The following is a 72,089-nucleotide window of genomic DNA, read 5'->3' as shown; positions in this document are numbered from 1 at the left end:
TTTTATATTCTACTGACATTATAAGAATCAATATGCAAAATGTACCAACTGAATTCAAATTTACAAACATTGTTTCACATTCATGAAGTTATATGTAAAACCTTTAAGCATCAAACCATGCATCATGCAAAATTTTACATGTTTTAAATAATGTTTGTTGTTGATTAAACACATAGACTAGAACTTGAAACCTTACATCAAAGAAAGAGTTGGAAGTTAACTAGAACAACCAAGCAAAGGTTGATCCATGAGAACTTGGTGGGTAATAACTAAATCCAAAATGGCATGAATTCTACTTATCATTTAATTTGAAACATGCATCTCTTGAAATGATGGTATGGGGAAATTGTAACTATTACATAGGGTATCAAAAGTTGGGTAGCAACATTATATTAAAAGTTAAAAGTAGCAACCCACATCCATAGTAGTCCTTCTATACAAGATGATGATCTATTCATGAATGCAAAATTATCTATAGTTATATGATTGTTTTAGACATATACACCCTTATAAGATTCATTCAAATGCAAAATGCACCACATTTTGTAATTTGCAATTTTACTATTGATTAAACAAAGATTGACAAAACAACTTTGAACAAAACCTAAGAATAATCTACTAACATTATAAGAATCATCATGCAAAACGTACCAAATAAATGCAAATTTACTTTCATTGCTTCATATTCATGAACTTAAATGTAAAACCTTTAAGCCTCAAATCATGCATCTTCAAAATGTACCATGTTTTATAATGCAATTTTATAGTATGTTTTCCTTGAACAACTTTATATTAAAAGTTAATTATCAACCCACATCCATAGTAGATTTTCTATACAATATGATTATCTATTCATTAATGCAAAATGTGTAGCATATTTCATAATGCAATTTTAAGTTATGATGAACAATTTAAACATCTACACCTTGATAAGATTCATGAATGCTAAATGTACCATGTTTTGTAATTTGCAATTTTACTATTCATTAAACAGCTTGAAAAAAAAACTTTAAATAAAACCTAAGAATCATGTCTACTAACATTATAAGAATCATCATGCAAAACGTACCAACTAAATGCAAATTTAATTTTTTTGCTTCATATTCATGAACTTCAATGTAAAACCTTTAAGCATCAAACCATGGATCATACAAAATGTACCATGTTTTACAATTTTCAATTTTACTATTCATTAAACAACTTGACAAAACAACTTTGAACAAAACCTAAGAATTGAATCTACTAACATTATAACAATCATCATGCAAAATGTACCAACTAAATGAAAATTTACTTTCATTGCTTTATATTCATGAACTTAAATGTAAAACCTTCAAGCATAAAACCATGCATTATGCATTATGCATCAAACCATGCAGCATGCATAATAAAGAGTTCTATTTAAAATATGTCCAAAATTTATATCATTATAAAAGTAAATATAATTAAAAATTGTCAAATAATTATGTTCTACTAACATTATAAGAATCATCATGCAAAATGTACATAAACTCCAAAATTAGCATATGTTAAAGATCAAATCATAATAAAGAGTTCTATTTAAAATATGTCCAAAATTTATATCAAATGTTATAAATGTAAATATAATAAAAAATTGTCAAATAAAAATATGCATCAAAAGAGATAAATTCATAATAAAGAGTTTTACTTTAAATATGTCCAAAATTTATATCATGATAAAAGTAAATATAATAAAAAGACCATCAAATAAAAATTTTCATCAAAGAGAATCTCGTTGAAATATACAATCTATCAAAATTCTCGTGCTTTCATCAATATCATGGCTTCCCTCCACAAAATGTGTAATATCAATACATACATAAGATTGTGTACTTTAAAATTAAATTTTAATGTTTTAAAATTATATGAGAATTTAATCATCAAAACAAAATTATAAAAGGTTTCAAATTCCATGCAATACCTCGTGGTGTTCCCCTTGCATTTCACCCTCATGGATGCCTTGTACAATACATGTACATGTACATATTTAAATTTTAAAATTGCACATGAAAGTGCATAAATCACAATATTAAGAAAAATGTTACAACTTTTTCAAATTGTGTACACGATCCTATCCCCATAGCTGACTCCATCGTTAATGTCCCTAGATAAGGGAAACTGTCTCAACAAACCTAAAATTCAAATTAAAAGTGTAAGATAGAGGTCTCATTCTTTAATGAAACTTGCTTCAATTTATAGAAAAACAAAATTGAAATATTCAATACTTATGACAAGTGAATATTCAACACATCTCCTAATAGGGAGGAAGAGAGTGGAATTGTGTTGAGAATGCGAGATGTAATCAAAATTTGTTAACCTTTAATTATATGTGTAATTATTTATTTTACAAATATGTCTTCACAATATCTATATATTAAAAGTTTATAAATAATAGTATCAATATTAAGTCTTAAAAAAAAACTAACATCTCTCAACATATAATAGTTGCAACCTGAACCCAAGACCATGATATTATGTAAATTTTCGTTCAACAAATGACTTAACTACAAATGGTGAACATATGATACATTCATGTTAGATTATATTTGAAAAAAATTAAAAAATGTATGTGAATCAACAATAATGCATACATTACATTACATTAAAATATCCACCCTAAACATTAACACACATCAATCCCATTCCCTCTTACTCATGGGAAATTAGGTCTTGCCAACCATCTCGACAAACCTTTACATATTCTTTAACCTCTTCAATATTCATATTATATATCTCCTCATCTAATTTATATAAAGATTATCATGTTCACCAACTCATGCTCTTCGTCGATTTAGACCGACGTCAATTCCACATAATGCAGTCTTTATGTTGTCCATAATGGCATCCCTTGGTTCTCGAAGAATTTGAGAAGTTGCATCCATCTCTGACCATAAAGTTACTAGATTTGGAGGTTGAAGTACCAAAGGTTGCAGAGGATGAGGCGATTCAGTATCCCTTAATGCGCCCTTATGTTCATATGTCCCAGTACCATAAAATTCAGATGGAATGTTAGTACAATTAGGTATCATAGCCAAAACGAGTTATGCATAAAATAATTTGGAATCTCATCATTCCATGGAATATTTCCATACACTGCAAGGAACCTATCATAGAAATGGTGAGCTATATCAGGGTGCTTGAAATATTGCACCTTGAACATCTTTATTTTCGACCCTTATTTGAAATTAAACATAGATTTAACATGTGCTTTTGTAACCCTTTTACTTACTTCAGACCATTTATTAGGACTGATCATTGTTTCCTTTATATGCCTCATTATATCTATAAATCAATCAGTTGTTGGTCCAATTTTCTTGTAAATATCACGAAAATAACTTAGAGAGTGCACAACTATTTCTAAGCTTTGTCAACTCTCTACAGGGAGCTCCAAAATTGTCAAATATTTCTTCAATTTTGAATAATGAGTCATGAACCTATGTAAAACACATTGTTGGAATTTTTTTTACCAAGGAAGCTCATCAGGAATATGAGATGGTTAGGTGGTAGTTGGCGTATGGTCTTCTTCTTGAATTGTCCTGCTTCACCTACATTTACTTCAATCAACATTTTCACCCCCTGGTTCAATGTTTAATTACATAAATATAAAAACATGTGAATGTATTTATACACATGCAATATATACATGTCCACGTATATGTACATACAATTCATTTACATGTACAAATTTGTTTTAACATAAAAATAATATATATATAATTTACCAAAATAATGAGGATCATGATGATCTGATTGAGATTCATGAGTGGTTGAACATCATCACGCTTAATAGTGGTGAAGTAAAATTATGAGTGCAGACACAAACAATTCCTCTAGCCCGATAATGGGTCCAGCCACAAAAGATACATTCTATGGAAGATTTCCTTAGGTTAGAACCAATTAAGAGGGCGTACCTCTTAGTACACTTATCTCGTTTGGTGATGACCTTGCTTGCTTGCTCCAGCTATCTCGGGTTTCCTTCTTCGAACACTTGAAACAATTAAACAACAACAAACCAAAACCGTGATAATAGAAAAATTGTAATTCAACCTACTAAACAAGTCAAGAAGCATTAAGCCATAAACATGTAAGATGACACATTATGTAGGAAATCAATTGATAATTGCATATATATTGAATCAAGAAGAGATTACAACCATTGTCTTGATGTTGTCGTTCTCCTCTGACAAAACCAGGTTCCCACACACTTTCATTAGCATTCCATGATGGCCTCAATAATGATAGTTTTAAGGCTCTTCCCTTTAGGCTTCACACTAAACCAAATTCACACTTCTCCCTCACACAAATAGATAGCTATAACCATGAATAGCTTGTTGTTTACTCCAAACTTTATTAGCACTAGCACACCAACATTAACACTAGCTTGTTCTTGGGAAAAATGGAGGTTTAGATAGCATGAATGGATGGAAGATGGTTCCTATTCTCATGGGAGAATGGCTTATCTCTTGAGGTAGTTCCATCCTTATAGGGGAAAGGAGCCAAAACTAACATCCTCGACTCCATCCAGCCCAACCATTTACTCGACTTCCATTACAAAGCTTTTAGAGCTGGAAGCTTCGGCTCCTTATTTAAAAAACTTTCCAAAAGAGGATCAACACGATTGAAACAAAGCTTAGTCACTTTGGTCAGTGCTAGGGATAGTGTTAATCCCTACATATCGGCATAAGGAGGATAAAGGTCATTAGAGTCGGTCTTGTAAACTGGGAAAAACAGAAGATTTGTGGGAAATGGTGCAAAAGGGAATTGTTTTGCTCATGAAGAGGGACACAATGGGAGTTTCTTCATGAAGGGAAAGCATGTAGGGTTCACTGTAGAGGTCATCCGGGATCATGGAATGGGGAGTACAGGGACAGTGACAAAATTTTGTGTAACAGATGCCCCCTAGAGTGTAAAGACTGAACCAGAGTGAGGGATGAAATTCTTTATGTATCAGTGCAGGGAACCGGAGTCTATCATCGGAAAACCTGCAAGCAAGTACAGATACATATACATAACTGAAAACTCTATCAAACGATACATGAATCATGGCATGGACGTATCCATCAAGAGAATGATCATGTGAATGGATCCAGGCATGGGCACAACCATCCGATATAAAGGATTATATCGAAACCAAGGTATGGTCATAGCCATCCAGTAATGAGAATGATCACATATGATAAATCATGGTATGGTTGTAGCCATCCATCTGAGAGATACATGCAAATAAACATAATCATGCCACATCACCTTACAACCTGGACTTTTGTAATACGAGCCCAGTGTCTTGCACTCCAACACAAACTGATCAAAGTACAAATTCTAACATGTGAATAGATGTGTTGACATCGAACATGCTATAAAATCACTTGATTACTAGTCAATGATGTAAACTATTAACAAGCACGAGAGAAACCACCAATAATGACAATGGTCCTCAAGGTACTAGCAGCACAATCCATGGAATATGAATAGAGGAACTGAATTCAAACACCCGTGAAATCACCCGATCAAAAGTCAATGATGTGAAATTGTCATCGAGTGTGAATAACTTGCCACTTGGGCATGCAAGCTCTAAGGTACTGGAAGGAAGTCTCTCGGTCAACTTCCTAGATAATGAGCTGAAGTCGATAGGAAGTGACCATATCGAACGAGGGCCATAATGTATCCCACATCATCGACATGAGACAAAGGGATGAAAAATGATTTTGGATGATACAGAGAATCAGAGGTAAGTATAATTGTAGAAGGACAACTCTTGAACATATCAGCGACACGAATGGAAGTTTGGCAGCTTTTGGATCCACAGGATCGGTGGTCATGATGACGTGGCAGAGATCAAATGGAAGGAAAAATCAAATGGCCCAGCCTAGGGAGGTCAACGATACAAAGGAGGATATCCCATCCCAACGCGAAGCAGAAAGTGTCATGTTCAAGAGTGAGCTGCCAACACAACTGATTAGATTTCTAAATTTTCCCCCACCATTTCTGGTAGGTACCCCAATTATTTTTTAATCGCAAGCTTGAAGGGGATAGCATATGCTTGCATTGTAAGTTCATCCTTTGGACAAATCTGACCTAGTAAGTTTAACAAGCTCTAGGAAGGAGAAGCTCATGTCCATCATGGTGATGAATCCGATGTTGTTTAATATTTTAGCGAGTCCGACAAAGGTGTAACTTGGTATCTTTTTCATGTTTAGAGAGTTTGAAAAAGACATGGAAAAGAAAAAATCCACATGGTCCCTTTTAATACATTTTTGTCTCTCGAGCTTGAAAGGTAGAAAACAATACTTGAGAGAACCTCTTGACCATTTCAGTCAAAGAGTACCTTTTTCGTAAATAGTGCATCCCAACCCAAAAAAGGGGTAAACCTATACTGGGTGCACGACATTTCGCATCCGTTAACGAGTTCAAAATGACAAGGGATCGAATATATTTTCATGTCTAAAGGGTTGAAAAAGAGCTTGAAAGTAGACCCCCCCCCCCATTTTATCCTCTTTTACGAGTCAAAAGGGAAAAATACTCAACAATATTTTCATATGAGTTTTACGAGTCGAGAAAAGAGTTGAAACGTGACTCAGCATCATTGTCGAACATCCATCACCTATCGTTGTGCAAAAAGGTAAAGTGCATTATCCAATTCTTGAGCAAAAATAGGTCAAAACATTTACAAAACCTAATATTTCATGAAAAATTAAATAAAAGGGAGGAAAAGTAAATATTTTTTACCATTTACCATTTTACATTGCCGTGAAAAACTTTTCACCCACTTTTTCCCTAATTGTTCCGACGCAGATTGCAGGAGATTCGGGAGGTCATTCACCAAGCCACCAGTTAAAGGTAAGAGCCAAAGCCTTAAGCTCCATTTCCATACTATTTATTCCTATTTTTATCCATTTTTGTATTTTCGAGGGAGGTTTTGTAAAAAAAAAAAATCCCTCCGTCAACGTGAGTTTTGGGCATGGAATTGCACCACCCGAGGGTGATTAAAATATCCTATCATGTCGTCGGCACAAATATTTTTAAAACAAGTGTGTTGGCACCGTGAATAAGGATAAAATCATTTTCCTCTTAAAACCACCATTTGAATCCAAGTTTAATTGGCCAAAAATGATTATTGACTTGAATATATGGTTTTTGCAGGAAAGAATCATAAAAAATGGTAAACTGGAAAGAACGTGAGCATGAAGATGTGGACACCCAGACACTAAATCATACAAATTTCCTTAATGATTTGATGAACTGTGGGCTCCTTAAGTTCTTTGTTAGACTAGGGATGTGGGCCCAACTCGAGCTACTTCTATACCTTATTAGTCTCTAGGACATAAATCGGGAAATATTCATCATTGTTGACCAGGAGCTAGAGTTAGAAACTTTAGACATATATTTTATTTCAAGAATGTCCTGAAGAGGGGAACTGTTGGAAATAATACTAAGAGGGGGGGGTGAATCTGTATTATCAAATTCTTATCAATCTATCTTCCTTATTTATACTTTGAATAATTCTTCAAATATTGATCATTACTTTGTATGTCAGTATCATAAAATAATGAGCAGGAACAAGAAAAGCAAATAGTCACACAAAAGAACACCAGATATAAGGTGGAAACCCAATGTGGGTGAAAACCACCTGCTGCAATATGTCTCTATCTTCTTTCAATTAGAAACTCCTTTTACAATGATTTTGTACTGGTGCAGTCCTTTACCAGTACGCAGGCTACAACCTGCAGAGAGCTACAACCCTCTCTCGTTCTCCAGCTTCTCCTGGAAGGGAGCTACAACCCCCTTAGCTCTTGTACTAGCCAAGATACTAGTACGTAGGTGTTGGCCTACTGAAGGCTACAACCTTCTCTTTCTTCCAGGGACCACGTTTCATAAATTTTCAGACTGGATCCATGAACATCAATCAATCATCAAGTATATCTGCATCAAACAATCTCCTTTCCCAATTAGCACTGAATCAAGTAAACACTTCTCTGACAGCTGTACCCAGAACATAGTAACAGTAACCACACACCAAATTCTGAACCCAGAATACTGCAGCAATAGACAGAGGCAGCTAGATCATAATTTAAAGATATACGCTACTTCAACAACCTGAAACTTGCGTGCAGATCTATAAAGGATAATTCCTTCTTTCAAATATTCAGACACTAATTAACCCAGATTGTCAGATTTATAGATCAAGCATGTGCCTCATATAACAGATCAAAATCATGCAAAGATACTATTATTCAAGCATAAAGATTATGACCCATCAAAAGAACTTATCCTTCTTTATGCGCTAAGGTTCCTCCTTCATTCAGATCCAGATTTGCACCATAACCCAATCACAAATATTTCAGATCTAGCACTTATTAGATATTCAATTCATTCGATAATACTTTGCCAAATGATCTCCTTCCTCTTTTATAGTCTTAGGCCTTCCACAATACCACGGTCCAAAACCATAGGATCAAAAAACTGTTGGACTAATACCATGAGCCAACCATGAAAGTGCGTGAGATCAATACTTTTGGATGCAATACCACAAGCCAAAACCATAGGATCAAAAAATATAGGACTAATACCATGAACCAACCATGAAAGTGCGTGAGATCAACACTTTTGGATGCAATACCACGGACCAAAACCATAGGATCAAAAACTGTCGGACTAATACCATGAGCCAACCATGAAAGTGCGTGAAATTTTCTCTTCATGAAAGGAACTTTTCTCTGCATGAAAGTGCGTGAAATTTTTCTCTACATGAAATAAAATTTTCTCTGCATAAAAGTGCGTGAACTTTTTCTCTACATGAAATAAACTTTTCTCTGCATAAAAGCACGTGAACTTTTCTCTACATGAAATAAACTTTTCTCTACATAAAAGTGTGTGAACTTTGCTGCGCTATAATTTATCATCTAAGATGAGTGGGTTGCCATCAAGTACAACATATGTATCATAATGCCAATAGGAACCAGTCAACCTATATGGGTCACGACCGACTAGGGCAAGCATATCCATGCTACTTGCCAAACATAGCCTTGAATCCCTCAAATCCAAGAGCGGAAAGATTGAGATTGCCACCATGTGAGGTTTGACACTAAGAGTGCTACTGTTGACTATCAATAGAGTGGTGGGGTCCCAAGCAATGCACAAGCCTAACAAGTCGAAATTTCTATATGCCATCAAATGTAAAACAATGATGATCTTCAATTGGGCGGAAGCCATGAAGATCAACATAAAACGTGAGCTGACAAAAGCTAAGGCGGGGAATCTACATCAATTTTACTTCAGATCCATACTAGTGACCTTTTTCTTAGAACGGGTGCCACTGTTCCAATACCAGTTGACTAAGGTAGATCCTTCGATGCTACAAGACCCACAGATGGCCCGTTGGAGTCATTTGATGCCTAGGATCACTAGGGGCCAGTGTATGTCTTATAGGCCCACCTTATTTTCATGGCTACGATGAAAGTTGATCATCATGGAGGACTGCCCATATAGTGGCACTGACTTCCACGGAGATCCGGACATGCACTGCCAAATGGAAGATTTCGACGACGAAGGTAAAAAATAACTTTTTTAATTTTGTGATTTTTAGTTTTTTTTTATATATATGTGTGTTTATAACATTTCGTTTTGCCAATGCAGATGTTGAACCAAAGTGTCATGCTCGGATGTCCCCAATAGGCAGGCGCATCACCTGCCAGTTTGATGTCACTCCTTATTAGGAGGGGAGTGACAACGAGGAGGAGATCGTGAGGAACCTTGAGGGGTTGACTCATGGTATCCCAGAGTATGCTCCGATGGGAGACATTCCTCACCAGTACCAGAGACACATAGTGGTAGTATCAGATCGGATCGACCGATTGCTAACTCATGTAGCGTGAGTTGTTTCATGCTACCATGATCACCATGCTCATTAGTTCCTAGGTCCAACATTTTACATTTCTAAGGCCTGCATGCCCAGGATATATGGGGCCTGCGAGGTGCCGATTTTATTTGAACACACATATTATTTTTTGGGGTTTCAATGTATCAAACATTATCACCATATATATATATATATATATATATATATATATATATATATATATATACATATATATAGATATAGATATATATGTTGTATTTACTTGCTTACTATGATACAAATGATTTGTTTTGTATTTTCACATGTTTCGTAAATATCTATCCAACACATAATTAGCTAATGCATCTGTCAATGTATTCATGCGTCTGGGAATATGATGATATGTAATGTAATCAAAATGCCATTCCAATAGACGAATACAAAGATACATTCTCAATATCTCAGGGTTTCTAACTGAATATTTCTCATTGAATTGAAGGACAACAAGCCGTGAATCCAGGTTGACAACCAACTCGCGAATGTCAAGAGCAATGGCTTCTAACAACAGTTCGATGAATGAACTATATTCAGCAATGTTATTAGTTGTGCGACCTAAAAAAATACCTTGAATATCAATCAACTCACCGTGAGGGTCATAAATGGCCCATGCCGCAGACGATAGATTCCAGGTACTATGACAAGCACCATTAGTGAAACCAATGTGAGGAGTCACACACATTTGCAAAGCAGGGAAAAACATAGGAAACAAGAAAGGTGTTTGAAAAGTAACACACCAAACCACACTGCACAAAAATGAATGACACACTAATGTACATAAGTAACCATGCATGATGATCTAAGCATAGTAATTTTTGAGATAAAGCATGTTTTAGGGCTTTTCCAAAGGATTAACTTCATAATCAATAAGCTCATAGGCCCCTTTTTGCAAAACCCGTTTTACAATGTAGGGTCCATGCCACATGGGATCAAACATGCCTGCCCCCAGCTTATCATTAGCTTGATCATATAGTAAAACCAAATCACCCTCAAAGAACACACGTGGGGAGGCTGACCAATCGAAATGGAACTTGACTCACTTATTTTGTGCTTCAATAACCAAAGCAACGAGACAACAAGTCTCATCTAGCTGTTCTAGATATAAAAGGTGCTCTTCCTGAGGTTATGTTTCGAGGAGAATTTCGATAGCTACCTTGAGTGAAGGAATCTTGCATTCAATCAGTAATGTTTCTTCTATATTGTAGATAAGCTAGAATAGTGTGAAATCAGCAGTTGCATCCTTGGTCAAGGTTTGATATGCCCACAAAGCTGAAAAGAGCATGAGATGCCAATTTGACTTGTGCATCCCAATAGTACGCTGAAGCATTGTAACCAAAACTTTGTTCACAACTTCAACTTGACCATTAGCCTTAGTGTCGGCCGGATAAATCGTTCTTGCGGACAAGACCGATCTCCCTAGTATCAACTGATATCTAGCGACAAGAAGAACAAGCAAATCTACCTTTCTCTAAATATTGCGATTTATAAATAAAACCAAGAGGTGTTTTAGACCCTACCTTAAGTCCAACGCTAGTTTGTGGCAGCCATGCTTCGACCGTCCGAATGAGTTTCCTTTTAAGAACCTGCAAACACAAACAAGCACACATCAAATAACACCTGCATAGCCAATATAATAAATCATATTCATCATGGTGATCAAGGAATCCATGAAATAAACCATAAGAGACAGCTTATTGAGAAAAATAAACTTGATTGTATTAACTTTAAACAAAGAAGAACTTTACAACCTTGGTGCCTTGATGTTGTACAAGCTCCTCCCAGGGTCCAAGAAAGAATCTCCTCTACTTTGACAAGCTTCACACTCTTCCCAATGAGATCAAAAGGTATGTAATCTCTCCTCTCAAGCTCAATTAGGAAGTCTAAATTCCAACAACATTTACCCTCAAAAATATTCAGCTTTCAACCTCCTTAGTAACCAGCCAAATGCCTCATTTTATAGTGCAGAGGAAGGAAGTTACCAGGTCCACCTTCAAAGGGATAGAGTGCTCGTTCAAAGGGATAAGCTCCTCACATCAAGGGGTTAGCTCCTTTAGTTATGGGATGCATGAACCTCAAAGGAGTGAACTAACCACCTCAAGATTCCCTCTAGAAGCTTCTAGAAATAACCCAAAGTGAGTTTTTAAGAATGTACTTGCGCCTTTTTGACTTTTATAGGGGTCCGCACCCATTACACAGAAACAGAGCGAGCACGTCCATAGGGAACATGACCAGGGGGTGCGGGACCGCAGGTAATGCTAAGAGAAAGTGCGAAACTAGAGTTTTAGAGATTTTCAAGGACTTTCTCTCATTTTTCAAGGCTTGACATGAAGAGCTGAGGTTTAAGACTTGCATAGGAGGAAAGTATGAGTGGTGATAGACTCACATTGATTGCAGAAAGTCATGGTGACAATATTTTGTGCAACAGATTGCCCCCTAAAGTGTGAAGTCTGTAATAGATAGTATTTGTCATCTAAGAAGAGTGAAGTACTTTATCATTTCGAGGATCATCTTGTGGAGAGCCTGGTTGGAACCTGTAAAAACATTCAATACAAAATATATATATATATATATATGTGATCATATCATCACTGAGGTAGGCATTCCCATACTCAGATCAAAACTGACTAGAAAACTAACTAAACTGCTCTGATATAGGAATGATCTTGTAATACATCACAAGTATAGACATATGTAGACACTGTATGGGCACAGCCATCTGTTTATGAATAGTCCACTGTATAATGGATAACAAAATTCCTCGCAGCCTGGATGGTGGAAACTAGATCCAGGGTCTTGATTTCCACTTCCCGAAATAGTACGATTCTATCCATGTGAATGAATGTGTCGAAGTCGAACATGGTAGAAATCACTTGATTACCAGTCAATGATGTAAACTGTTAACAAGAGTGAGAGAAACCACCAGTAATGTCAATGGTTCTCAAAGCACTCAGTACAATCTGTTAGAGTCGGTCCTTACAGCCCTCCGACAGAGATCTTTTCGCTTTTGCATATCATTTTTAGGTGTCTCGCTTGTTCCACTTCGTTGCATTCCGCTACGGGCATGCCATTGATTGACGAGGGGGTCTGGTTGTCTTGTGTTCCCTCATGTTTGTCCCTGCAGGGTTAGTCAAAAATTTCTCTAAAAGTTACAAGTACATGGTCATTGCATTCATCATCATACATGATTAGTTTTGTTAAAAAGGGTCTTTAGTCCTAGACTCTAGGGTTTTGAGTCCCATGCATACACATACTAAAAGCCTGCAGGCCATGAGGTTGGTTTCAAAGATTTTCACTTAATATGTTTCCTCATAAAGCATTTTAAAGCATTTTTAGTCCAAAAACTCTGTTTTGGACCTAAAAATTGTTGATATAAATAATTATATTTGTTTTATCTCAAAGGTTTTCAGAGCAAGCCTTTGATCTTCTCCAAAGCCAAAATGCCAGATCCCTGCAAAAATCAACAAAAATGATCAGTCCAAACCTTAGAAAAGCAAGAAAAATCAAGAAAGTAGTGTTGTATTAAAAGACCAAAAGTGAAAAGTGCCAAACCTTACAAAGTGGGTTTTTTAAATCCATTTAAATCAAACAAGATATTTTGTTTACTTATAAAAGGGGAAAACAAGTCTATTTGGTCACCAACTATCAAGGCAAGAACGTGTTTAAGCGTTGGAAGGTGAAAGACCGTGTTTACAAACCCGTGGACATTGTTACAAGTGTGCGTTGCGCATAGAAAGTGTGTGTTGCGCATTGGGTGGTTTGAGCCAGTGCAAAATTACACAGGCACTGCGCGTTGGAGCGTGCACTGCACGTTGGGGTGGCGCGCTGCGCGTTGAATCACAGCCATGGGAAAAACTTGCCTATGCGCTCAGATCGTGTCTAAACGCCTCCAAAGCTGCAAGTAGGTGTTCTATAACTGATTCAATCAATTTGATAGTGTTTATAATGTGTTTGAAGAGAGGAGGTGATGTGTTGGGTGTAAGAAATCAAATGAAACCCTAAGCCCTTAGCAAAAAATTTTTTTAAGGGTATTAAAGGACATATGGCTAAGTGGTTAAGATTTTTCTGCCCTTCCTTGGTGAAACATAGTTCCATGCCCATGTGAAAGCTTTGAGCCAAACAACGCTTCATATTTTGGTCCATTTGTCAAACTGTCCTTATGACTGTTTTATGTCCAATACACTAAAACAGAATGTCCATTATGGCATAAGTCTCATGATATTTCGGTTGGTTTTGAGCATGTATTGAAATAGTAATTTCACCACACCTACAACCTACTATTGCAGACAGCATACATTTTGCAGACATTGTGTTTTCAGAGCTATGTCAGACACAGATTCATCTTATGAGCATGGGTATGACAGTGATTCTACAGCAGAGGGTAATGTGCCACGAAGGTCTCACAGAGGTGGCAAAGGTGGTAAGCCTCGCAGGGAAGAGCCTACTTCTTTGGATCAATTGTAGGCTTGCCCACTTGCAATGGATTGCTTTCGTCATCAGTCATGCTATCCCTATTGTGAGCTAATTATACAAATTCAGCATCATCGTGAATTAGCTCGTTTGTTCATTCTACATTTACATGATGGCCATGTAAACCTCGCTGGAGTTGATTTCATTTTGTCACCAGAAACTATTGCAGAGGCCACTGGGATACCAAATGTTGGAGAGCAATGGAATAAACGTCAGCAGTTAGAGAAATCTTACTATCAGCCATACATCAAACCTGGGTATATGAGGCACTTGAGCAGCATTTTTCCTTTTCAATACCTGAATGATCAGTTTGCACCTTTGATGAAACTCATCATTCAGTATTTCAGTTGTGAGGGCAGATTCTCCCGTCTTTATGCGTACCATGTCCGTTTGTTGATGCATTTTACAAGGGTACGTATAATGAACATTCCATACTTCATGTTTCACAACATAGAGAAGATGGTGCCTCTTGTACAAAGGAAGACCCCAGCACAGCAACATAACAGTATTTATCACTACGCGTTGATCAAGATCATAGTGGTTCATCAGTTGGCACAACAGGGCATCACTTGGGAGGATTTTATTTCTCGTGACCTTTTCACACTGCCACAACCACCTCCTGAGATTGTTCATGATGAGGGAGGGCCTTCACATCAGTTTGACATTCCTGAGATAGAGCACGTCAACGCTCCAGCATGTGTGACATATCAGCGAGGACACAGGGCCTTATTTGCATCTACACGACGAGTACTATCTCCACCTGGGGTGGAAGGGGTCTCGTTGACTTCATCAGCACGACGAGTATTATCTCCACATGGTATGGAAGGGGTCTCACCTTCTTCTTCAGTACAGGTACAGGTTCAGGACAGAGGAAAGGAGCCAATTTACGAGGAGGGCCATTCAGGTGGTCATGATATTGGTGTTACATTGAGTGATGTGGAAAAGACCGAAATTGATAGATTAAATGACAAGTTGCTGAAGGCAGAATGTCAGATCAAATACTTGGAGCAGCGCAACAAACAGTTAGAGGACGAGCACACACTTATAGAGTTGCAACGAATCCGTGAAGATCGTAGGTTGGCCCGTAAAAGACCAGGTGATTTGACACCTGTTGCGCGGCAATTTGTGCTTGAGAAGGTCAACCGACACTTGGAGGGGTTGTTGGTGAAGGCCAATAGAGACAAAGACTTGCTTCATCACATGAAGAATCATTACTGGGCCCGCATGCATGTTTGAAAAGCGAAAATGAAGATCCTTAAGAGGCAATTGAGCAAGGCACTTAAACGGCGGAAAAAGCCCGATTCACTCCAAATTTTGGCCGAGACTTCATTGGTGGGGCACAATACATGATAGAGGGTCATTACTCCGAATTTGGGCAAATTCGGAGAAATTTTTGTCATTTTTTAAAATTTTGTCCTAAAAACAGGTTTTTTGGTTCAACGCGCAGCGCGCTACCCCTAAGATTGGGAGGTCCAAATCACAAATGGTTTGCATTTTTGGATTTTTCATAATGAAATGTACCTGCTTAGCTATTGCCGAAGCATTTCATCGAGATCTGGATGGTCAAAAGGCTCAAAAACACCATGAAAACCACCTTGCTGCCACCTTTTGCCACAGCAGGAAGTACCTCTGGGAGAATGCAGTTTTGAGGGGGCAAATGAGCTCCAAATGGGAAAATTCCACTTGGGTTAGAAAGCAGACATCTAGGGCTTTGCAACAAGCCAAACTGAGCTCAATTTGGATGCCGGAACGTGCCTAAAAATCAGCCTGAAAAGTGCGCTGCGCGTAGAGATCAAGGCGCTGCGCGTTGAGGATTTTGGCCAATTTTTCACCTTCCAGCTCAGGAATTCGGCCAGTTTTCACCAGTTTTACTCCTTGATGTAATTTTTGACCCACCATGATGTAAATTGATGTATGTAAGGTAACATGGAACCTATCTACTTTCTTCTAGATGATTCCTTCATAAATTAGCAAGAAATTAATGTAATGAATCAGTTTCCTTCTTTTTAGAGGCAAGTTGTTTTGGTCACCTAGAATCTTGCTCCATGTTTAGAATTGGTTCAAATTGCTCCTAGAAGGAGGAGCTCGACCCCTAGAGGTTAGGGAATGAGGTTAGCTCGATCTATATATGTAAATTTTCATTCAGTAGCACAGGTTGGACTCCTGGGAAGCTTTTGGACACTATTGTACATATTTTTCATATTTTGGCTAAGGGAAGATCAAAGATTTTGCAGCACCTGTTGGGATCCTTGTGGCTTTGTGTGTTGATGGTGTGCTTCTTTCTATAATTGTAAGTTGTTAATGTGTATCATTTTCCTTCTTTCATCTTCTGCAATTGAACAAATGAAGTGTTAAGGTAGAATCCATAGATTGTTATGCTCTACCTTTAAGTTTGTTTAATTTCCCATGTTTTCGTCAGTTTGAAGAGGATCAATATTCTCTTTTGCCCTCTTCAACTCCTTATCATTCTGATCCGTCCATTCACTTGATCAAAAGGCATCAAAACTATTGCCTACCTCGCCCCAACTCGATCTCTGCAAAAATCTGACCTCAATCCCCGCACCCAAAATTTGGTTTTCCTGTTTCTCCAACAAATAATCCAAAAATCTAAAACAAACCTTCCTATCTCTTTACTAGCCTAAAATCAATATTAAATTTGAGTCGTCACAGCCCCTTTGAAGACCTTTTGCCGAGATGGACCTGGAGAGAGCCCTCTCCTGTCCTTGTAGGGCTAGCTACGAGGCTGAGCGTGGTATGATGTTGCCTCGAGTTTTGCCTTCCTCAGCCTAAGGCAGATTTGAGCGCTAAAATAGTGGCGACCATACTGGGAAAAACAAATTGGTATTGTTTGCTGGTTGATGTGTTTGTTTCATAAGTCTTAGACAGAGTCTGAAGTCATGCCAGGTAGCCTTCGAAACGCTTTTGCTATGCATAAGTAAAAGTAGATAAACGTTGCTTCAGTCAATCTCCGGTGAGCTTGTGAATGTAGCACTTCATTTGCAATTTACCCCAGTACACTTATTTGTTCTAGACCTTGGATGATTGATTTTAGCAAATTGATAGGCTGAGATTTGTTGTGTTCCTTTGATTGTTCCGAACAATTCCACACTGGCTTCTAGAAGATACACGAGATTAAATCCTGATCCAGATCCACCTCCGGTATATGAGAATCCAAATCTGATTGCGAGAATACAACGACGAGAAAGTTCTATAATCCCTTTGTTTAAGTCTCATTCTTGTCCTGCAATTTTTGAGTATCTTGAAGAACTTGATTTTGACGAGAAATTTGAATTGTCGCTGTTTAAAACTCAATCCGAAAGTGCACTTGATTCTCTCGTTCCAAATCCTGACTTTGCTGCAGCTCTTAAAGTTGAAAAACATAATAAATTAATTGAAAATTTTATCTTGAGGCACCTTCAGAGTGACATTTAGGTTGCAATCTTGCTGATTTCTTAGAAGCTGCATCTGCGAATATTGGATCAGCTGTCACGGCTTCCGCTTCGAAAAATCCCACCGAACCACCTTTCATTCCCACTATTCCCCTACAACCTATAATCACATATCAACAGTCCGCAGAGAACTCTCCTTCCTCATCTCACATCGCTTCTCCTCCACATACACCTCCTCATACTCCTCACACTTCAGCTACACTTACTCCACCAACAACCCCTAGACCAACTCCGCCTAGAGCAATGGCTGCTCAGTTTGCTCCTCTCACTCTTCCTCAAGATTTGCATGATATGCCTACGGATTATCAGAGTAAGATTCCTTTATTTGATGGCACTCCTCAAAGTGTGTCCGCTTAGCAGCACATAGACAAAATGGAAAATTTTTGTGATTTGTATGAGATTGATGAGGAGGATGTAACTATGCGGTTGTTTGTGCAAACATTCGGAGGAGAGGTAAGAAAATGGTTCAGAAGCTTGGGAGCCAGAAGTATACCTACGTTGGCTGAACTTCAGAAACAGTTTCTAGATCATTGGGAACTCAGAAAGGATCCGCTTCAGATCAATGCCGAGTACAATAATATCAAGCGCAATCATGGTGAGTCTGTCCAAGACTACATTATCAGGTTCAATACAGTTTATAATGCTATTCCGGATGATTTAAGACCATCTAGAAAATCAGCTCTTCTCAAATTCCAGGATGGTTTTGATCCGGAGATGGCTTATTCATTACGGAATAGAGATCCGCCTACCTTAGAAGATATGCAAAAGATTGCTGTTAATGTTGAGGCGAATCCGAATGACAAGAGAGCACGGTTGAAGGCAGAGAAAAGAGTGATTATAAAGGAAGAATCTACATCAGAACCACCTTGGCTTCGTGAGATGGAAAAAATGTTCAAAAGAATAAACCTTGACAAATCAGAACCGCAGATTCGTAATCCAAATTACCGTGGCCAGCAACAACCTCAGTTCAGAATTAAGCAGCATGAACAAAGAGTACAAGAGCCGGCAGCCCAGAAACCGAGCAAGACGCCTCTTTTGCAGAATTTTGTGAGTCAAGATTCAGATGAAGATGCTGATGTAGTAGGGGACCAAAATCACTTCTTTACTCCTGATGATCTACCCATTTACATCACTGAAGAAGAAGAGTATGGAGAAATTTCAGGCGCCCAGCAAGATGAAGATTTTATCTTAGCTAATGATGCAGATTTAGATGATTACCAAAGAGGATATTTGAATGCCTTTCCCACTCAACAGAAGCAGTATTCATTGAGAAACCGAGATGTTCCTATCAATCCGATTCAGAAAAGAAAAGAAGCTACAGCACCAAAGACGAATTCACCGATACCACAGAAGAAATGAAAGGAGACAATTGATCCCACAACTAGCAAGATATCAGCAGTAGAAAGGACAAATCAGGCAAGTATAATCAAAGATAGGAGAGAAGTTCCAGTCAAAGAAGTCGACAAAGTTTCAGCATTTAGTTTGGAAAATGAAATTTCCAAATTAAAAGTATCTATTCCTTTGACTGAAATCATGAAAAACAGCAGCTACCGAGGTCAAGTCTCTAAAATTCTGAATTTTGATCCCATGTTTGACACGGTGAACGTTGAAGATGATCAGCCAGAATTGATATTTGGGCCAGCATTGGATGGTAAGTCCCCTGATAGTGATGTTCCTCCCTTTTATATCAGTTTGAGATTGCATGAATATGTTTTGCACAATGCTATGTTCGATTCGGGTGCTTCGCACAATTTGATGCCAAAGGCGATCATGGAGAAGCTGGGGTTAGACATTACAAGGAAATATCATGATTTGTATTCATTTGATTCCAGCCATGTAAGATGTATCGGGCTCATCAAAGATTTGCTTGTTAGCTTAGACCAAATCCCAGCGAAGAATGTCTTAATGGATGTGGTTGTGGCAGACATTCCTCCACGTTTTGGTATGCTACTTTCAAGATCTTGGGGGGCTAAGTTGAAGGGTACTCTACAGTTAGACTTTTCTTATGCTACAATTCCAGTCTTCAGTCAAATGAGAAAGCTATATCGAGAGAAAAAGATGAAATACATGATAACCAGCAAAGAGAAACCAACCAATCATCCTGTAAATTATGTACATACAGATTTGGAGTCATTTGTTTTATTTGCTGATAGTTTTAATGATCTAGATAGTCAGTTAGTTCAGGCGGAAGATATACCAAAGATCACTGAAAATTTCAGAGAAGTTCTGCAAAAGGAAAGAGGAGAAAAGCAAGCTACTATGGAGCAATCAGCTGAAGATAAGGAGCAACAAACAGAAAAAACAGAGCTAACACAATTTCAACATTTGGAAGAAGATGAAGATGGTCTTTGGACCATGGATTTTGATGGCACAGTAGGTAGTGATGGTGTTGATATTGGTGTGTGGATTCGAAGTCCCTTTTCCGCTCAAGACAAAGTTCCAAGCAAGGTGAGAGTGTGTTCCTATAAACTAGCATTTGACTGTTCAAATAATGAGGCGGAATATGGGGCTCTCATTGTTGGCCTTAAGATTCTTAGAAAGCTAAAAGCGAAGAAGATTGCGGTCTATGGTGATTCCGAGTTGGTGATAAAGCAAGTTAAGGGTGAGTTTCAGGCCAAGCATCCTCGTATGAGGGCATATCGAAATGCAGTCTTAGATATTTTGAAGTTATTTTATGATCATACCTTGACATGTGTGCCTCACATACAAAATGGCGTTGCTGATGGACTTGCTAAGGCAGCAAGCAATTTAAAAATTCTGATGAATTCTAGCAACAAGTTTGAGATTCATGTGAAACATCGTCCCACCATTCCAGACAATCAGCGATGTTGGCAAGTCTTTCAAGATGATGAAGAGATCAATCAGTTTCTGCAAAATAAGGGTAAGTTCAAAGATACCTCAATAGATACTGAACATGATGATGGTAGTGATAATATACAAGTAAATCAAATGGACGTGCTACAACTTAATGACAACATTATTCCTAAGGGATTGATTCCTTTATAGGAGCTGTTTGACCAAGATGATGTGGCCCGAAAACCGACATTAAGAACGATTGAAAAAGGTGTTGAAGAGGTAAACATTGGGACAGTTGAGAATCCCAAGCGAGTAAAGCTATCAAAGTCATTGTTACCAAAGGTAAAAGCAGACTATGTGAAATTGTTGTCTTTATTTTCTGATGTTTTTGCATGGGATTACTCAGATCTAAAAACATATGACACAAATATCATTCAGCATACTATTCCTATTAAGCCAAATCAGAAGCCTTTTCATCAAAATTTGAGGAGAATCAATCCAAAGCTGCTGCCATCAATTGAAAAAGAGGTAAACAGATTGTATAAGTCAGGAATCATTATGCCTATCAGATTTTCAAATTGGATATCAAACTTGGTACTAGTAAGGAAGAAAACAGGTGAGATCCGTTTATGTATTGACTTCAGAAATTTGAATAAGGTGTCCTTAAAAGACAATTATCCGCTGCCAAAAATGGACCATATACTGCAGTGAGTAGTTGGAGCATCAAGGATGTCACTACTCGACGGCTATTCAGGATACAATCAGATTTTAGTACATGAAGATGACCGTGACAAGACAGCATTCACCACTCCATGGGGAACATTTCATTATGCAAAGATGTCGTTTGGTTTGAAAAATGCAGGAGCCACCTTTCAGCACGCAATGGACATGGCTTTCGCCAATGAGAAAGATGTATTTTTAGTTGTTTATCTTGATGACTTAACCGTGTTTTCAAATTCTGATGAGGAACTTTTGTATCATTTGAAAATTGTTTTCCAAAAGTGCAGAAAATATGGCATTTCACTGAATCCGAAAAAGAGTCTTTTCGCCATGGATGAGGGCAAACTTCTTGGCCACATCATATCTAGAGATGGCATCCGTATTGACCCTGCACGTGTTGAAGCCATTCAACAAATTGAACAGCCCCGGAACAAGAAAGAAATACAGTCCTTCAATGGTAAACTGAATTTTCTGCGTTGCTTCATTCCAAATCTAGCAAAGCATCTTAGAGAAATCACGAGCATGCTGAAAAAGGACAGTCAGGTAAAATGGACCGAAGAGGCGATGAAATCATTTAATTTAGTGAGTTTAGCTCTTTCTTCAGCTCCTATTTTGATCAGCCCAGACTACACTTAGGATTTTATTTTGTTACCATTTGCTTCTGAGCACACTTTGGCAGCTGTATTAATGCAGAAGAGGGAAGGAGTTGAAAAGCCCATTGCTTTTTTTAGTCGGATTATAAGAGATGGAGCATTGAAATATAACATCATTGAGAAGCAAGCATTTGCGCTTGTAAAGGCCTTGAAAGATTTCCGTGTGTATATATTGCATTCTCATATTCTAGTTTATGTTCCTAATGCAGCAGTTAAAGATATTTTAGTACAGGCAGATCCAGAAGGCAGGCAGGGTAAGTGGATTGCTGCGTTGTTAGAGTATGATGTGGAGATTAAACCAACCAAGCTAATCAAAGGTCAAGGACTCGCCAAGTTAATGGCTGAAACGAATTTGCAAGTTCTAGACATAAATTTGATTGCTGCCATGTCTGATGAAGATGAGGAGAATTCATCCGTTTAGGTATCTGAAATGTTTCTTTCTTCTCCTTGGTATGGTGACATTTTATATGTACTTCAGCATTTGTCTTCACCTCCCGAAATGCCTAGAAACAAAAGTAGAACATTGAAATTGAAAGCTGCAAAATTCTGCATACTAAATTCTGCATTGTATTGGAAAGATCTTGGTGGAATGTTATTGAATTGTTTGGTAGAGGAGGAAGCCAAAAGAGTTGTGGAAGACTTTCATAGAGGTGACTATGGAGGTCATCTGTTTTGGAAAACCACAGCAAACAAGATTCTAAGGGCAGGTTATTATTGGCCTTCATTATTTTCAGATGTATATAAGGCTGTTATGAATTGTCATGAATGCCAAATTTTCGAAGGGAACCAGAAACTACAGCCTTTGCCTCTCAAACCAATTGAAGTCAGCGCACCTTTTCAGCAGTGGGGATTGGATTTCATCGGGGAAATTCATCCGGCATCATCAGGACAACATCGATGGATATTGACAGCCACAGACTACTTCACAAAATGGATTGAAGCAATTCCTACTCGACAAGCCACGGATGCGGCAATTATCTCTTTTCTTGAAACCAATATTTTGTCACGTTTTGGATGTCCAAGTAAGTTAATCACAGATAATGCAGCAGCATTTAAGTCAAAAAGGATGGTTGAGTTTTGTTATAAGTACAATATCAGCTTGGGACATTCAACCGCATATCATCCTCAAGGAAATGGATTGGCGGAGTCATCTAATAAATCTTTGGTCAATATCATTAAGAAATTGTTGGAAATCAGTAAAAAGGGCTAGCACAAGAAGTTGATAAATGCACTATGGGCTGATAGGGTGAGTCAGGAAAAGTCTATTGGCATGTCTCCTTTCGAGTTGGTGTACGGAACAGACAAGGTTTTTCCAACTTCGCTTGCTGTCCCGGTAGTAAAATTGCTTCAAGAAGCGGGATTGAGGAAGATCCTATGCAGAGAAGGATTAATCAGATGATTCATTTACAGTAGACACGGGAGGAGGTATTTCAAAACACTTGCAAGTTGCAGGAGCGCATCAAAAAGATTTATGACTGCAAAGCAAAGGCGGACACATTTCAGCTAGATGAGGTAGTTTTGAGATGGGATGCTCGACATGAAGACAAGGGAAAGCACGGCAAATTTGACAATTTATGGAAGGGTCCTTATAAGATTGCAGCATATCGTGGTCAGAACGCTTTTCTTCTCAAGGAAATAAGTGGAGATGATTGTCCTGGAGGGCCGATCAATGGTCGGCTGCTGAAGCGGTACCATTTCTGAATATTTTCTGCTCTTTTCATCATCATTGTATATACCATTTTACTTTTGTTCTATTGCGTGTGTGTACTGATCTCTCATCTTCAGTCTCGGGCCCGCAGCGAAGGCTATAATTCTGGAGATGAAGGTTAGTTGGTTTAAGGTTTGTCGAGTTATTTTTATCAGTCCTTTCCTTTCCATTTGTCGAGTTGAGGTTTGTCGAGTTATTTTTAGGTCAGAGTTGTGTCTAGTTTTCAGTCAAATCTGCAGTCAATAAATGTGTCAAAGTTTTGTGTTAATTGTTGAAATAATGACTCCATCGCCCAATGGATGAAAGCACTGGTCTGCTCTCCTAGAGATCTACTATTCTTGGCATCTCCAAGGAGCCACCATCCCCATTGGAGCCAATGTTAAAGTCAGTCCTTACAGCCCTCCGACAGAGATCTTTTCGCTTTTGCATATCATTTTTAGGTGTCTCGCTTGTTCCACTTCATTGCATTCCGCTAGGGGCATGCCATTGACTGACGAGGGGTCTGGTTGTCTTGTGTTCCCTCATGTTTGTCCCTGTAGGGTTAGTCAAAAATTCTCTAAAAGTTACAAGTACATGGTCATTGCATTCATCACCATACATGATTAGTTTTGTTAAAAAGGGTCTTTAGTCCTAGAGTCTAGGGTTTTGAGTCCCATGCATACACATACTAAAAGCCCACAGGCCATGAGGTTGGTTTCAAAGGTTTTCACTTAATATGTTTCCTCATAAAGCATTTTAAAACATTTTAGTCCAAAAACTCTGTTTTGGACCTAAAAATTGTTGATGTAAATAATTATATTTGTTTTATCTCAAAGGTTTTCAGAGCAAGCCTCTGATCTTCTCCAAAGCCAAAATGCCAGATCCCTGCAAAAATCAACAAAAATGATCAGTCCAAACCTCAGAAAAGCAAGAAAAATCAAGAAAGCAGTGTTGTATTAAAAGACCAAAAGTGAAAAGTGCCAAACCTTACAAAGTGGGTTTTTGAAATCCATTTAAATCAAACAAGATATTTTGTTTACTTATAAAAGGGGAAAACAAGTCTATTTGTTCACCAACTATCAAGGCAAGAGTGTTTTTAAGCATTGGAAGGTGAAAGACCGTGTTTACAAACCCGTGGACATTGTTACAGGTGTGCACTGCTCATAGAAAGTGCAAGCTACGCGTTGGGCAGTGCGCTGTGCAGTGGGTGGTTTGAGCCAGTGCAAAATTACACAGGCGTTGCGCGTTGGAGCGTGCGCTGCGTGTTGGGGTGGCGCGCTGCGCGTTGAATCATAGCCACGGGAAAAACTTGCCTATGCGCCCAGATCGTGTCTAAACACCTCCAAAGCTCCAAGTAGGTGTTCTATAACTGATTCAATCAATTTGATAGTGTTTATAATGTGTTTGAAGAGAGGAGGTGATGTGTTGGGTGTAAGAAATCAAATGAAACCCTAAGCCCTTAGCAAAAAAAATTTTTAAGGGTATTAAAGGACATATGGCTAAGTGGTTAAGATTTTTCTGCCCTTCCTTGGTGAAACATAGTTCCATGCCCATGTGAAAGCTTTGAGCCAAACAACGCTTCCTATTTTGGTCCATTTGTCAAACTGTCCTTATGACTATTTTAGGTCCAATACACTAAAACAGAATGTCCATTATGGCATAAGTCTCTGATATTTCGGTTGGTTTTGAGCATGTATTGAAATAGTAATTTCACCACACCTACAACCTACTATTGCAGACAACATACATTTTGCAGACATTGTGTTTTCAGAGCTATGTCAGACGCAGATTCATCATATGAGCAGGGGTATGACAGTGATTCTAGAGCAGAGGGTAATGTGCCACGAAGGTCTCGCAGAGGTGGCAAAGGTGGTAAGCCTCGCAGGGAAGAGCCTACTTCTTTAGATCAATTGCAGGCTTGCCCGCTTGCAATGGATTGCTTTCGTCGTCAGTCGTGCTATCGCTATTGTGAGCTAATTTCACAAATTTAGCATCATTGTGAATTAGCTCGTTTGTTCATTCTACATTTACATGATAGCCATGTAAACCTCGCCGAAGTTGATTTCATCTTGTCACCAGAAACTATTGTAGAGGCCACTGGGATACCAAATGTTGGAGAGCAATGGAATAAACGTCAGCAGTTAGAGAAATCTTACTATCAGCCATACATCAAACCTGGGTATATGAGGCACTTGAGCAGCATTTTTCCTTTTCAATACCTGAATGATCAGTTTGCACCTTTGATGAAACTCATCATTCGGTATTTCAGTTGTGAGGGCAGATTCTCCCGTCTTTATGTGTACCATGTTCGTTTGTTGATGCATTTTACAAGGGTATGTATAATGAACATTCCATACTTCATGTTTTTCAACATAGAGAAGATGGTGCCTCTTGTACAAAGGTAGACCCCAGTACAGCAGCATAACAGTATTTATCACTACGCGTTGATCAAGATCGTAGTGGTTCATCAGTTGGCACAGCAGGGCATCACTTGGGAGGATTTTATTTCTCGTGACCTTTTCACAGCGTCACAGCCACCTCCTGAGATTGTTCATGATGAGGGAGGGCCTTCACATCAGTTTGACGTTCCTGACATAGAGCATGTCAGCGCTCCAGCATGTGTGACATATTAGCGAGGACACAGGGCCTTATTTGCATCTACACGACGAGTACTATCTCCACCTGGGGTGGAAGGGGTCTCGTTGACTTCATCAGCACGGCGAGTATTATCTCCACATGGTATGGAAGGGGTCTCGCCTTCTTCTTCAGTATAGGTACAGGTTCAGGACAGAGGAAAGGAGCCAATTTACGAGGAGGGCCATTCAGGTGGTCATGATATTGGTGTTGCATTGAGTGATGTGGAAAAGACCGAAATTGATAGATTAAATGAGAAGTTGCTGAAGGTAGAATGTCAGATCAAATACTTGGAGTAGCGCAACAAACAGTTAGAGGACGAGCACACACTTATAGAGCTGCAACGAATCCGTGAAGACCATAGGTTGGCCCGTAAAAGACCGGGTGATTTGACACCTGTTGCGCGGCAATTTGTGCTTGAGAAGGTCAACCGACACTTGGAGGGGTTGTTGGTGAAGGCCAATAGAGACAAAGACTTGCTTCGTCACATGAAGAATCATTACTGGGCCCGCATGCATGTTTGCAAAGCAAAAATGAAGATCCTTAAGAGGTGATTGAGCAAGGCACTTAAACGGCGGAAAAAGCCCGATCCACTCCAAATTTTGGCCGAGGCTTCACTGGTGGGGCACAATACATGATGGACGGTCATTACTCCGAATTTTGGCAAATTCGGAGAAATTTTTGTCATTTTTGAAAATTTTGTCCTCAAAACAGGTTTTTTGGTTCAACGCGCAGCGCGCTACCCCTAAGATTGGGAGGTCCAAATCACAAATGGTTTGCATTTTTGGATTTGTCATAATGAAATGTACCTGCTTAGCTATTGCCGAAGCATTTCATCGAGATCTGGATGGTCAAAAGGCTCAAAAACACCATGAAAACCACCTTGCTGCCACCTTTTGCCACAGCAGGAAGTACCTCTGGGAAAATGCAGTTTTGAGGGGGAAAATGAGCTCCAAATGGGAAAATTCCACTTGGGTTAGAAAGCAGACATATAGGGCTTTCCAACAAGCCAACCTGAGCTCAATTTGGATGCCGGAAATTGCCTCAAAATCAGCCTGAAAAGTGCGCTGCGTGTAGAGATCAGGGCACTGCGTGTTGAGGATTTTGGCCAATTTTTCACCTTCCAGCTCAGGAATTCGGCCAGTTTTCACCAGTTTTACTCCTTGATGTAATTTTTGACCCACCATGATGTAAATTGATGTATGTAAGGTAACATGGCACCTATCTACTTTCTTCTAGATGATTCCTTCATAAATTAGCAAGAAATTAATGTAATGAATCAGTTTCCTTCTTTTTAGAGGCAGGTTGTTTTGGTCACCTAGAATCTTGCTCCATGTTTAGAATTGGTTCAAACTGCTCCTAGAAGGAGGAGCTCGACCCCTAGAGGTTAGGGAATGAGGTTAGCTTGATCTATATATGTAAATTTTCATTCAGTAGCACAGGTTGGACTCCTGGGAAGGTTTTGGACACTATTGTACATATTTTTCATATTTTGGCTAAGGGAAGATCAGAGATTTTGCAGCACCTGTTGGGATCCTTGTGGCTTTGTGTGTTGATGGTGTGCTTCTTTCTATAATTGTAAGTTGTTAATATGTATCATTTTCCTTCTTTCATCTTCTGCAATTGAACAAATGAAGTGTTAAGGTAGAATCCATAGATTGTTATGCTCTGCCTTTAAGTTTGTTTCATTTTCCATGTTTTTGTCAGTTTGAAGAGGATCCATATTCTCTTTTGCCCTCTTCAACTCCTTGTCATTCTGATCTGTCCATTCACTTGATCGAAAGGCATCAAAAATATTGCCTACCTCGCCCCAACTCGATCTCTGCAAAAATCTGACCTCAATCCCCACACCCAAAATTTGGTTTTCCCGTTTCTCCAACAAATAACCCAAAAATCTAAAACAAACCTTCCTATCTCTTTACTAGCCTAAAATCAGCATTAAATTTGAGTCATCTCAGCCCCTTTGAAGACCTTTTGCCGATATAGAGCCGGAGAGAGTCCTCTCCTGTCCTCGTAGGGCTAGCTACGAGGTTGACCGTGCTAGGATGTTGCCTCGAGTTTTGCCTTCCTCAGCCTGAGGCAGATTTGAGCGCTAACACAATCCATGAAATGTGAATAGATGACTTGATGTCGAACAAGTCATGGAAACCTTTGATCGAAGGTCAATGATGCAACCTATCGTCGAAGGCGAGAAACCTGCCATTGAGGCATGCAGATTCCAAGGTACTGACGATTTCTAGATCATCTTTCTAGATAATGAGCTGAAGTCGATAGAAAGTGATCCGTCATAGGCAAGCCCACAACATGAAATCATAGATCAAGTTTGAAGAAATGTGTTTGCAAGGACTGACTCAAGGATGGTCAATATGGATGATAGATATTTTGCAGATGAATGGTTTATTTGCACTGACCTCTTGAACACATAACGACACTGCAGATGGTTTGGTGACAATTGACCCAAAGCTAATACCCAGAAACTGGCTGAAAACTTTCAATATGGTTTGATTAACTGTTAGGCAATGGATTTCCCAACCCAGGTGAACAAAAAGTGTCGTGTTCAAGTGTGGTTGAATGCTTTTCTGAGACACAAAGTATAACAAACAGGTTCATTTTTCTCTATTTTCCCCCACCATTTCTGGCAAGTACCTCTTTATTTTTGACAAGCTTGAGGAGGATAACATTTGCTTGGTTATAAGCTCATCCTTCGGATGAGTCCAACTTAGTTTACAATTCAAACCCTAAAAAGGAGTGGTCCGTTCCTGTTTGTAATTGAACAGATCCTTTACTGTTAAATTTTAACGAGTCCAGTATAGGAGAAACTTGGCGTTTTTCAATTTTAGGGAGTCAGAAGAAAAACTTAAGAAAACTCCATGGTTGTCCTTTTTTGTAAATTTGTGTCTCCCAAGCCCGAAAAAGTATAAAATAATACTTGAGAGAACCGCTTGACCATTACGATTAAGGAGTACTTTTCATAATTAGTGTCTCTGATCTGAAAAAGTAAAAAAGCGATCAACGACACATCATTTTATAACCAATATCGAATTTGAAACGACAAAAATCTGGCAATCTTTTCATGTTTATGCGGTCAGAAAAGAGCTGTAAGTGGACCATCTTTTTAATTCCGTTTTAACGAGCTTAAAAAGAAAAACTCGGCAATCTTTTCATATTTTAAGAGTCAGAAAAGGTCTTAAAGATGACTCTACCTAGAGGAACGAGTGGTATAAAGGGTAGCAACTGTTTCCGGCAATGGAGGAACTGCTCAAAACATTTAATGGTTAAGAGGCTGGCTAATAAAACCACTCATAGATGCGGTCCCTCAGGAAGGGTAAACAACCAAGTGAAAGCATATGATTAGCCAGAGAGATGGGGGCAATGGAATGAAAACAACCAAGGCTCATCTAACAGAATTTAGCAGATAAAAACAACAATCACAAGATGTAAAATGGGTATGGGTTCATTTTTACACAAGCTTGAACCATAGAGAACTTTGATTGGATTCAGTTTCATGTTTACATAAGCTTGAAATGAAAAACTATGCTTGTTATAAGTTCACATGCCCCCAGCATAATGACGCAAAACGAGGTACATGCCCCCCAAGCTTCATTGCATTCAACCAGGTGCATGGAATGAAGGTTCACTTTCGAGATCTTGGAAAGACTCAACTCGAAAAGGGAGTTGTTTCATTTTTTCATGAGGTTGACACAGGAAAAGAACTATCCTCAAAACCCTTGTTTAATTTTTTTAACGAGCTTGACACAAGACAAAGAACTATGCTCGCTAACTCCTTGTTTCATTTTTTAACGAGCTTGACACAAGACAAAGAACTATGCTCATAAAATCCTTGATTCATTTTTTTTATGAGCTTGACACAAGACAAGGAACTATGCTCAAGTTTACTCTCTAAAATCTACCTAACAAGGAACTATGATCTAAAATCCTTGATTCATTTTTTAACGAGCTTGACACAAGACAAGGAACTATGCTCAAGTCTACTCTCTACAATCTACCTATAGAACCTACTGATTCATTTTTTTTAATGAGGTTGACACAGGAAAATAATTGTCCTCATACCTGATTCATTTTTTAACGAGTCTGACTCAGTAACAAGAACTATCCTCTAACCAACTGATTCATTTTTTAACGAGGTTGACATAGGAAAAGAACTGTCCTCATACCTGATTCATTTTTTAACGAGGTTGACTCAGTAACAGGAACTATCCTCTGACCAACTGATTCATTTTTTAATGAGGTTGACACAGGAAAAGAACTGTCCTCATACCTGATTCATTTTTAACGAGGTTGACTCAGTAATAGGAACTATCCTCTGACCAACTGATTCATTTTTTAACGAGGTTGACACAGGAAAAGAACTGTCCTCATACTTGATTCATTTTTTAACGAGGTTGACTCAATAACAGGAACTATCCTCTGACCAACTAATTCATTTTTTAACGAGGTTGACACAGGGAAAGAACTGTCCTCATACCTGATTCATTTTTTAGCAAGGTTGACTCAGTAACAGGAACTATCCTCTGACCAACTGATTCATTTTTTAACGAGGTTGACACAGGAAAATAATTGTCCTCATACTCAATGATTCATTTTTTAACGAGGTTGACACAGTAAAAGGAACTTTCCTCGAATCAATTGATTCATTTTTTAACGAGGTTGACACAGGAAAAGAACTGTCCTCATACCTGATTTATTTTTTAACGAGGTTGACTAAGTAATAGGAACTATCCTCAAGTCTCTTGATTATGGCTTCCAACTGGAAGAAAGACATGTCAATGGACACACCTTGATCATGGCTTCCAAGAGGTCTTCATCAGAAGGAAGAATAGTTCTCTGGAAGGAACACATGTCAAGGGACTCAAAAGGGATAAGAACATCGCATTCAAGTAATCCCATAGATTTTTCCATGTCAATTACCGGATCTAAATCAAAGGAAGATGAGCAAACAGTGAGAGGCTCACTTACATCGGTAACTGAAAACATGGGACTAGTTGCCACATAATTAACCTGTGGCGGGGTAGATACCACTTTAAAATCAAGAACATTTAGGGGTGTCATATTATTGGTAGTTGAAAAAATACTAGGGAACGAAAGCTGGTCTACAGTCACAATATTTCCATTGTGAGGGAAAGACATCACGCGAAAGAGTGTCGATATGACAGCTTTCATTGTATAAACGTAGTCTCGCCCAAGGAGTAAATTGAAATCCAAGGGACCTTGAACTACCATAAGATCAATACAGATAGTTTTACCTTCCAAGGTAATAGCAAACTTAGGAAGGATCCCTAAAGGTTCACTAATGGTTCTGTTAAAAGCTTTCAGATTATGCGTAATAGGCACAAGCTGAGGGGAACCCAAAGCTTTCCAAGCAGTTGAGGATAAAATACTAACAAAAGAGCCTTCATCTACCTGTGTGCAGTGTATGTCTCTACCACCAGCCTTAAAAATGATTTGGAAAGGGATGGAGGAAGGAAGATGAGGTTCTTTCAGTCTATTCCAGTCAAAGGAAAAGACGTCAGTACTTGGAGGGGGTTCTGTAGAAACAGGTGAAATGCCCCCCGGCATAGAAGAATCTGATGTAACAAGAAGAACCTGAGTGGTATGAAGTTCACTCTCTAAAGGGAGAGTGGGATCGACCAAATGTGAAATTGAATCAACCACTTGATCAACTAATGGATCATCAACCTGAGTGGATATGAGTTTCACACTCCAATGGAAGAGTGAGATTGACTGTACTTGAAATTAGATCAATCACTCCATCAGTTGACGGTAGGTTGGGAGAAATTTTACGATAACCGGTTGGAAATTCTTGCTGTGGAACAGTAAGGTTTTCCAACAATTTTGAGGCTTGATCCATCTGAGGGCAAATGTGAGTTTGATGACTCCCTTTGCATAACTTACAAGGAAACCTAACTTTACCCCTTTTCGCAGGAACCTGACTATCACTTGTTGATGGATCAATGGAAAGTTAATGAGATTTCTCTGACCATACTTCCAAGACCTTTGGAATACCAGGACAATTGATAAGGAAGTGGTCACCCTTACAAAGCCTGCAAGGGTATTTGGGTTTACGATGCATGTTGGAGGTTTCCTCAACACAACTAACACCTACAACCATGGTTGGTTGGTTGGTTGACTTCTTCTTCTTCTTCTTCTTCTTCTTCTTCTTCTTCTTCTTCTTCTTCTTCTTCCCTTTCTTCTTCTTCTTAGCCACCTGGTTACTAGCGTCAAGGCTTTTACCAAGCGAAGAGGAAGAAATGGAGGAAGAAATATTAGGCGAAGAAGGTAAAGGGTCAACAAAAGGTTGGTGATGTTGAGATGGTGAACTCTATTGAGGTGAAGCATTTGGTTGAGGTGGAACAATTGGAGTACTTGGGGCCAAAAAAGTTGAAAATAACCATATCGGTAAACCTATTGTAAATACAGGTAATGACAAAGTAGCCATATAAGGAGGACCAACATTTCCAAAGCAAGGAAAAGTACTAGGATTCTCATTAAGAGGGGTTCCTTGGTTGGTAAATTCCAAAACAGTTGCCATTATATTCAACTTCAGTGAATTATATTAACAATTTAAAACTAAAATTAACAATTCACAATTCACACCTGACAATTAAAATTTGCAATTCACACCTATGGTCCCTAAAAGTAAAAACAAACAAATTAACACGCGCTATCAAATCTAGGAGTCAAACCACACACAAATAGTAACTTTCCGTACTAAAAACACTAGTTGGTGATGAAATCCAACGTCGCAGAATTCAATACAGAAAGGGCGGTTGGAACAGTTACCCCAACAACCTGCTTAATGAAACAGACTGGCACAAGTTTCTTCACAAAACCATCTCGAGTGAAGAGAACCCCCTAGAGAGTCCAAGTGAGTCTAGTCGACGTCTGCTCCAGGTACAGTGGGATCTTCCCTCCACCATCACCTTAGGAAAGAATCCTATAGATTATGGCCACTAAGGTTACCAACAGAAACAAATATACTTGGGGGAATAGTCTACGATCCGATACACACGCAAGGCATAGTAACAAAGCTAAATCCCCTTGAAGGCTCCTTGACATAATCCATGGTTTACCAACAAGTGACCCCAGGCTCCTCAACAATGGTTAATCTGAGGCTTACCGTTTTTAATACGTGTATATCTGCTATCGTTCCCAATGAGGAAGGATTGATTACCTCACTGGTTCAGATATGATCTCGTGCTTGACTCCTTTAAGAGGAGCTTCCCAGAGCATATATGTAACAATTGGAATTTATTTCCTACCGCAAGATCGACTACTTGTTTGTTTTACTGTCTTGGAGAGTTAACTAAAACCTATTCCAAGACACTAGCCTAAGCTAGATTGGTGGAAAGAGCCCTAAAAATGTAAAAATTACTAGATGAATTTTAATTAAGCGCTATGTTATTTAGGCTATTATTACTCAAAAGGGTAAATGGATATGAAACCAATGGTGTTATGACCCGACCCAAAACTGAATGCAATCAAATATGATAATGTAATCTTTTCAATTCGATGAATCCTAACTAAAGTAAGGAGAGAGTTTCCATTCACTTCCAACAATGCAAAAAATTGATCACTAAGAAAAAATATAACAAATTCTCTAATGCACTAATTTCATCAAGAAAAATTAATGCAAATCAATTCCAAAATAGTTTTTTTTTGTGTGTGTGTGTGTGTGTCTATTAAAAACAAGCATAAAAATATCTAAATTCAAATCAGAGAAAGCTGATCTAAATCTATGATTGATTTTTCAAAATGTAAACTATGCAATTGTAATCTATGCACAATTCACTTGAAAAGTATGCAAATGTAATCTATGCACATTTTTCATTCATACTCTGAAAATAAGAATTCTAATTATGCAAACGTGATCTATGCAAGAGAATTCTGAAACACAAGATGATTCTAATGTAATCTAAGAACCAATCAAGTGCAAGTCAAGAAAATTGGGTGAGAGTTCCAAAGGTCAAAAAATAAAAACACTCAAAGGCGATTAACACTCATACAAAAGCAAAAAGATGCAAAATTGTGAAAATACTGAGACAAACCTCCAAGTAATGACCAAAGGAAATCAAATTAGGAATTTCTCAAAAAAGAGACTCAAGACAGCCAATTAACTTAATGGATATTGATGAGATGAGCAATTCGCTGAAAGAAACTCATAAACAAGGCTTTTTGACAGAACACATGCAGATTTGGGTAGACACTAAAAGCCGAAAATAAAAACTAAACTTAACTAGACAAAAACAATTTAGGTTTTTCAAAAATTTTAACAGGGTCCGCAGGCTTCCGATATTACCAAATGCGGTACTGCTCTGTGTAGTAAAGTAACAGTGCGGGGATGTCCGCACTGTGTTACAAACAGAACTTGTTGTCCTCTTCAAAATTTCGGAAAAAACAAAATATACTCCAGATCCTAAAAACTACCCAATCCCACACACATCAGGCAAAAACCAGAAACAAAGAAAAAGTTTCTCAAGTCAAAGTAAAAGGAAAGGCAAAAAACCAAAATTCAAGTCCCCAGTGGAGTCGCCATTTTGTCGAGCGGATAAATCGTTCTTGTGGACAAGACCAATCTCCCTAGTATCAACTGATATCTAGCGACAAGCAGAACAATCAAATCTACCTCTCTCTAAATATTGCGATTTATAAATAAAAACCAAGAGGTGTTTTAGACCCTACCTTAAGTCTAATGCTAGTTTGTGGCAGCCACGCTTCGATCATCCGAATGAGTTTCCTTTTAAGAACCTACAAACACAAACAAGCACACATCAAATAACACCTGCATAGCCAATATAATAAATCATATTCATCATGGTGATCAAGGAATCCATGAAATAAACCATAAGAGACAGCTTATTGAGAAAAATAAACTTGATTGTACTAACTTTAAACAAAGAAGAACTTTACAACCTTGGTGCCTTGATGTTGTACAAGCTCCTCCCAGATGAAATAAACCATAAGAGACAACTTATTGAGAAAAATAAACTTGATTGTACTAACTTTAAACAAAGAAGAACTTTACAACCTTGGTGCCTTGATGTTGTACAAGCTCCTCCCAGGGTCCAAGCAAGAATCTCCTCTACTTTGACAAGCTTCACACTCTTCCCAATGAGATAAAAAGGTATGTAATCTCTCCTCTCAAGCTCAATTAGGAAGTCCAAATTCCAATAGAATTTACCCTCAAAAATATTCAGCTTTCAACCTCCTTAGTAACCAGCCCAATGCCTCATTTTAGAGTGTAGAGGAAGGAAGTTACTAGGTCCACCTTCAAAGGGATAAGCTCCTCACATCAAGGGGTTAGCTCCTTTAGTTATGGGATGCATGAACCTCAAAGGAGCAAACAAACCACCTCAAGATTCCCTCTAGAAGCTTCTAGAAATAACCCAAAGTGAGTTTTTAAGAATGTACTTGCGCCTTTTTGACTTTTACAGGGGTCTGCACCCATTACACAGAAACAAAGCGGTCAGGTCTGCAAGGAACATGACCAGCAGGTGTGGGACCATAGGTAATGCTAAGAGAAAGTGTGGAACCAGAGTTTTAGAGATTTTCAAGGACTTTCTCTCATTTTTCAAGGCTTGACATGAAGAGCTGAGGTTTAAGACTTGCATAGGAGGAAAGTATGAGTGGTGATAGACTCACACTGATTGCAGAAAGTCATGGTGACAATATTTTGTGCAACACTTAGGGTAATATAGGGTTGAGCCATCGTGGCGCAAACCCAACGTAGAGGTCATCTCAGCCATCATGTAATCTTGGAAATGGGAACCATGGTCTGTGACAATGGATTGAGGTACACCGAACCTGGAAATAACATGATTGAAAAGAAATTGAGCCATCGTTTTACCGTCTACAGAGTATGTAGGCATTGCTTCAGCCCATTTGGTGAAATAATCCACAGCAATGATAATATAACCATGCCCCTTGGCCGAACGAGGGTTACATGTCATATAGTCAATGCCCCATTTGGCAAAAGGACCAATAGTAATGACGGGGTGTAGGTAAGCAGGTGGGGCGTGCATCTTGCATTGGTAAATTTGGCATTCATGGCACTTGCGAATAGCAAGGATGCAGTCCTTAAAAATGGACAGCTAGAAATAACTAGCACGAAGGATTTTTTGAGCGGTAGCATAGCCAGACATATGACCGCTACATGCCCTGGAATGGAAGTCATTGAAAACTCTCTCAGCCTCCTTGAGAATACGGCATCGGCGAAGAAATGAATCTACACCGACACGGTAGAAAGTATCGCCAATAATACGGTAAGGTTGGGAGTGATGTCGAATCTGTCGGCGATCATCCTTAGTCAACACAGACCAGAACATGGACGTCTAGAGATACATGATGATATCACTATACCATGGGTCAAGAGTGCTGATCAAGAAAAGAGTCACATCCAGAATCTATTCATCTGCACTAGTGGAGAGAGACGTAGAAGGAAGGGAACAAATCAACTCGACGAAAACTAGTGACTTCTTAGATTTGGTAGTGGTAAACAACAAATCGAATTCTTGCAGGATGACGATCATTTTAGAATACTTGCCCCCAATAACTGACAAGTCAAGATGTAGCTCATGGGGTTGTAGTCAGAAATCATAGTAGTAGTGCATAAGAGAATGTACTGGCGAAAGCACTGAACATCCTGTACGACAACCAAATCCAACTTCTCCACATGGGCATAATGCATTTCAGTGTCGAGGAGGTTGCGAATAACGTAGTAGATAACATGTTTAGTGCCTTCGTCATCATCTTGGACCAATACCATGGAAATGGTGCTAGGGGCTACAGCTAAGTAAAGGAAGTAATATCAATGATAATCTGGGGGATGCAGCAAAGGAGAATTTATGAGGACAGCCTTGAGGTCATCGAAAGACTTTTGGGCAACCTCATCCCAGACAAAGGGTGTTCCTTATTTGAGCTACCGGGTAAATCCTAAAGCTAGCCCATCATAATTGGGTATGAAACAATGGAGGAAATTTTCCTTTCCTTGCAGGCTCTGGAGTTGGTGCAATGACGATGGAGGGGGTAAATGTACAATGGCCTGAACTTTAAGCGGATCAAGTCGGATGCCGTCCTTGGAAATGATAAAACCGAGGAATCATCTAGACTCTATGAAGAAAACACATTTATGTGGGTTTAACCAAATGTTGTAGTGTCTACAGCGAAGAAAAATCTGTCGACGATGGTCAGGATGGTCTTCGTGCTTTCGAGAATGAGCAGGAAGGTCATCCAAGTAAGGTTGAATGATGTTGTAAATATTGTAAAACGCATAGGACATCGCCCGTTGAAATGTAGGCCCACCATTTTTGAGGCCGAAGGGGAAATTTTTATATGCGAAAGTATCCCATGGATAGATAAAAGTTTTCTTTTCTTGATTGGTCAGTGCAATGTTAATCTGGTTGTAACCAGAAAAACCGTCCATAAAGGAAAAAATTTTGCTTCCAGGACATTCGTCAATGATCTGATCAATGAAGGGAGTAGGGTAGTTATCCTTAGGACATGCACGATTGAGATCTTGGTAATCAACACAAATGCAGATCGTTCCTTGTCTCTTTGTTACCAGGACAATATTTGACACCCAATCTGTAAGAGGGATCGGATAGATGAATCCATCTTTGAGAAGTTTTTCAACTTCACCCTTAATAGCAGCAACTTTCCTAGGGTGCACTGGGCAGAGCCGTTGGAAAATGAGCTTCACATGAGGATAAGTTGGTATTTTGTGCACAATCATGCTATGACCAATGTCAGACATTTCTTCATACGACCACGCAAACACATCACAAAATTCTTGAAACATATGAATATAGGTCTTGATCTCATCCGGAGAACAAGTTACCCTAATATGGACATGTTCAACGATAACGGGCTTGATAGAAATATCAATTGGCATCGTTTGGGTAATATTACCTAGATTTCCTTCCAACCATACTTCATGACTCGCAATCAGTGCCAGAAGGTGGAGAGAAGGAAACAGAGAAGAGAACTCCTTGAGACTAGTAGACATGACCGTCGGGCGAGGCAGGAATGAGGAACGATGATGAGTATCATTCCAAGGTGGTTCCTCGAGAGACATTACTTCCATGATACTTTCGTCAGCAAGGAAAGTCTCGGCTAAGGGATTAAGAGATTCTGAAGCACCAAGCCATGGGGATTGAGAATACATATCGAGAGAAGTCCTCGAAACAGGAGAATTAGAGGATACAGAACTTGAGGCCGAAACAATCTCCACATAATTGATTTCGGCAAGACTAAGTGGCATAACCTCGCCCTAGGTATCAACAAGATCTGGTGAAGGTATGACCCAAGGATCAGATTTGACCAAGATCATGTTGACAAAGGAAACATGAGGAGATGGGGGTAGAAAATTCCCATCAAGGTGGAATCTTTAAAAAGACCTACTCCCACACTCTCATAAGGAGCACCAGTGTGCTTGACATATGGAACATTTCCATCTGAGGAGGATGAGGAAAAGAAGGATAGCTGGTCAACAGTGATGATATTCCCTTGATGGGGAAAACGAATCACGCGGAATAGGGAGGAGGCTACAGCATGCATGGCATGGGTCCAGCTCCGTCCAAGTAGAATATTATAAATGAGATTAGTGTCAATAATCTCTACCTTGACTTTTATTGTCTTGCCCTCCAATGTAATGGAAAGGTTAGGTAAGACACTGAAGGATCGCGAATCACACCCATCAAAAGCTTCCAAAGTGTTTTGGGATTGATTCAAAGTAGTAGAACCAATGGCCTTCTAGCAGGTGATCGACATGATGCAGGTAGAAGAACCTTCATTGATGACAGTCCTGTGGATGGTTTTCTCATTGATGATTACCTAAATGGGAAAGGAAATCTGATGAGGCAAGCCCAGAAAATGGTTCTCTAGATGAAAATAGATCAAATTGGAATCGGTAGGATCAATACCCCCAATAGCTGACAGCAAATATTTCTGCTGAGACAGACAGCTTTGGAGTACCTCGAGAGCCACCATAGCTAACAGTGCCTGAGCCAAATCCTCAACAATATTATAGTGGTTAGTGGCTCAAGTTTTGGGATTATACGAGGATTTCCTTAGCACACCTTAAGAGGGTGGCTAAATAGCAGAATTAGGGTTAGGGTGTCGAAGCAAGAGTTTGGTAATTTTTTGATCTAGTAGCCACATTAATAGGTGTACTTAGCATGAACACTTGAGATCCTAAGCAAGAAGATGATTGAGGTTGGTTTACCATTTGAGTCTGTTGAGACGGAAATGGCTCTTTCAGGACATATGGGGTCCCTTTTAGAGAATGACTAACTTTGGACCGTCAGGGACAATCCTTGGTATTGTGATCCTCCTCACAAATGAGGTATGAATACTTAGGCTTCCGTTATGTAGAATAACCAGCAGACGATTTACGAGGACCATGTTTTGGGGCATCAACTTTACCCTTGCCTTTTCCTTTCTTCATACCTTTCGAGGATTTTTCTGCTGTGGTAGACTGGACAGTGTGGACCTCTGAGGTTTTACTAGGGCTAGGTGGATTCTGGGAGGAACTATTGGACGCAGTGTTTGAGACCAACTTCTATTTGGAAGAAGATTTAGTAGGGGTCTAGGACACTAAACCAATTACTCGATCAACAGGAGGTGTAGCCTGTGACTTCGATGCCGTGGGATCGGATGATGGCTGTGGAGCATTGGGTAATAACTCATAAAAAGTGCCAGACTGAGAATAAACAAGGTCTAAGTACTGGGCACGAGAAATGGCTTGTTCTTCGGTAACACATCCACCCATAGCTATATCACGAGAAATTGGAGCTACGAATGACTTAGTAAACCATTCAGTGAGAAACTAATCAGCAATCTCGAATTTGATCAAGTGACATCTACGTCCCCATTCATGGATGTGATCGAAGATGTGTGTCACAGTATCTTGCTTGAGCGATGTGAGAAAATAGGTGCCAGTTTCATAACAAACTGGTAACTAGAAATGCTTGAGGAAAGCCATGGCTAAAGAGTTGAAGTCATGGTAAGTACTTCCAGGAAGCTCGATGTACCACTTGGATGTAGCACCTGTGAGGGTTCATTGGAAAATATGGAGATGAATAGAATTGTCAACGTAAGAATTTGAAGAGCACCAAAGGTGATATGTCATCACATGGGCTTGAGGATCTTCTTTTGCTTTGCCGTCGAACTTAGGAAAATTGCTCAGGATCTTGGATGGAACCAGAGGCCATGGCAAATAAAGAATTGGATCATTCATAAGGGGAGACACATCTGGAAATTATAGTGTGGCCAAGAATGACAATTGAGTATTAAAAGGCATTAGAGGTCAATAAGTGGGTCCAACCGGAGGAGCCCATCCCTATCGGTAAGGGTTTTGGCCCCATAGTGGGGTATTTTGGCCATATTGCATTTGACTTTGCCCCCATTGTGGGTTACCTTGGCCATAGGGAGGGTTTTGAGCTTGAATACCTTGGAACTGTCTGGTCATAGGTTGTTGATAAGCAACATATGGGTTAAGATGTTATTGAGCTTGTTGACCTTGGACATATGGATATTGTACCTGTTGTCCTTGAACATACGAGTTTTGAACCTGTTGCCCCTGAACAAGATGATTTTTGACCTGTTGTCCTTAGACATAAGGATTGTACACTTGTTGCCTTTAGACATAGGGATTATGTACTTGCTTCCCTTGAGCAAAAGGATTCTATACCTGTTGACCTAGTACATTAGGGTTTTGGGCCTACTGCTACACAACTTGTCCATGGCCTTGTCCTTGTAAGGGTTGACCTTGTTAATATGTATATAAGGGTTGTTGCTGCTCGGGTTGGCTCTGCTACTGCGAGGGATGACCTTGCGGCTGAAAAAGTTGTCCCTGGGGCTACAAAGGTTGGCCCTGTGAACAAATAAGTTGGGAGGTTTGCAGAGCATACTGCATCCACTGCTGCATGGTTTGTTGCACCTGTTCCGAGGATTTCCCCTGCGGTTGTTGCAGTTGACCTTGCTTCAGTATCATCTGCCCTTGTTGTTGCGTAGACATTCCTTCCTGCAACAAAGGTTGCCCTTGTTGCTGTAGAGGTTGCCCTTACTATTGCAAGGGTACTTGAACAGTGCCCGAAAAATTTACAAATTGAATCTAGCCATAGCCACCCTAAAAAATGGATGAGCCAGGTTGAACGTACTGCCCAGAATGAAGGACGTAAGGTGGATTGACCATTCCTTGAGAACCATAAGGAACGTAAGGATTTTGGTATTGAACCTGAGCTTCATAAGGCTGCTAATACTGGAAATTTCTTGACCTAGATGGACCAACAGGCTTTTGAACCTATTGGTACTCGACATTGCCTAATCCAGCAGGACCAACAAGGTTTTGAATAATGCAAGAAAAAGGCTAGTTCATGCCAACCATGTGAGCCTGTGAGATACTCACATTGGTGGTGCTTGACAACATAGAAACACTCAGATTATGCCCCCAAGCGGTGGCATAGCTTGGCCACTTACTGGAGGGATCGAAGAACTGACAGTAACATTCTTCCAGACCGTTGGTTGAACCAGATGGGTAACTGGGACGGACAATACAAGGGGGTTTGGAATGGTGGGTTGCACCAGGACTGAGGTAATAGCCTATTGGGAAGTCTGGTTCTCAAAGAATGGACCTGTAGTAGGCATGTCTTTAGATGCCCAAATAGGGTTATGGTAAAGTGATGAGGCACTAGGTGTACCTAAAACCAATTGTGCCAAAGACACGTAATTAGGCTGCAATTCCCGATACACACTGATGGGAATGCTCCCTGTATAGGGGAAATATTCAGGATGAAATGGATGTTCTTCCTGCTCAATAGTGTTGGGTTGTGTTATTTATTTGGACCCTATATTAGGTTGGGCAAACCTACCTATGGTTTTGTGCATGATTTTCGCACATGGTTTTGGATGTGATGGTTTTCGGTCCATGGTTTTGGACATGATGGTTTTCTGTCCATGGTATTGGATGCTTCAGCATGTATAAATATGTATTGTAATATTGAAAGGAAAATAATGAAAAATCAAGCTAGTAGTCCCGGTTTGGGATCCAGGGGAAAATATCTATGTATATGTGCTTTATGTTTTATTCTCTAGCATTGTTTATTTTCTGTGTTTTAGAATTCGTATGCAAGTAATTTCTGTACAGGGTTAAAACCTACATTTGGTATCACAGCTATTTTGGCTTCAAGGGGACACCCTTGTTGCTGACGGTTTTCGCTTGGGCATATGGTAGACCCCGTTTAGTGGGAGATCTATGGGATCGATTCTAGTGGTGAAAGAAGATGGCGAGTAGTGGAAAGTTAGAGATCGAGAAATTTAATGGTCAGATTTTTGAGTTGTGGAAACTCAAGATGGAGGATTTGTTGGTGGATAAAGATCAGTGGATCGCGGTAGATTCAGGTACTAAACCAACAGGAGTGTTTGATGAAGAATGGAAGAAGTTGGATTGGAAGGCAAAGAGCACAATACAATTGTGTGTCCTAGATTTAGTATTGTTGAATGTATCAGGGGAAGCTATGACGAAGGCTTTGTGGGACAAGTTAGGGACTTTGTACCAATCTAAGTCTCTGATGAATAAACTATTCCTACGGAAAAAGTTGTATAACCTGAGGATGAAAGATGAAGACTCGGTGATAAAGCATCTGAATGCATTTAATGTTGTGGTAATTCAGTTATCGTCTATTGATATCAAAATTTCAGATGAAGATAAGTGCATTAGTTTGTTGTGTTCTCTACCAGATTCATGGGATAGTCTGGTTATTTCAATAGGTAGCAATGCAACTGCCTTGCAGTTTGATGAAATAGTCTCATCTTTGCTAACGGAGGAGATGAGATGGAAAAATATGGAGAGCCAGAATGGTGATGCCTTGTCAGTACAACGATGGTCTGAAAGCAAAAACAAAAATAAGTCATCGAGTGGGAGATCTAAATCTCCAGGAAAACTTATAAAGGTGGTGTACTGGAAATGCAGAAAGGAAGAGCACTACAAAAGGGATTGTAAATCTAAAGCTCTTGACAAAGGAAAGGGATCTGATGATGATCCTTCTACAGAGGCGAAAACCACCTCAGATGAAGGTGGGGATGTGTACTTGGCTTCTTCAAGTACACATGTAGATCATGAGGCATGGTTGATTGACTCAGGTGCATCCTTTCACTTCACTCCCCATAGAGAGTGGTTCTACGAGTATGATAAATATGATGGTGGTGATGTCTTCTTAGGGGATGATAGGAAGGCTAGAATCATTGGTCATGGAAAAGTAAAGTTAAAAGTTACAAGGTGGAAGGGTTAGAACACTTCTTCGTGTTCTACATATTCCTGCATTGGCCAGAAATCTTATTTATGTAAGCAAGTTTGATGATGCAGGTGTAAAAAGAGTGTTTGAGAAGGATGCCCGCAAGATGGTTCGGGGAACACTGGTATTGATGCAGGGAGTTCGGATTGGAACTTTGTACAAGCTACACGGTAGCACTATTGCTGATGGGTACAACAGTTTTGTGGTTCCTGAAAGTGGAGCAGAAAATCTAGTGGTCTATGGAGAGAAGATCATGCCATGGCATCAAAGGCTTGGACATATTGGAGAGAAGGGCCTTCGAATACTTCATGGTAAAAGTATGGTAGAAGGTATGAGTATTATCTCTCTGGATTTTGATTTTTGTGAAAATTGTGTATATGGGAAGAAGAATCGGGTGAGTTTCCCCTCTGGTGGTAAGAGGATGAAACAAATATTAGAGCTTGTGCAGAGTGATGTGTTTGGACCTGTGAAGGTTCCAACATTGGGTAAGTCTATGTACTGTGTATCATTTATAGATGACTTCTCAATGAATACATGGATATATTTCCTTAAGAAGAAATCTGAAGTCTTTGACAGGTTTGAAGAATTTAAGGCTCTGGTGGAAAACTAGATAGAGAAGAAGATAAAGGTGCTGAGGACAAATAATAGTGGAGAGTTTTGCAGTAAGGAATTGTTGTGGGGGAAAGTATCCAACTCGGAATGACCCTAACCCACTCTAAGGGTGACAGTTCCTTAGCAACAGCTGAAAGCAAAGCTATCTAAAGTTTCTTCTTTATGACATGCAAGAGATAAAAGGAAGAGATCCACTTACCGATGTCTTGCGCAAATGGTCGATCCAATCTCCTTTGATTGCCGCTTGCTCCTAGCTCCAAGTCTTTTCACGGGCCTAGCTACACGAGATCCTGCAAACAAGACAAAGAAAGGAAACTACAAGAAGCATGCATACATAACTGATTCAAGGATTAGCATAAATCAAATACGCAAGTAAGACAATACATCATTGAAACACATGCGAATAGAAGAACCTCAAATGCTTTATTAATATATGGAAGTAAGGTTCAGGCGGTGATACAACCATGAGAGGTCCAATCCAGCATCACCTTCCCGACGGAGAGAAATCTCTTCTTCACCTCCCTCAAGCAATCACCCAATGCTCACAACCGTAAACCAACAGCAATTCTTTGCACTCAATTCCCGCCCCCTCCAGATCCCATGGGATGAGATCCTTATATAGAGTTTTGGAGTGAAGATAAGTCAGCTTGATGTGTGACTTGTTGTCCTCTTCAACTCCAGTTGTTCTTCAGTTCTTCACTTGGAGTTTCTGTCTTCCACTTGGAGTTTTAGAAGCTCTTAACTCATCATTAGGCGAATCTTATGATCAAGTGTCTTTTTGGAAGCTTCCTGGGCACTGGCACATTGAGAAAAAGATTCCTCCACATGTCCAAGTACGCCCAACGCAGGTAGCCTTTGTTGCACCTGCTATGCAGCGCAGGTAGCCTTTGTTGCACTTGCTATGCAGCGCAGGTAGCCTTTGGAGCAGCTGCTTTGATCCAAAATTGACCTGTGTTTGAGTGTTTTTCAGTGGAGAACTGATTTACAGTGTTGTGGTTTGCTGACCTTGTTCCTCTAAGGGTAAGAACAACTTGTTTAGGGACTTTGGATCCCTTAGATTATTGACATTTCATGCTCTATGCTGTAAGGCACAAAAATGTCTATAACAGTTGCCCCCTAAAGTATGAGGTCGTTTATCGGGTGAAATGCTTTATTAGGAGGATCCGAAGTTCATTCAATCGCCGGGAGGTGACCTGTAACAAAATACAATACAATACATTATCTTTTCATACTTTCTTTTCATGATCTAGCTGATGCGGGCATTTCCCATGATCAGCTTTATAAATACATTTGTTGTACATAAATAGACGATCGTCTGATAAGAGACGGATAATTCTCTGCTTCTAATTATCATCCTTTTAGTAGGATGCTCATCTGCTGCACATGTCTATGTTTTTATCCCCTGAATATATATCGCAGCCCGGATGGATGAAACTAGATCCGGGGTCTTCAAACTTGTCCGATCTTCACTCTAGTACAAGTCGATCCATGTGAGAATTTCTTGAAGTCGAACATGGAAAGACGTCGCTTGATTACCAGTCAATAATGTAAACTGTTAACAAGCGCGAGAGGAATCACCGATAATGATGATGACCCTCAAGGTACTGCAGCACAATTCACGTGGCGTGAATATAGGATCTGACGTCGAACACCACGCAAAGTCTCCCGGTCGAAGGTCATTAATGTATACCTATCGCCGGAAGTGAGAAACTTGCCATTGAGGCATGCAAGCTTCAAAGTACTGAGGGGGTGTTCCTAGATCAACTTCTTGGATAATGAGCTGATGTCGACAAGAAGTGATCCGTCAAAGGAGGGCCTTAATGAATCCCACATCAGTGACACGGAACGGAGCTAGTGACGATGGTGAAAACGATCTGTGAAATATGATTCAGGGTGGCGGTCATGGAAGGATGAAAGATGATGTACGGTAGTGGATGGGACCCGGTTGAAACTTTCTGAATGACATCTCTTGAACATATAATGACACTGATGTGATGGATCGGTAGCATTACCCCATGTATGGATGGTGTGGCGAGACCATGGTGAAGGGACCGGTGAATGATAATAACCCAACCCGATATTTACGGAGGCAAAAGTGTCATGTTCAAGAGCGACTTGCTACCATTAAGCTTTGAGGTTCTTCCCAATTTTTCCCCAGTAATTTCTGACCAGTACCTCTTTATTTTTGTCAAGCTTGAGGAGGATAACATATGCTTGATCTATAACCTGCCCTTCGGGCAAGCCCATCGCTATGTTTTTAATGAGCTTAGCGATAGGGAAACTCGTTCTCGTTAAAGACAAGTTTGTCGCTATCTAATATTTTTAACGAGCCCAGCGACAAAGACAACTCGGTCCTTTTCATTTTTAGAGAGTCTGAAAAGGGTACATAAAGTGGACTCCAGGGGTCCTTTTTCGTCATCTAATCCCTTAAGTCCAAAAAAGTATAAAACAATACAGAAGGGATGAATGTTCGATATCTTTATCGAGCCGAACCAGACAAGCGCTCGATCTTTTTGTACAATAATCCCTCAGGTCCAAAAAGATTAAAATCTAGAGGAGGGATAGCTCTTCCGGTCCTTTTAACGAGCTGGAAGGCCAAAACTCGGCAAACTTTTCATATTTTACGAGTCAGTGAAAAGAGCTCAAAGAAGACTCGTCTTTTGAGGAACGAGTGATAAACAGGGATAGCAACAGATTCCAGGTACAGGTTGGAATTTTCCAATCACGGCAGTGTCACAAGGATGGCTAGGTGAAATCACTCTTTGCAGCTGTTCCTCAAAATAGGTAAACAATCAAGTGGATGTGAATGATCGGCCAAATGACAAGTGGAGGTGACGGTGCACAAACACGACCAAGGCTTTTATGGCTGATGAATTTACGGTCTTAGATGGTTATTTACCGGTACTGGGTTCATTTTTTAAAGAGCTTGAATGCGCCAAAACACTGCTCAATCTTATGTTTATTTTTTAACGAGCATGAACTATGCACTAAAACTGCTCGGTTCTTGCGTTTATTTTTTAACGAGCATGAACTTTGCCAAAACTGCTCGTTTTTACCAGTCATAAAGTAGGAAGGTCTCATGGAAGATCTCTATTTTTTAAAGAGCTTCATCTTCCTACGCTTTGCTCCACATCCTCTCTTTGTGCAAGCCGGATATCGACTTATCTACGGGTTAGCGGGGTTAGTCCTACCTAAAACTAAAAGTCGCCCGAGCTTGCATTCCAAGAGGTTTGCATGCCCCCAGGTGTAAGTCTAATTTCAAGGTTACCCCTCAATTTGCAGGTAGAACATTTGTTTTACTGGGAGAGGCCTACCTCTTTCTGGTTATCCAAGGATTGTTCCGTTAGAGATTAAACAGGACTTTCCTTGGCGGCGTCTACCGAAGTAGACAAAGGTGAGTGACCATTTGTATCAAACACATAACTTTGACAAAAGAATCTTATTCTAGAACAACTCCACTCCCAATTACCCCTTCTGAGAGCCCATCTCTCTCTTTGTCTTCTTGTCCTTCTTCTCTACGAAGATGGCTCAGAGGAAGATTCTCAAAGATGAAGGAGGGGATGGGATACGGACTAGTCATATTCTCCCGCGAAAATTCTACTTTACACCCAAGGTTTTTTCTGCCTCCAGAGCAGACCAGGATGCATGCCCCCTGGGTTCCGGCCTTCCTTTCCCGAATCACTCGCCCTCATCAGGAAGAAGTACCGGAGGTAGAGACCTTTCTTGATCAAATAGACCATTCAGGATAGGTATGCGACTATTTGCGATGCGTGATCCCGGAAATGAAAGTTGGTCTACGAGCTTGACCATTCTTCCTTCATATGGAAAACACATTATTCGAAAGAGTGAGGAGACAATTGCTTCCATGCAATATATGTAGTCCCGTCCAAGGAGTAGGTTATAATCCAAGGGTCCTTGGACGACCATCAAATTCATCTTGACGGCCTTCCCTTTCAAGGTAATAGGCACATTAGGTAGAATCCCTAATGGTCGACTGGTTCCCCTGTCAAAACCCGAGAGACGCCTTGTCTCGGGCAAAAGCGCCGGGCAACCCAGTGCTTTCCAAGCAATAGAGGACAGGATAATCACAGACGCCCCTTCATCAATGATAGTTCCAGCCATCACCATTTTGTATATTTGGACTATAATTCTAAATGGTATACTGGCTGGTAACTGGGGTCTGCCTAGTTGGTTCCAATCAAAGGACGCAACTAGGTCGCTTGGTGGTGGGACCGAATATACGGCCGGATATGATCCTGACGATGCTCCTTCCTGCGATAAAGGAGTGGGCGCATTGCCCAGATGCTCATCAGAATCTGTGTTGACGAAAAGAATATGGACGGTGTCATCCTTATTCTCTTCGGTAGGGGTGTCAACTGAAGATGAATCCTCAGTGACTGTGGTATTTGAAGATGAAACTTCTGAAGGGAGAACCGGGTCAACTGCCATTTCGACCTTCGGACTTTCGTCCGGTCCGGATTCAGTAGGTTCACTTTCAGCGACTGACACTTCAGCTGGCCCTATGAGCGGGGGAGCTGTATTTTCGACCAACGAAGGACTTGGCACGAGTTTTTGATATCCAGGAGGAAGTAGCACCGGTACCACCGGTTGATCTTCCAAAACTCTCTTTGCTTCGTCTAAAAAGGGACAACGGCGAAGGGTGTGATTTCCTTCACACAGTTCGCAGGGGGATCTCATTCCCCTCCGTCGTCTAGAACCTTCACTTTCGCTGGTCGACGGTAAGCATTCAACCTGGTTGTCAGAGGTTGATGCTTCCGAACTGTGCAAACGAGGGGACCAGTCCCTTAGTATCCGGGGAATACAGGGACAATCACTGTGGAAGTGGTTCCCTCTACATATGACACATGGCGATTTGGGCCTGGTCCGTGCTGTGTGTGGGTTTTCGTTAGATGCCTTTTGCTTGCCCCCAGGCGCCTTTGGCTCCTTTTGCTTCTTTTCTTTCTTCTTCTTTTCCTTCTTCTTTTCTATGGGAGCTCCGCTTTTGGCGGCTTGACCTTTCGAAGAAGAAGGATCGGAGGAAGGCTCATAAGAAGTGGAAGGCTAGAGGGTAGCTCTAGACTGGTCTAACTGTTGACTCGACTGTTCAGGAACCGTGGTGGTCTGAACTACAGCGGTTGAGAATAGCCAAACTGGCAGGCCAATTGTCAGTCCTGGAAGCGACAATGTGGCCATGTGGGGCGCACCAACTTCTCCCCAAGAGGAGAAAGGGCTAGGGGTCCCATGCTGTGGAATCCCTTGATTGGTGTGTTCCATGTTCTCAACCTTAAGATCAACGTAGGAATTAGGGGTGATTATGTTCCGTTTAAGATGAATTTTATATGACAACGCTTTTAGACACAACTTGCTTTTTCACTTTTTAAGAGTCGAGAAAAAACTAAAGATGACTCTAGTCTCCTTCGATGTATTAACGAGCCTGAAGTGACAAATGCTCGGATGGACGTTTTCAGTTATAGAGTTTGAAAAAGGCCAAAAGAAACTACTTTGGAGTTCTAGGCAAGGGTGTGCCAAACCTTTCGCGAAACCACAGAATATGTTTTACGGTACGAGTGGTCGATCTTCGTGAATGCTGTGTTCACTGCATCGCGATCAGTAGGGCGGCCGACACGGCTTCCTATGGATAAAGGCTTTGTTCCTATAGGGGTCCCCCAATATACGCGACGGTACGCGGGGGCACAAGTCCGTATTAGTGTTATCGTCCCTCAGGAGGAATCACCCACCTTCGTAGAGATCAACAGTCACTATGTTTAACGACGCCGGTTCACGTCTCTACCTAGACCTCTACTGTGTTTTGTTATGTTTCAAAGCGTTGTTAGATAAATTCAGTTCTTTTTAGGTTGATCTTGCTTAGCAGTTTGCCTTTATGGATCACCACGTGATGTATGATACAACTCCTAAATGCAGTCTAAGAATGATAAGCAAGCTTTTTCAATTCTTTTAACTTATGAAAACCTTAACTACTGAAGGAAAAGAAAGACATCATCTTTTCAAACAGATCATAGAGCACTCACTGATGCACTTTTCCTAAATCGACATGCAAACTATCAAAATGCACATGCACAATGCAAGTATTTCTTTTCTTCTTCCTTAATGTTGATGTATTACAAAAAGAAAGCTGTTGTATAATTTTGAATTCAATTTCAAGCGAATGAAAACAAGTTTTTGTCCAATAATCAAAAGAACACCTTAAGATTCACTCGTTTCAACATAAGAAATACTGAAATTCGAACCATATAACGAAAGCAAATGCTCAAGCAGCTATGAACAGCAATAAACTAACTCTTAGAATCACAACGACACTTTCTCACAGGTCTAGATTCAAGAGGTCATAGCAAGACTAGTTCACTTTCGTTATGGGAAACTATGAATGACAGCAAGAAATACAATAAGAAAAATCATGGTTTCTTCATACAACTGAGGCGGAATGAAGGCAAAGAGAAGTGGTTTCAGCTGGGTATACAGGTTGACAACTGGATGCAAAAACAATACTGAAAACTGGGCAACAAACAGTGGACAATCCAAGTTGCACAAGGCAAAACTGGATCAGCGCAGGTGCTGCACTGTGAATCTGAGATGCAGCGCAGGTAGCCCCTTCGGGACCTGCGTTGCAGTGCAGGTAGCCTTTGTGGCAGCTGCACTGATGAGACAAGTCACGTCTCTCTCAGATTCCGGGTCACAGTTTGCTCAAAAATGAGCGGTTTTTGGCCAAATCAGAGGCTGTCAGTCAAGTATACACTAGAGGATGATTAAAGGAAGATGAAAACTATCACAAAGAGCTAAAAAGAGTCCCTGTGGATCAGCTCTTCAGATCATAAACATGCCCAGCACTGGGCTAGAGTAGCTGCCCTCTACTTTACATTTGAAGGACTCGAATGCAGTTCGATTCGGTACTTCCTTTGTTTAAGAAATGAATAGCAATAAACACAAGCTACCAACAAGACACGATCCCCAGTGGAGTCGCCAGTCTGTTGTGGGGGAAAGTATCCAACTCGGAATGACCCTAACCCACTCTAAGGGTGACAGTTCCTTAGCAACAGCTGAAATCAAAGCTATCTAAAGTTTCTTCTTTATGACATGCAAGAGATAAAAGGAAGAGATCCACTTACCGATGTCTTGCGCAAATGGTCGATCCAATCTCCTTTGATTGCCGCTTGCTCCCAGCTCCAAGTCTTTTCACGGGCCCAGCTACACGAGATCCTGCAAACAAGACAAAGAAAGGAAACTACAAGAAGCATGCATACATAACTGATTCAAGGATTAGCATAAATCAAATACGCAAGTAAGACAATACATCATTGAAACACATGCGAATAGAAGAACCTCAAATGCTTTATTAATATATGGAAGTAAGGTTCAGGCGGTGATACAACCATGAGAGGTCCAATCCAGCATCACCTTCCCGACGGAGAGAAATCTCTTCTTCACCTCCCTCAAGCAATCACCCAATGCTCACAACCGTAAACCAACAGCAATTCTTTGCACTCAATTCCCGCCCCCTCCAGATCCCATGGGATGAGATCCTTATATAGAGTTTTGGAGTGAAGATAAGTCAGCTTGATGTGTGACTTTTTGTCCTCTTCAACTCCAGTTGTTCTTCAGTTCTTCACTTGGAGTTTCTGTCTTCCACTTGGAGTTTTAGAAGCTCTTAACTCATCATTAGGCGAATCTTATGATCAAGTGTCTTTTTGGAAGCTTCCTGGGCACTGGCACATTGAGAAAAAGATTCCTCCACATGTCCAAGTACGCCCAACGCAGGTAGCCTTTGTTGCACCTGCTATGCAGTGCAGGTAGCCTTTGTTGCACTTGCTATGCAGCGCAGGTAGCCTTTGGAGCAGCTGCTTTGATCCAAAATTGACCTGTTTTTGAGTGTTTTTCAGTGGAGAACTGATTTACAGTGCTGTGGTTTGCTGACCTTGTTCCTCTAAGGGTAAGAACACCTTGTTTAGGGACTTTGGATCCCTTAGATTATTGACATTTCATGCTCTATGCTGTAAGGCACAAAAATGTCTATAACAGGAATTTTAAGAATTCTGTAAGAATGGTGGTATAGCATGGCAAAAGACTACTCCATATACACCTCAAAAAAATGGAGTTTCAGAAAGAATGAACAAGACATTGATGGAAAGGGCAAGAAGCATGCTCAGTAGTGTCGGGTTAGAACAGGAGTTTTGGGCAGAGGCGGTGGAGACAGCGTGTTACCTGGTCAATAGATCACCTTCATCAACGTTGGAGGATAAGACTCCACAAGAGGTATGGACTGGTAAGAAACCCTCTCTTTCACATCTAAGGGTATTTGGATGTGATGCATATGTACATGTTCCAAAGGAGAAACGAACCAAGTTGGATAGTAAATCTGAAAAGTGCATCTTTATTGGGTGTAAGGATGGTTTAAAGGGTTATAAACTTTGGAACCCAGTAACAAGGAAGGTTGTGTACAACCAAGATGTGGTGTTCAAAGAGGTGAAAGATGTTATTAAACATGAAGTCCAACCAAAGGAACTTGAGAATATAGAGTTTGAGCTAAAGGAAGAAGAATCAGAGTCTATAGCAGAGGATAAATCAAAAGATGAAGAGCCACAAACTCCGAGTGTGAGAAGATCAATTCAAGAAGGAATGCAACCAGAAAGGTATAGTCCATCTGCTTTCTGTTCAAATTTTTCTTTATCTATTATTGATGATGATCCCAGAACTGTGAAGGAAGCAGTAGATTCAGAGGATGGAAAACTCTGGAAAGAGGCCATGGTTGATGAAACGACATCTTTACACAAAAATGAGGCTTGGGATCTGGTGGAGTTGGCGACTGGAAGGAAACCCATTGGCAGCAAATGGGTGTTCAAGAAGAAGACAAATGAAAAAGGTAAGGTGGAGAAATACAAAGCTTGGTTGGTAGCAAAAGGTTATTTCGAGGTGTCGGGAATTGATTTTGGTAATATTTTTTCTCCTGTTGCCAAGGTAACTTCTATTAGATTACTTTTATCTATTGTTGCTACTTTTGATTTTGAGGTGAAACAAATGGATTTGAAGAAAACATTTCTTCACGGGGATCTGGAAGAGGAGATCTACATGAAGCAACCTAAAGGTTTTGTGGTGAAGGGCAAGAAAGAAATGGTATGCAAGTTAAAGAAGTCTCTTATGGGTTAAAACAGTCACCAAAGATGTGCTATCAGAAATTTGATACATTTATACAGGGACTTGGCTTCACCAGAAGAACTGTGTGTATTTTAAACTAATTGGTGACCGTGTTATTTATTTGGTCTTGTATTTGGATGATATGTTGTTGGTTGGAAATGACAAAGAAATTATCCAGGATTTGAAGACCCATTTGTCCTCCAAATTCGACATGAAAGATCTTGGTGCTACAAACTATATTTTGGGCATGGAAATTAAAAGAGATCGGACAAAGAGAAAGCTCTGGTTAAACTAGAGGAAGTATGTCGAGACAATATTACAGAGGTTTAATATGCAGGAAAGTAAACCGGTGAAGGTTCCTATTCCTGTAGGTGTAAAGTTATCTGCTGAACAATGTCCCAAGACACAAGAAGAGGAAGAGGATATGTCTCGTGTTCCATATGCAAGTGGAGTCGGTAGCCTGATGTATGTGATGGTCTGTACTAGACTAGACATTGCACATGCAGTGGGAGTATTGAGCAAGTTTATATCAAAACCAGGGAAGGAGAATTAGACAGTAGTGAAGTGGGTTTTCAAGTATTTGCATGACACTAGTGATTATGGTTTGTTCTACCAAGGAAGACTAGGATTGGACAGAGTTTTGGATATCCATGGCTTTGTTGATGCTGACTAGGTTGGAGATCTGGATCAAAGAAGATATACAAGTGGGTATGTGTTTAACCTATTTGGAGGTGCAGTCAGTTGGATGAGTAAGAAACAATCTGTAGTGGCACTATCAACTACACAAGCAAAATACATGGCAACCACTCATGCAAGCAAGGAAGCAATTTGGTTGCAGAGATTGTGTTCAAGTATGGGGTTAGTGCAGAGAGCTATAAGGATAGACTGTGATAGCCAAAGTGAAATTTTCTTGGCAAAGAACCTTGCTTACCATTCAAAGACAAAGAACATTGATGTTCAGTATCACTTTGCAAGGGATATGATAGAAGACAAAAAGGTGTTGCTGGTAAAGGTGGACACTTTGAGGAATACTGCAGATGTATTGACAAAATCTATGAGCTCTGAGAAGTTCTCTTGGTGTAGAGAAACAATGGGTGTTGTAAGGCTGGATAAATGACTAAGCTCTCTTGTGGCCCCCTGTGGAAGGAAAACAACAAGTGGGAGAATGTTGGGTTATGTTATTCTTTCGACGACTAGCCTACGTAGTTAACCGGGGGATTAGAGGGGGGGCAAAGTCCCCCCTTCATTGTGCCAATTGCGTAGTGGGGGGGTGATAGAGGGCGCAGAAGCTACCCCTGTCTGGGGGGTTTAAGGGGGGCGAGTAGCCCCCATCTACGAGGTCTGAGGCAGCGCCTCGGGAAAAAAAAATTGGACACTATATTAGGTTGGGTGGACCTACCTATGGTTTTGTGCATTATTTTTGCACATGGTTTTAGACGCGATGATTTTTAGTCCATGGTTTTGGACGCGATCATTTTTGGTCCATGGTATTGGATGCTTCGACATGTATAAATATGTATTTTAACATTGAAAGGAAAATAATGAAAAATCAAGCTGGTAGTCCTAGTTTTGGGATCCAAGGGAAAATCTCTTTTTATATGTGTTTTATGTGTTATGCTCGAATTATTTAGTTTCTGTGTTTTAGAATTCATATGCAGGTAATTTCTGTACGGGGTTAAAACCTACAAATAGTGTGTGGAGTAGAAACTTTTGACTCATCGAGAGAGGTGACAAGAGCATCACCTTTGGGTTCCATAGCTAGGAAAAAATGACAATGAACGACTAAAGAGGTACGAGGGGATAGTTTCAAAGGAACACTCGGCTGATCGTATGGACTGTAGGGACGCTGCGGTGATATCACAACAAGGTTGAACAAAGGATTCAAAGGATATATAACCATTCCAAGATACCTGTCAGTAGTCGGTGAACTCTCAGGAGTTTGGATGGGATTGTCCGGAGATTCCGGGCCAGTATCAGCAGGTGACCAGTATTTGAAGTAGGTGGAGGATGAGATGACAAAGGTTGAATGCTCAGAATGATATCGAGTTCAACACCTTGGTCGTCGAGTGACTCTAGTAATTTAGGAAAAGGATCCTCATACAATCTTTCATACAGAGGAGAGGAAGAGGAACTAGGTGAACCAGATGGTTTAGCCACGATGACCATGTCTTAGTTAACAGGAAAAGAGAGAGATAAAATTCAAGGCTTTAAAATTTTCTTTAGGGAAAACTCACGATTTGGTTTGGAAAGGACTAACAGGATGTTATAAGATCATGGGCAATCAATTTTTTAAGACACATAAATAGACTGGTGCTCTTTCATGTTTCAAGAGTTGAGAAAAAAACAAAGATGACTCTATCACTTTCGATTGGAAACAAGCTTGTAAGGACAAGCGCTCGAATGATATTTTAAATTTAATAAGTCAAAAAGATCAAATAACTTCTAGGTAAAGGGGATTACCAGGCAAGCATGAACTGCAGAATACCTCCCAACAAACCAAGAAGTACGGGCAGGAAATCTCCCCGAATGTTGTGCTTGGTGTATCACGTTTGCAAGGTGGCTGACTCGGCTTCCTATAGGTAAAGGATTGAAGCCTATAGGGGTCTCCCATTGTATACCCGATGGTAGAGGGAGCACAAATATGTAGTAATTTTGTCTAGCGCCGAAGCTAATGAGAGCTGCTAGGTTTAAAGACGCCAGAACATGTCTTAACCTAGACCTTCGAGATGTGCTCGTTAGATTTCAAATGTGCCTTAGGTTAATTGAGTTCATTTTAAATTTTATCTTGAGTTATGTCTCAGTTTTCAGGCCTTAGCGATGTGACTCGAAAAACCCTAAATGCAGCTAAATGAGACAAGACCCTTTCAATTCGATGAATTTTCTACACTAGAGAGGGTAGAACACACACAATCAATTGAAAACAACCAAGAAACCGAAAGAAAAATGATTTTTCACTACTTCACTTTTAAAGAAAATAAACTAATGAAAAATACATTCCAATTCCTAATTTCCTGACAAGTACACTCTAACAGTCCTCTCAAAAGAAAAGAGAGTCTTTTTTCTTTACAAATGCCAATGCAATCCTAGTCTTCAAAGATGCTAACTACCATAGCATACTGATGCAGCAAACTACAATCTTATACCTTTCATGAAATGACGAAATGAATTTTCTCATAAAATACTTTAATGGAAAAAAATTTGAGACAATTAGCTCTCAAGCAAATGAAAAACATGAAAAGAGAATCTCTTTCAAACTAATGAAACAACGACTTTACCAAAAACAAGACAAGAAATGTGATCCATGATAGAAAAGAAATGTTTAGACAAGCAAATGAGAACTTTTCAAACTTGTGTAATGGAGGTCAAAGCCATAGAAGGACCATAAATGACATGCAAGGAGTAAACGCACCAACAACTTCACGTACTATGTTCACAATCAACTGCATGGGTGACAACCTAGATTCCCTAATGCCACTAACCATCTCATGACCCAAGAAATCAAGCGAAAAGATGACAAATCAACAAGCAAACAAACCAAATGAAAAGCAACTTTCTAGTCAGGGAGAAGATGGTCTAAAAAGCTTACAAGGTCGAAATCATGAGAGCAAAACAGATTGGCCAAGATTTGGGGCAAACCCTAATCTTCACTTACAAGCATCAACGTGACTGACTAACTAAAAACAAGCACCAGAAAAGGGTCGACGCAACTATTTCTCAGCATATCGCACTAATCAGCGTGACTGTCAGCAAATTAAGCGCGTTGAGCGAGGATGCTAAGAAAAAAATAAAAATTTCCAAAAGTTGGGACCAGACTTGCTACTATGAATTTCAAACCCAAACCAGTAAGCAAAGGAAAACAAATATAACTAAATGGAAATGGTGAAACTAGAAAAGTTCACACAAAACCATGGAATTTCAAGTAAGCAAAAAGAAGGATTGGATCCCCGGTGGAGTTGCCAAATTGTGGTGAAGTAAAATTATGAGTGCAGACACAAACAATTCCTCTAGCCCGATAATGTGTCTAGCCACAACTGATACATTCTATGGAAAATTTCCTTAGGTTATAACCAATTAAGAGGGCCTACCTCTTATTACGCTTATCTCATTTGGTGATGACCTTGCTTGCTCGCTCCGGCTATCTCCCATTTCCTTCTTCGAACACCTGAAACAAGTAAACAATAGCAAACAATAACCGTGATAATAGACAAATTGTAATTCAACCTACTTAACAAGTCAAGAAGCATTAAGCAATAAACATGTAAGATGACACATTATGTAGGAAATCAATCGATAGTTTCATATATATTGAAACAAGAGGAGTTTAAAACCATTGTCTTGATGTTGTCGTTCTCCTCTGACAAAACCAGGTTCCCATACACTTTCGTTAGCATTCCATGATGGCCTCAACAATGATAGTTTTAAGGCTCTTCCCTTTAGGCTTCACACTAAACCAAATTCGCACTTCTCCCTCACATAAATAGAGAGCTACAACTATGAATAGCTTGTTGTTTACTCCAAACTTAATTAGCACTAGCACACCAACATTAACACTAGCTTGTGCTTGGGAAAAATGGAGGTTTATATAACATGAATGGATGGGAGATGGTTCCTATTCTCATGGGAGAAGGGCTTATCTCTTGAGGTAGTTCCATCCTTATAGGGGAAAGGATCCCAAACTAACATCCTTGACTCCATCCAGCCCAACCATTTACCAGACTTCTGTTACGAAGCTTCTAGAGCTGGAAGCTTCGGCTCCTTATTAAAAAAAATCCAAAAGAGGATTGGCGCGACTGAAACAAAGCTCAGTCACTCCGATCGGTGCTAGGGACAGTATTAATCCCTGCATATCAGCGCAAGGAGGAAAAAGGTCATTAGCGTCAGTATTGTAAACTGGGAAAAACAGAAGATTTGTGGGAAATTATGCAAAAGGGAATTGTTCAGCTCATGAAGAGGGACACATTGGGAGTTTCTTCATGAAGAGAAAGCATGTAGGGTTCACTATAGAGGTCCTCTGGGATCATGGAATGGGGAGTACAGGGACAGTAAGAAAACGTTGTGTAACACTGACACTATGATAATGTTGACCACTGAGAGAATGTTGACCACCCTCACGCGATGACATAGTGAGAGGTGCTTCTAAAAGAAAATATAAATTATAATAAATTAATTAAGTTAACTTGACAAAAAGTTTATTCAATATATGTACATGGACATATGATTCTACCTATTTATAATTTAAGTAAATGCACATAAACATATATGTACCATACCACGATGACGTGAACGATGGTCCTCCATTGATTGATCTAATACTCTCTTCGACCTAGTGAGAGATGCTCCTAAAAAAGATGAAATTTATTATAAATTAATAAATCTAAATTGAAAAAAATCAATTCAATATGTATGTACATATGATTCTACAAATATCATTTAAGAACTTTCACATAAACATATATATACCATGATCATGATGTAACAAATGATGGCCCTCTCTTGATTCATTTGATACTCTCCTTGATCCATGATCAATCTCATCAACATGCATAGAAAGTTGCCCTCTAGTCGATGCATGAGACTCAATTGATGCTCTCTCTATTTACACCTTGAAGAATTGGGTGGTAACTACTCATGTGATGATCCAGATCCTCGATCCATATATATATATATATATATATATATATATATATATATATATATATATATATATATATATATATATATATATATATATATATACTCAATACTAAAAACACAAATGTTGAAATGTGCATTTTGAGCATTAAATACAAAATTTTCTAAAACATGTAAAATTTGCGAAGTTGTGCTTACATAGTGGGGGAACACTTAGTATAGTATTGAAAGAAACACATGGTCAATAAAAACACCACATTTATAACTAAAAATGATACACATATCAAAGATATCTTACAATGTCTATTAATCAATTTTGAAGGAGAGCTTCTTAACACCAATTCAATTTTACACACAAATCTTGAATTGGCATTTCCCCATACAATAAATCACTAGACATCCTATTAACATTTGCACAATGTCTTATGCTAAATGATTGAAATTGACTAGAAATATTTTTTGCTTTTCCATGTAGTTGTTTTAACTTCTCCTTTTTTACTTGGTACACGCCTTTCATCTGGTTGCACACAAGCTCAGAGTTGGTGAAGACTATAATTCCATTGGATCTATACTCCCTAGTTGTTCTTAAGCCTTCTATTAGTGAAATATAATATTCTTCATTGTTTGTTATCCTTCCAAGTACATTCTTTTTCCATTGGAGGACTTTCTTTTTCGCAATATTGTATAGCACATAAGTAATCAGAACTTGTCCAGGATTGGGATAACAAACAACTTCTATGCATAATGTCCAATTTTCAACCATGTTTAATGGGTTTTCTAATCCCTGTAAGAAACAAATTCAATAAAATGAATAATATATTTCTATTTTGAAAATGCCTTGGATTATGGGAGAATTATGAAAAATAAATACATATTGTGATGGAATGATGGAATATTATAGGATTTGTTGTGATGAACTGCTTCAGTAGAATAATAATGGCAGTTTACAAATCAATGCAATTGGGAAAATGACTTGACACATGTTCTCATGTTGGAATGCACAAGAATAACATTCAAACACATGCTACACTACATCAATTTTCGATGATGAGAAAATATTTTTCTTTATAAAAAAATTAATGTGATTTTCAACCCAAGCTAGGGCATCTAATCCTCTAATAGTTACTCCATGACTCTCCATACCCCTAAGACTAAAATAATTATTAGTACTTCCATGCCTAATGAGATTCCTTCACTATTCAATGAATCTTTTACTTATCATAAGAATACCAATCCTTTAAATTAGATATATATTGTCATTTTTATCAAGTTTGGACTATACTATACCGAAGGTTAACCTATAAATGAATATTTTCCATCATGTTATGTATGATTTTGTTGCATAAATTCCCACATTTAAAAAGTTTATACCCACATTCAAATCAATAAGAAACTAATTTATAAGGGCTTTCATCTTTTATATAAGTCATTCAATGATTTTCTATGAGGCAATAAGGGTTGATTGTTGATCATGCCACTAAGTACACTGACAACCATAAATCCTATATTTATCTTCAATATTAAGATAAAAAAAAAAAAAAAAAACATTACAATTTTCATCTTCCATATAAGTCATTCAATTTGTTTCTATGAGGAAATAATGGTTGAGTGTTGATCATGCCACTAAGTACACTGACATCCATAAATCCTATATTTATCTTCATTATTAATATTACAAGACATTACAATTTTCATATGCATAAGATCGTTAGCTTGCTTGCCTAAATCCATGGATTAAAACATCAACCAAGATTTCTACATATTGGATGTTATTCAAGGATAATACAATTGAATGAGGAAACAATGTAAATTGGAGAGTTATTATCGCTTATCACTTAAATATCCAAATGTGTCACTACATGCTAGTGATCATACCACTTAAATATCATTGATCATGTATGGATTATTACTTAAATAAATATAATAAAATAGCGTAAAATAGGTGAATATAGGTCACTTATCACTTATCTATAGAATATATGAAGGGGAAAAGCGGTGAAAATGTCATTTTAAAAGAGGTGAATATATGTAATATTAAATTGAATAAGATTGATGATAGAGTTTAAATCAATAAGAAACAAATCTTATGATTTATAATGATTTGGAGTTGCATGATGCAACCTACATATAGTTTGTCCACTCATAGGCTCAAGACAAATCATGATTTCTTCCACTAATATTAGTTGATGCTAAGTCTTTTTCACTAATTTAAATAAAAATTAATTTTCTTAAAAAATATATTTATAATTTTAACATTGAAAGGGAAACTAATTGAGGCTATTTAATAAATATAGAAAGTCTCAAATATAAAATCTAACTCATTCTAGTTTGTAAGAGAAATTTAAAAAAATGAAAGAAGCTTTACTAATCAATAGGTATATGTTCCTATATATATAATGTGATAAAGACGAAATATAATGTGATGAAGACGAAACAATTTCATAGCTTGATTATTACTTGTGTACTCTACCAAGATAAATTCTACGCAACTTATGCCCTTTTCTAAAGGCTTTCAATCCAATTTCTAACTAAAGTGAAAACGACTCCCCTTTATAAAACGATCAAATGAAGCATGGAGATATGCGTCAATACACAAGCAAAATTTATACATTCATATAAATAAGTGCTACACCATCGTCACGTATAAGTAATATATATATTTTAAGTGATTAGAATATAACTTTAAGATTCACGTTGTATATTACATGATTACTTTAATAGACTTAGGCTGTTAATTTTGCATATAACCTTTTATTATTTTGGCTTGCTCAACTTGCATCTTATATTTTATGGAGTTATTTTTGTCTAGTACTTAAAGTGCTATTTTCATGAACCATTGAAGATGCACTCATTCTTCTCCAAAGATTGTAGTTAAGCTTCCTAATATGCATGTGTGTTTTCTTCATTGTAACTAGATGTATTATCTTAATCCCTTTGACCACTTCTTGGACCTCCCCACATGCCCACAATTTTTTTCTTAAACCTGCATATTTTGATTGGTTCCATTATCTTGTTACAATGTTTTTCTAAAGCCGTGGAATTTTGGGTGTAGACGAGAGCAAGGGATTGTCAGTGCAGTTGAGAGGTGGAGACATGAGTAATAACATGAAAAACATGTCCAGTTTCAAAACCCTTTTAAGCGGTAGCGCAAAGGACATAAGTGATGTCATAGATTGGGAACTGAGGCATGGAGTCATGTTGGTTCAGAATAGAGATGATGGTGATGCTGCAACTGGGCCTATGATTAAGTTTAAGGTTTCCTATGGCTCATACCAGCATGAAGTTTCGGTTCTCGTGAAGACTAGTTTGGAGCCTCAAGAATAGAGGCTTTTGTTCAAAGGAAAAGAGAAGGAGAATGATGAGTGCCTACATATAGCAAGTGTCAAAGACATAGGTGATTATGATGGCATGACCCTGCCAGTAAGGAGAGGGAAATGGAGGAAATGAAGAGGAATTAGAGCATTACAAAATCTTGTCAGGCAATTTCTGCAGTCAAGGCTGAAGTGGACTAGCTTTCAGTATAGGTTCCTGCGATAGAGGCAGTTGTGAATGTTGGAATTAATGTTGCAGATGATTATTTAATTGTGGTAACTGAGATGCTAATGATCGAGATGCTTAAAATGGACAGTATTGAGGTTCGAAGGGTAAGCTAAGGTGCAAAGAAGAATAGAGGTTCGAAGGGTACAACATTATGTTGAGACGATGGATGATTTAAAGAGGCTTTTGTTATCTTGAGGTGTACATCCCTCATGATATGAATCATTGAGTGTTGAGCACGAGCATTGTATTATTTCATTTTCAATGGCTTCTAATAATTTCTTCTTCATACTTTTTCTCATTTTTAATAAATGGATGTAGAGGAGAAGGATAGAGTTTTCCAAGGAATTGCAGATCAATATTCTTTTTGGTGTTTTAAATCTATATTCTCTGGAGAGTTGAAGATTGATATTACTTGGGCAACTGGTATGTGAGAATTTCATGTATGTTAGCCGACCATTATTGACGTAGAAACATATAAACTATAATTAGTGAATGTATCCCATTACAACTGATCCTCTTATGTATCAATGAACATATGAGTGGAAGCATCGTGTTTGACCTGTAGAGTTACATCAAAACATTTCTATCTGTATCTCCACTCCTCAACCAAATAGTTTTTCAGATCAGTGTATTCACATGATTGGATGGTTCTATGGGTTTCCTTTTTCTTATATCTATTACAAACGCACATCACCGAAATTAATTGTATTCTTATAAAATGACATGACATGAGTGAGTGAACAACTCCTCGAAAAACTAGAGTGCTCAATGAAGAAATTAACGAGTGGAGAAAGAAAGGTAGTGTACACACGTACACTATTATTTGAGAAGTTATAGATGAAACCTCTTTAAATTAGTGTAAAATATATAATATTGAGTAAAAAATTATAACATTTATTTTATGTAGTTCCATATAATTATTGTTGAAATACTAACTTTTTAATATTTCATCATTCAAAATTGTTTTTGGAATTTAAAATTATACAATATTCATTTGAATAACTAAAAATTGTAATATTAATACTAAATGTAGTACTAAATTTTAAAGATAAACAAAGTTTTGAAAATCTATAATACTCATAGAAAATGTACTTAATCAAAATGATAAAACCTCCAAATTATGCGTCTGATAATTTTCCTAAATATATACGTCCAACATCTCTTAGCAACCAAAGGCTAGAAATATGGCATGGGAAGCAATCTCTATGGCCCATAAATTTTGATAAAAAAATACTAGAGGCAACAAGAGTGATTTGGATGAATTCCAAAGAGGCCACATAGAAATTGAAGGTCCAAATGATGAGGAGAGAGAACATGCGGTAGAGTAAATAGGTAATAAGATGCAGATTCTCCCTAGAGTTTCAGCATCCAAACGGGGAGGTAACTAGGGAATGAAACCTCTAGCCCTCCGCATTTACTTTGGTGTTATCACAGTATGAAGGTCAATATATCCTTTGAAACTCTTTGTTTATCGTAAAGGAGAGATGATGGTTTCTAGTGGAATAAGTCGAACACTAGGTATCCCACATTCATTGTCAATGAGAGTAGCTTAAGGTTTGAAAAAATAGTGCGTTGATCATAGACAAAATAATAGATATTCATTATGTGGTTAAATGTTATAACATAGAACATAATTATAGACAATAAAAAATAACTACACAACAAAGAAATAAACTCCATTTTATCCTCTTATAAGTAGCATATAAATTCCTACCTCCAACTAGCGTTGAACTCCTTGGCGTTGAACTCGTCCAGAGCCGAACTCCTTGGCATCGAACTCCTCCAGTGCCGAGCTCCTCTAGCGCCAATAGACCTGAAAAAGCAATAAAAAAATTAACCTCAACATAATCGATTAAGGTTTCAAAGGAAAAATCAACGTAACCTACTAAACATCAACCTGACTTGAGCACTGTGCAAACAACATTCAACATTGCGCATGCAACGTTTGATGGAGAAAAAGACATCGAAACTTTGCAATAGGCTCACAACCCATATATAAACATTGTTTTTTCTAAACTAAATGCTTGGCCGAAAAACTTGTTTGATCAAAAAAATAAATTGACCGAAAAAGTATTTTGGCCAAAAAACTAACCCAACTGGCCAACAATCCATTGCAGGCTTCCGTTAATTTTAACGTTCAAATTTTTGGTTGAACATTATGTTTAGTTGTTCAACTGAAAAAAAAAAAAAAAATACTTCAGCCAAAAGAAAGTACCTGATTTGGAAAAAAAATAGAATATCTCGGCTGAAAAAGTGAGATGATGAATTTTCCACTTCCAATTCTCACAAAAGTGTAACCCAACTTCACATTTACACCTTGAGAGAGGGTTCCCATAATAACATTAGCATCCTAGGAGGTAATTCACCTTCATTAATGGGAGGATGGTGTTCATGTATTTGGTCCCAAAACTATGAGAGTCACTAGTACAAATATTGCATGTAGGATCAATGATAACGTAATAAATGGTGTGGGTATAAGAAACTCTTGTGGCATGAGATGATGACAGATGGTTGATTTCATGATGTGGAGTAGTGATGGCTGCAGGACACCTCTAGATCTTAGTATTGGCGTTGATAAAAGGATGTGTGCCCCCGATGTTAGTTTGTCTCAATTCTACTCTTGTTGTGAAACAATGTGGAAGGTATTGGCACTTTCACATATGATATGATTGGGAACAAATGTGACAACAATTGTAAGAGTTTAGGAATATGGACCAATAAAAGAAATACATCACTAATCTTGCTCATTTTGGCATTGATTGATTAGGTGGTCGGGTCTATCGGATAGGGCAAATGTGTGGGGAGGTTTTCGAAATACTACCTGAGGCAATTTTTCCATTCTTCTAGATATTGACCGAGTGTAGGAGGTAGAATGGTGATGGGAGCATGGATGAACCATATGAAATGCTTATTCCTCAAACACAAAATATATTGTTTTGGATCCATCATCCATCATTGGTGTGACAAGAAGTGATGGAGCCATGATATTGGCTAGAGTGAGTGTACCCAATGCATCTCAATACTAAGGGATTTGTGGGCAGTGATGAGTGTAATGCCCGTACACTATGCATATAGTGCATGCATAGTTGGTGTGCATTGGCTTATTTTGTGCTAATGTGGCCTTCTCTTCTACAAGTGGAGATGGAGCCATTGGGATTTTTGGGGCAATCATAAGATATTTTAACTCCTCTAACTTGGGGCATAAGTTGGTAGGGTGCCCAACTACTTCAAACAGAGCACAGGGTGGTGGTACCCTGGATGAGGAAGAGTTTGAGGCTTCCACTTTCTTCCCTTTTTTCTTATCCCTCTTTTTGGAACCTACTGGTGTCAATGCAAGCATGCCTTGTTTTGGGTGGTTTACTAAGGTGAGGCTACAAGAATGATGCCCTTCGAGGTAATACATGAGTTTGCTGACATGGTCTGAGGGGCCAGATGCTAGACAGGTATCGCGAAATCCATATTTTGAAATGTAAGTGTTCCCATGACTTGTTGTAAGACAAAACCGGGAGGGGGGTATAAGAAGCGTGTTTGGGTGATAACGGAGGATGGAAACGTAGAATTAGCAGTTGTAGCACTGGGGTTGTTTGGAATTGGTTCCTAATTTTGAGGGGTGTTTGATGGAATCATCATGGAAATAGGGTTCGGTGTGGATATATGGGCAGCGTCCAACAAAGGTGGGTCTCCTAGGTATGTACTGAGGAGTGTTGATGGCTTGAATAGCCCTGGTCCATGTTCAGTAAAAGTTGTGATCAACTCTGGGGAAGATCCTATGAAGGGTAACACACCATTAGAGGTGTTGGATGTCCTTTTCTCAGAGTATGTGAGTTGATCAATTGTAATGATTTTCAAATCACGAGGGAACATAATAATCCTAAATATTTAAGATGCAACTACATTCATTGCATACATGTATCTGCGACCAAGAAGGATATTGTAATCGAACTAGGCATTTAGGACTTCTATGTCTATGAGCATATTTTTACCAGAAATATGCATCAGAATGTCTTGTAATAGGCCTACAGGATAAGAGGAGCACTCATCATATGCTATGAGAGTGATTTCTGATGATTTGAGCTTAGGAGATCTCAGTTTCGGGTAAACTAGTTTGGACATGATAGACGTGGATGCTCCCTCATCAACTATGCAATGATGGATGTTAATGTTCAAATCATGATCAGAAACTTGAAATAGACTATTGATGGAAGACATCAGGAAGTTTTATCTAAATCAAAATCCATCAAATGAGAATCAATAGGGTTGATTATAGCTAATCCAGAAAGTAGGGCTTTCTATTGGGTTGGGCATGTTTGTAAAACTTCTAATGCTGACACAAAAAATGGATATTATGTTAGCCCCCCATAATACTAGTGCATTCCCTTATTATTATTGTCATTGTATCCCATTACTGTTATTTTTTTTCCCATGTTTTCGCCATATTATTATTATTGTGCCCCATAGAAGCCCACTATTGTTATTCTCGTGCACTGACATTATTATTGTTATGTCTGCTTTGACTATATTATGACCCCCTAGACTCCTATATATAGAAAGGAGGTCTTGTCATTTGTATCATCCAACAATTGTTCATTTGTGTAATGTAAAGGAGGTTTCCCCTTGAAGATTCTGATTTTGAAGTCGTTGCTCTATCTTTTCTTCTATTTTGTGAGCTCGTTACATAACAATTTTTATCAAAGCTTTAGATTCTAGTATTTCACTGCTTCAAATAGGTCATCGTGGAATTGTCTCTATAACGTTTTTTCTGCAACATTTCATAAGCTAAAATTAAAACCCATTTATGCCGAAATATTGACTAACTTTGGGTACGAATTTCCAATCTTTTCTTGCTATATTTTTCTAAGATATGATCCAAGGAAGTTAGGGTTTTTGCACGCTCCCGAATTATATCTCAAACAAGTGACCTAGGGAAAATTGTCATAATGTTCTCTCTGAGCATCAGATTGACATTTTGTAAATAGGTACAGAAAGAGGACTGATTGTATTTTTTTGTGTACTGTTTCAAGTTCGAAGGTAGAAACTATGACATGTGATACTCCATTCAAGTTCGCTCTATTGAACCATTCTATAATCAGGTCATCGTAGGAGATTTGGAATAACTCTTTCGTGGAGAATCCAATATTGATCAGACTTGTGGAGTTGGAACAAGGAATAAGAGGGATGCTAGAGGATGAAATTTTAGAACTTGGAGATCCACAATTACAGAGATACAACTGATTCAATATCGAGATCCTACAAAGCCAAATGAGGTGTGTAGTCTTTTTAAACTTTTGCATAAGTTTGGTTTGAAAAATTAGTTTGAAGGAATTCAAAGGACATAATGAATCATAATTATCATTAATTGATGCCCCGAAGAAAGAAAATGGAAATACCTAGTAAGCAACCTGAAATATCTAGCATGACTCATGAAAAGGAGGAAGAAATGCAACTTGATATATCAAAATTATGAGACCAAGTGCAACAAATTTCACTCTCACAAAAAGTAACAGAAGCTAAGATGGATGGTTTAAAGAAAGGCGTGGAAGCTAAGATGGATGGTTTAAAAAATGGCGTGGAATCTAAGATGAATGGAATGGAATCTAAGATGGATGGAATGGAAGCTAAGATGGATGCATGGAAGCTAAGATTTATGGTATGAAGAAAAACTTAAAGGAAACATGGAAGATTTGAAGATAGATTTGACAAAGTTACTACAAGAAATGTTTATTAATGGCGAAAGGGTAGTAAAGGAAACTCATGATGAGAACAAAAGAAATGTTCATCATGATTTCATAGACTCCAACATTGGATTTAAGGCCCACCATGTTCCAAATATCAACATGAGGATGTTAGATGGCAAGGATCCCGTAACATGGATACTATAGATGCAGCAATATTTCGATCTAGATAATGTGGAAAACACACAAAAGGTATGCATTGAAACTTTATATTTGGAACCCAATCAGTTTGCATGGTATTGATGGCTTTGCTCTCATAAAAAACTTGTCACATGGGCAATTTTTATGAAAGAAAGGACATTATTAGGATACAAAAAGCAACACTTTTTTTAGCCAATTGATAAATCTCAAACAAAAAGGTTCAATGGTGGAGAACATTGAGGACTTCCAAAAATTGAATATAAGGATAAAATATATTCCAGAGGAGCATATGATTGATGTGTTCATAGGTATATTAAAGGATAACATCCAACATGAGGTTCACATTTGGGAACCTGATTCATTGGAGAAGGAATTTAGGTTGGCAAGAAAATTTGAAAGCAAAATTATGGCATCAAGGAATCCTACCAATAAAAACTATAAATATGAAAGTGTTGTTGCCCCTAGCCTTCCACAACCTACATGGTTGACACCAAAAGAATTGGAAGAAAAAAGAGAAAAGGGGCTTTGTTATAGTTGTGATAGAAAATACACTAAAGGTCATAAGTTTGCTGAGAAGAAATTATTTTACATAGATTGTGAAGAGGAGGAAGAAAAGGAACAAGAAACATCAAAAGAAGAGGATACACACTAGGAACAAATCCTAGAGGAAGAAGAAATGAATCTGACCATATCTTGTAATGTATTGGCTAGAATAACCATGCCTCAAACTATCAAGATAGAAGGACACATCAAGAAGAAAAAGGTAATAGTGTTGATTGATTCGGGAAATACCCATAATTTTATTCATTGTAAGATAGCGAAGGAATTGAATTGCTTCCTATATCCATCACCAAGGTGTGAAGTGATGGTTTCAAATGGAATAACCTTAAATTTCTCTAGAAAGTTCCATAATATCAAGCTATCCATGGGAGAATATGCATTGAATAGTCCAATTCTTTCCACTCCAATGGTTGGTCCTGATGTTGTACTAGGAGTCCAATAGCTACAATATTTGGGTATGATAGCTTTTAATTTTCAAGAAATTTTCTTGAATTTTTTCAGAAGGAAAGGAATTTGAATTAATGGGTATCACAAGAAAATAGGGAAATATAGTCAGCTCTAACAGCATGAAAAATATTCTAAAGACATAAAAATGTGGCGTAATTGAACAATTATGTTCGCTAGAGGTTCCAATGTCGAAATCATCTATTTCTCCAAATCTACAAAATGTCTTGGACAATCATTCTAAGGTATTTGATACTCCCAAATGCCTCACACCTATTCGTGATCATGATCATGATATTCAATTGATTCTAGGAAGTGTTCCTCCAAACATCAGAGCTTGCAGATATCCCTATGCCCGAAAGAGTGAAATTGAACGTATGGTTGCAGAAATGCTAGAGGTTAGTATAATTCAACCTATTCAAAGTTCTTTCTCTACCTCCAGTAGTATTGGTGCACAAGAAGGATGGATCATGGTGCATGTGTCCAAATTATAGGGATCTCAACAAGCTCACTATTAAAGATAAATTTCCCATTCCTGTTAGTGATGAATTATTGGATGAATTGCATGGAGCAATTTACTTCACCAAGTTGGACCTTCATTCAGGATATCATCAAATCAAAATGAAGACTGAAGACATTCTAAAAATAACATTTAGAACTCATGAGTGTCATTATGAATTTTTGGTGATGCCTTTTGGCCTTACCAATGCACCTTCTACATTTCAAGGTTTGATGAATTCCATTTTCAAGCCCTTCCTTAGAAAATTTGTGTTAGTATTTTTTGATGATATACTAATCTACAAAAATTCTTGGAAGGGTCATGTTCAACGCATTGATAGAGTGATCAAACTATTGGAGGAGAAAAAATTATATGAAAAAACCTCCAAATGTTTCTTTGGAGTACAAGAGGTAGAATATTTGGGTCATACTGTATCTCATGAAGGTGTTAAGGTAGACCCTAGAAAAATTAAAGCCATTAAGGAATGGAAAATCCCCACATCCATAAAGAATCTACAAGGATTTCTCGGGTTGACAAGGTATTATCACAAGTTTGTTAAAAATTATGGGAGAATAGAAACACCTCTAACAACTTTACTCAAGAAAGATGCATTTTATTGGACTCCAAAAGAAACAAAAACCTTTGAACATATTAAAGAGGCAATGTGCCAAGCACCTGTCTTAGCTACGCCAAACTTCACAAAAACCTCTATTGTGGAGTTCGATTCCTCAGGAAATGGAATTGGTGTTGTTTTAATGCATGAAGAAAGACCCATTGCTTTCAAAAGTCTTCCAATTAAAGGAAAGTATTTACACAAAGCTATTTATGAGAAGGAAATGTTGGCAATACTACATGCACTTAATAAATGGCGATCTTACCTAATGGGAATACACTTCAAGGTAAAAACATATCGATAGTCTCAAATACTTTTTAGAACAAAGATTATCTTCATAAGAGCAGATGCACTCTCAAAAAAGGATGAGGATGTGGAAGCATTTCTTTGTGCCATTTTTATTATCCAACCAGATTGGATAAATGAAGCAAGGGATGAATGGAAAAATGAAAAAGAAGTGTGGGCACTCATTCAAAAGGTACAACAAGACCCCAGTACATCTGATACATTTAACTGGAAAAAGGATTCGTTATGGTACAAAGATCACTTATACCTCTGTAAGAATTCCCAAATCAAACAAAATATTCTTATGGAATTGCACACCTCTCCCTTAGGAGGGCACTTTAGATTTTTAAAAACATACCACAGGGTTAAGAGTATTTTTTTTGGGATGGCCTTAAATTTGATATTCAAAATTTTTTGGCAGAATGTTTGGTTTTCCAACTGAATAAAGTTGAAACAATTAAGACACCAAGTCTATTACAACTTTTATCCATTCCAAGTCAATGTTGGGAGGCGGTTTCAATGGATTTTATCACAGGTTTACCCAAGTCCGAAGGAAAGAGTGTCATCATGGTGGTAGTTGATATACTTACCAACTATGCACACTTTGGTTCATTATCTCATCCCTTTAAATCCAGTACAATTGCTATTGAATTTATGGAAACAATTCAAAAGCTACATGGAAACCCAAAGATTATTGTATGTGACAAAGGTCCCATTTCCACTAGAAATTTTTAGACTGAATTATTTTCTTTTCTCGATACTCAGTTAGCTCATTGTTCATCATATCATACTCAATTTTATGGGAAAAATGAGATAGTGAACAAATGTTTGGAAGGATATATTCATTTCTTTGTATCTGATAAACAGACACAACGGATCAAATGGTTGCCTCTGGTTGAATGGTGGTATAACACTTCCTTCCATATTGCAACAAAAATGACCCCATTTATGGCACTTTATGGATATCATCCACTATCCATCACATCATATTTAAGAGAAAATTCTAAGGTTCAAGCAGTGGAAGATCACATCGAGCATCAACAACAAGTTCTACAAATCTTAAAGGACAACCTCACTTTGGCACAGAATAGAATGAAACAACAGGTAGATCAACATCGTAGTGAAACAAGTTTTGATGTAGGTGACTAGGTATTTCTAAGGCTACAACCATACAAACAAATGTCCCTCGAGCAAGCTAAGAAGGATAATAAATTATCACCAAAGTATTGCGATCCATAAAAGGTGTTGCAAAAGAT

General features: G+C 38.7%; 1 pseudogene; it reads left to right on the top strand.

Moving 5' to 3' along the window:
• Positions 1-19,416: 19,416 nt before the first annotated feature.
• Positions 19,417-62,753, top strand: LOC149181018 (BAG family molecular chaperone regulator 1-like; annotated as a pseudogene).
• Positions 62,754-72,089: the final 9,336 nt, after the last annotated feature.

Source organism: Pinus tabuliformis, chromosome 3_2 (assembly GCF_031772625.1).
Source record: "Pinus tabuliformis cultivar Carrire ecotype Pingquan chromosome 3_2, CPIR1, whole genome shotgun sequence".
Classification (NCBI taxonomy): domain Eukaryota; kingdom Viridiplantae; phylum Streptophyta; class Pinopsida; order Pinales; family Pinaceae; genus Pinus; species Pinus tabuliformis.
Note: the sequence above shows the minus strand (reverse complement) of the source record. Positions and strands in the feature narration are given on the sequence as shown.